General features: G+C 39.3%; 2 protein-coding genes across 2 annotated transcripts; one reads left to right on the top strand and one right to left on the bottom strand.

Annotated features, from left to right (window-relative positions):
* Positions 1–3,223: 3,223 nt before the first annotated feature.
* Positions 3,224–4,303, top strand: LOC119657831 (DNA-directed RNA polymerases I, II, and III subunit RPABC1). Its single transcript, XM_038064952.1, has 5 exons — positions 3,224–3,419; positions 3,479–3,567; positions 3,628–3,966; positions 4,023–4,104; positions 4,168–4,303. The coding sequence occupies exons 1-5, from the start codon at positions 3,363–3,365 to the stop codon at positions 4,231–4,233; spliced, it is 633 nt and encodes a 210-aa protein (XP_037920880.1). The 5' UTR covers positions 3,224–3,362; the 3' UTR covers positions 4,234–4,303.
* A 5,831-nt stretch (positions 4,304–10,134) lies between these two features.
* LOC119647090 lies at positions 10,135–62,484 on the bottom strand. Its single transcript, XM_038047862.1, has 4 exons — positions 62,343–62,484; positions 61,819–62,217; positions 11,041–11,193; positions 10,135–10,988 (listed from the first exon to the last, which is right to left on the bottom strand). The coding sequence occupies exons 2-4, from the start codon at positions 61,831–61,833 to the stop codon at positions 10,293–10,295; spliced, it is 864 nt and encodes a 287-aa protein (XP_037903790.1). The 5' UTR covers positions 61,834–62,217; positions 62,343–62,484; the 3' UTR covers positions 10,135–10,292.
* Between the last annotated feature and the right edge of the window lie 459 nt (positions 62,485–62,943).

Here is a 62,943-nt window from a genome sequence, read left to right as displayed (position 1 = left end):
CATCCGACGCGGAAGTTTTACCAACAAGTCAGCCGGATGAAGCCTTATACACTTCGGTGCTCATCCTGTCGAGACAAAGAGGGAAATCTGATTTCCGACAGAATGGGCATATTGGAGCGATGGGTTGAGTATTTTGATGAACTGCTCAACAACCAAAATATCGGCGAGTTGGGGGTCCCGCCAACTGAAAACGACGGACAAATGCTGCCACCAGCAAGCATAGAAGAAACAGTCCGTGCAATTCATCGGCTTAAAAAACATAAGTCGCCAGGAGCCGATGGAATTACAGCCGAATTGGTTAAATATGGAGGCGACCAGTTACACCAAGTGGTTCATCAACTTGTGCTCAAGGTATGGGACAGCGAATCAATGCCTGACGATTGGCAACGAGGCATTATCTGTCTCATACATAAAAAGGGAGATATCACACAGTGCAGCAATTATAGAGGTATCACGTTGCTGAGTACCATCTATAAGATATTCTCCGCTATCTAACACGGTCATAAGAGAATTCGGTATCTCGACGAAATTGATAAGACTGACTAGGCTGACCCTGACCAATGTGCGAGGCCAGATAAAAGCAGCAAGATCACTCCCAAGACCATTCGACATTAACAACAGTCTACGACAAGGAGATACCCTATCATGCGTCCTCTTTAGCCTGGCTCTGGAGAAAGTGATTCGTGACGCCGAGGTAAATGAAACAGGTCCTCTTTAGGTCCACTCAACTACTGACCTACGCTGACGACAATGATGTCGATGTCGGAAGAACGACCCGACATGTACAAACTGCCTTCATCCAGATCGAGCAGGCGGCGTGAGATCTTGGGCTGCACATCAAAGAAGGCAAGACAAAATATATGTTGGCAACGTCAGCATTAAAAACCAACTAACCAACAACATTAAACCGCAAGGGAAGAATAAAGATAGGAGACTACAACTTTGAGACCGTTGATAATTTCTCCTATCTCGGGTCGAAAATCACAACCGATAACAGCTACGATGATGAAATCCGCGCACGGTTGTTATCAGCCAACAGAGCCTATTTCAGCTTGCAAAAACTTTTCCGCTCGAAACGTCTCGCCATAGGGTCAAAGCTCTTACTGTACAAGACAATGATCTTTCTAGTCCTCATGTATTCCTCGGAGACTTAGGTTCTTAGCAAGAAAAATTGCGAACTTTTGGCCGCGTTCGAGAGAAGAATCCTCCGAAGAAATGTTGGCCCCTTACATGAGGATGGACGATTCCGTAGCCTGCACAATGACGAAATCTATGAGCGATACCATGACCGTCAGGTTGTGGATAGAATCCGGCTCAACACATTGCGGTGGGTGGGTCACTTAATCTGTATGGATGAGGATGATCCAGCCCGGAAAGTCTATAAGGGCAATATCTATGGTAGAAGAAGAAGACCTGCCTGAGATGGAGCGATGGCGTAGTTCAGGACACCAGACAGCTTTTAGGGATATCGAATTGGTGGACCTCGGCGCAAAACCGGGATGTCTGGAGTTCCTTATTAAGGCAGGCCTAGACCGGATATGGGTCGTTGCGCCGTTGATGATGATGATGACATAGCTTCCTTCCTGGTCTATTATTTATTGTCAACGGTCTAATAGTATCGAATTACTTTTTTTTGTAAAATTAAGAGGTTTTGGATGGAAAAAAATCTGTAAGCCCGGTTTTTAAAGCGCGCTCGTTAAAAATTCCTTCATTATAAAATGATTGTCCAAAGAGCGAAACAAGTAAAAATCTCATGGTGTAAGGTCAGAGTGGTACAGGAGTTGGACCAACTGTTGTCAACCTATCTCCGCAATTTTCTCTGAATGGGTTGACCAGTACGAGCCCTAGTATTATCATGGTGAAATATCATCTTGTCTATTCACTAGAGATGGACATTTTTCCTGCAACACTGCCTTGAGGCGCCTAGATATTAGATTTCAGTTCCGTGGTAACAGTACCCAGTGAATAATACTTCGAATATTCCACCAAACACATGAGAAGATCTTAAGGGAATGAAATCCTGCTCTTGATGTCGGTGGGATGTTTTTCGTGGAAACGTTTCTGCAGAGTTTCATATTTTTGTAAAGAATCCACTTCTCATCCCCAATAATTAAACAGGAAAGGTCACCTTCCTATGAAAATCAGTGTAAATTACAGTTGTTGAGGCGACCTTTCTTATTTATCCATTTATCGGAATATTGGTACTCCTTTTGCTTTTAAAACAACTGAGCCTGAGCCTCCTCAATATCGTAACGTGCACTGGATATGATCCTTTTAGTTTTAATTTAACTTCATCTATTTTTTTCTTCATTCTTTATTGTCTTCAAAGTGGTTGAAATTGTCGAAAAGGACACAGAAAACTTTTCTCTGGAATCTATCTAAAAAAGGTATTAAAGCCGAAGTGGCGGCGATTCTGTTATATCCGAAATATGCCACGATGAAATTGTATGGTTCTTGACTGAGTCTTGGAAGATAGGTCGTAATAAGTGATTTGACTTTATTTTTGTTCAAATTAGAGAAATTGCATCCTTCATGGTCACACTTAAACGAAATCGAGGGGAGACCTCGTCCATGACCAGCTTTGTAAAGCTAAAAATTAAATCAAATTTAACGAAAATACCGAAAATCTCTTCCCAAGCACCGCTCGATTTATGGAGTTTGGACTCTATGGAGAAGAGGCACTTCAATGATCCAATATATAAGAAGTAAATCTTACAAATGAGTGGTTAAAATATCCGCTTTATGTGGATAAGATAGAATTATCTATGATTTTGTGATTTACAATAGGAATAGAAAAATCGGGTTTGGGATTAAAATTTTCAAAGATTTGGTTCTCGGTGAAAAATTCAAAATCTAGCAGCCAACTGGTTTCTTTTCTGAAATCTTGCAATCTTTTTGAAAGAAAAAGGGTTGTTTTCCGTTGGTTCAGTGCGATCTAAATCGACTACCAAGCTGCATTCAACCAAGTGACGTTGAACCGAAGAAAAACGGCGAATGTGCCAATGATTACAGTATCAGAGCTAACCAAAACCGCCCGCCGTTTACAATGTAGGATTTTTTAAAATCCGATCAATGATTATCTAAATGTTTATCTGTTTTTTTTCTACATAAGAGAAAGGTAGTTTAGATTTATACGTCATAAAAACAAACCGATTTTGCGAGCCACTTTGGTTGTCAACTTATATCAAAGCTGCCGGGGTGCGATAAGATAATATTCCATCTAGGAAGAAGAAGCATAGCAATTGTGACTTTTGCCGTCGGTACTGCGTCTGGTGGTGTTTTGCTTCGTCGGCCGGAATAAGTGTTTCTTTGATTGTTTCTACGAGTTTTCGAATTATCCTGAATACATAAAAAGTCTCGAAATGGATGACGAAGCTGAAACGTATAAACTATGGCGCATTCGTAAAACAGTTATGCAGGTAATACCGAAAATCTTCGGCGCCTAACCTCTATTTCACGTTTCTTGAAATTTCCATAGCTCAGCCACGACCGCGGATATTTAGTTACCCAAGATGAATTGGATCAGACGCTTGAACAATTTAAGGAACAGTTCGGTGATAAGCCTAGGTAACCACTCTATTTCTACAGAAATCGGAGAGTTCGACCGAAATCAAGATTACTTTGCAGTGAAAAACGGCCAGCACGTTCCGACCTCATTGTTTTGGTAGCCCACAATGACGACCCAACAGATCAGATGTTTGTCTTCTTCCCGGATGAACCTAAAATCGGAATTAAGACCATCAAAACGTATTGTACTCGCATGCAGGAAGAGAATATCCATCGCGCGATTGTCGTGGTTCAAGCGGGCATGACCCCGTCGGCTAAGCAGTCTTTGGTCGATATGGCCCCGAAGTACATTTTGGAACAGTTTTTGGAATCTGAGCTGCTGATTAACATTACTGAGCACGAATTGGTCCCGGAACATGTAGTGATGACACCGGAGGAGAAACAGGAATTATTGGCTAGGTAGGGAAAGTGCACCTTGTGTTGGTAAATGATGCTAATATGATTGCTCTGCTTAGGTACAAGCTGAAGGAAAACATGTTGATGAGAATCCAGGCGGGTGACCCGGTCGCTAGGTACTTTGGATTGAAGAGAGGACAGGTGGGTTGCATTCATTTCTGATAAGAGGATAATAGTTAACGAAATTTGTGTTTCAACTTGCAGGTGGTGAAAATCATTCGTCCTTCGGAAACGGCTGGTCGCTATATCTCCTACCGACTTGTGTGTTAAGTAAATTAAGTTGAATTTGTATTATATTCCAAATTTTGTATCAAAATAAAAGTTAGCTGTATGAATGCAACAGTTGCATCTTATTTAGTATTTTCGAGGAAGAGCTTATCTCACCACTTCGGGTAAACGGCTGACGGCTCTTTACATGTCGATCCAGAATTGGGAATATGTGATACCGAATTTTCTCATGGCCGCGTACTGAGCATCATGACACAATCAAACGGGACAGAGGGTGAAGAAAAGGATGAATCATAATGCTTGGCGTGGAGCATGCCTTTAATTTCGTGGGACGGATAAAAATACTAGAAACGCTAATAAAATAGGCGAATCTTAATTGGTAGGACAACGTTAGAGTGGCAGTTGTTGTAGTCGATGATCAAGGCGAGATTCACGCGAGTGAAGTCGCTTCTGACATTATGCCCTACGCTATGCCATTGATTGGCATAACATAAGACTGAAGTTGTGGTTATCACGCCTAGGGGACATGCAGAAGGCGAAGGCCAAAGCTTCAAATCGCAATCGGTCTCAAGATGAGGTCGAATAAAAGCCCAAGCGGAACAGAATGTGCAAGGGTTCGGACGCTAAGCAACCTCTGCAAGCAACAACATTCAGTCGACGAGCCACGAACTGGGAAACCCTTCAGCCACGTGATCAGGAATATCCTACGTGTAGCGCTTGCGGATGATAATTCCGCTAGCGGCAAACTAGCGCCAAAGATGTGGACTAGGGTTGAGGTCAGGCTGTCAGAGATAGTCAACGGGCATCTTCTTGGCGACAAACGCCAACACATGGGATTCATTTCCTGCTCCAGTTCCTCTCAGGTGGTCCATGGGTTTCACGTTATCGCAATTCTCCAGGAACTTTCTCCGTTCGTGCGTCGCTAAGATCAGCGGCGCGTGGAAAGGCGTAAAGCACAAGGTCATCCCCTACTACGAGATTCCCAGGAGACCGGTGACTCCCATCTGGTTGCCGAAGGCTCGCATGGATAAGGACACCCAGGCACTTCTGCATCTTCAAACGATGATTGGGTAGTTATCAAGGAGGAGGAAATTCAGGCGAACAGCCAACTTTTTCAGCTCCGTATAAACGGAAACTACCAAGAGGAACTGGGAAAGGCAAAATACTAAATGCGTTTCGAAATCAGGAACGCAAAGGTGAAAGTGTTACCCTCTGCGAAACCGGACGGCGACTGACGCTGCTAACGTGCTATTGGATCAGATGAGGATCGCTAGTCGGAGGTGGACCGACGAACCTCTCTACGTAAGCAGATTATGCTGATGGAAGCGCATATAAATTTGAAGTACGTGAAGTGCGCCTCGGCTAATCTGCTTGTCCTCCTAGAGAAAGACAGCGATATTGTATTACTATAGGAGGATCGGATTTAATTATATAATAATTTATTCCAAAGCGCCAAAGTCGCTGATCGGGACATATCTAGAGCGTTTACCCTCGTGAGGAAGAGTCTGCACAATTTCTGTGTCCGGACTTAAGTTCTAGTGACCTAGTCGTGGTCAAACTAGAACAGGCGGGAGCGGAGAACGTGTATACTTCTTCGGTTTATATTGCATCAGCTGACCCATCAGCTCCGCCAGAAAAACTGCAACGTTTAATGTCTACCATAGTAGGAAGAAAGGCCAATCTGTTGATAGGCTGCGACGCCAATGCAAGACGTATGCTTTGGGACAGCTCGGAAATGAACGTGTTGGTGTACAGCAGGGGACGTACAACAAAACAAAATGAAAACATTTTCCCAGCTCGGTGAATTGTCACGGTTGGGAGGAGCTCCTTGATATCACCCTACTAACCGACAATGGGTGGAAAACTCGAGAGTGTCTGATCAAAGATCCTCCTCATATCACAGTTGGATAATTTTCGGTCTAGAACTCGCCACAGAGAGAGACCCAAGGAGGATCGACTGGGGGAAGTTTCATCAAGTTATCAAGAACAAACTTTGGGAGGGTGGGGGCTCTGCAAGTAGACATTGAACCGTGATGAATGAAGCATCAGGAAGCTAACTAGGGAGATCTTCAACATCTGTTGCAGCCACAAATATTGATAGCTAAACAAGGACTGAAGAATTACAAGCCACCCATCAAGACTGCCAAGCGAATCTGTGAGGCACAGTAAGATCCTGTCCAGGGAATATAGGAGCCCATCCCTTTTTAAAAAGTTTGACGGCTTCTGGTCGGAACCGTCTGGTAAAACCCTGGAGCTGGTGGTTCAGACGCACTACTCCGCCAATGAAGACTGTGTGTCAGAGCTTAATTACCGGCTGGGCTATAACCAGCTTTTCCGCATATAAATCTCCGGGTCCAGATGGCATTATGCCAGTCATGCTACAGAAGCAGCAAGAAAAGGATGTGCTGTGACTTGTTGAAATTTACCGGAGCTACATCTCTTTGGGATGTAGTCTTGGAAATACGCACAAGGGGTTTTCATACCGAAAGGGCGCAGCGACCAATCAGCCTCACCTTTTTCGTGTTGAAGACCCTAGAGTGAGTCTTGGACATCTACTCAAAAACGATTATCCAGAGAACACCTTTTTTTGTCCCAGCACGTCTACCCAAAAGGTAAATCCACATAAATTGCTCTTCACGAGGTAATTGGTACGGTTAAGCGGTTACTGCAGTACAAGCAGTATACTCTTGCTGCTGTCCTGGATATGGAGGGAGCATTCAACGATGTTAATACCAACGAAATCAAGGAAGCATGGACCAGTATTAGTTTGGAGGGGTATCTCCCGAATTGGATAATATCCATGCTAAGAGCTAGGATAATTTAGTCGGATCTGGGAGGTAGCCACTTGACCATAGCATTGCCCAGGGTGGCGTCATCTCAGCGAAATTTCAGGGACATTTGATAGGAGCGGGGTGAAGGTGGTGTCGTATGCTGATAAATGACATTGGTGTCAGGGATGTTTTGCCTCTATTATAAGTGACATCATGGAAGGAGCGTTGTGAAAGGTGCAAGATGCGGGTTCGGCATAAATGGAAGCAAAACTGATGTTATTCACCACCAAGGCAAGGATATCCGAATTCCACCCACCGCGGCTGAATGAACAAAGATTGACTCTTCCTCCAATATAAAGTATCTGGGTGTAATCCTGGATTCGAAGGTAAATTAGAGAACATAGAATTGCAGTTTAAAAAGGCCAGTATAGTCTCCTATGTATGCAAGAGGACCTTTGTGAAGAAATGGGGTCTTCGACCGAGGATGGTTCTCTGGATGTAGAAAGCTGTGGTTTTTTTTTGGGGTAGGCACGGAGAGTTGGACGCCCACAATGGTATTCCTTCGGACTATCAACTTAACACCTCCCCATCGTCAGAAAACTAGCCTGGAACCTAAGCTCTCCTGCTTTGCGGAGCCTTCAAATTAGGGAATTCCTTTCACTAACGGGAGGGGAGAGGAAGAAGGGAATTGCTGTTTCAAAGAACCCCCTGCCATACAGTCGAGCTGTATCTTCTTTGCAATGAGAAGAACCCGAACATAATGCGCAAGATGAATCCACCTGTCAGCGTTCTTCAGCATCTCCTCGTCACTGTTATCTGGAGAGAAGAACTCGACAGGGGAAGTCGCCTGATAGACGTAGGACCTCCAATATTTGCTATTTGCCGGTTTAAAACCGAAACTCTAGCTGCAGCCTTACCCGCTGCTGCTTTCACTTGCTCGAAAATGCTCATCGTTGGTTTTGACTCGATTAGCGACTCCTCGATCGATATGAGACGCAGGGTCGGAATCCCCTTTTTAGTCAAGATGACTGCTCCGTTTTTAACCTGTGCAGGATTGAAACCTTGCTCTTATCACAGCAGTTATGGAGTTTGTGGAATCAAAACGGCGCACCACAGCGCCAATTAGGCTCCTCGGAGCTGCCATTGATAACTACCAGTGCTTATCACTAAGTCGAGTAAGTACACGTCAATAAAGATTAAAGTTTGAACGCAAACCATACATTCCTTGCCTGTGTTGAAGTATTTAAGCGTAATGATCCACGAGAGGCTAAATTTTAAATTGCATGTGGAATGAGCAGGTACGAAGGTATATGACACCAGAGCACTGATTCCGTGAATGCTACAAATTAAAAGAGCTGTCGTCTCATTGATTTAAAAGTGGTCAGTTTGATTCTACTATATTCAGACCACTGTTGGCAGATGCACTAAAAGTGAAACTAAACAGAAGAAAAGTTGGAGCTGTATATGGCCTTACACTGTCCGCACTTAGAACTTCGAATATGATGCGATTGACGAACAATATTGGACGAAGTGGCCTGAGTGACAGTAGGGATGATCCTAATTGGTAATCTGTTGCAAGAAGTACAACGTCTTTATGATCGAGCGTAAACGATCGGAGAATTATCTGCCAGCTACAGATGAAAGGAGGCTGAAATTGGCGCTGGATCTACAGAATCAAATGGGATATTTTGGAATGGATTGGGTGACGCCATTGCGAAGTATGTTTGAATCTAACACAGCTGTTGATCGGACATACCTCTATCGATTTGAGCATAACGATTCGTCATATTGTCCAAAGTGGTTAAGCATTAATAATAATAATAATCGTTGGCGCAACAATCCATGTTGGATCAGGGCCTTGAAGTGTGTTAGAGCACTTCATTCAAGACCGTAACGGTACACTACAGTAGACTGTAGGAGGCAATGTGGTCAGCATTGCGCTCGCCCGAGATTATTACCCCGATTTGACTCAGGTACTTATTCACAGCTGACGTCTTATCATGACGTCAAATCACGATACAAATTCCACTGCGCCAGTGAGATTTGAACCGCGACCTTCCGTACGAAGCCCTGCGCTCTAACCACTTAGCTATCCTGACACAACATTGTAGAGGTTTTATTTCAATGTCCGAAGTTCATTGTTCAAGCGACTGAACAAGAAACTACAACCGAGTAAAACTTAACAATGGAAAATATCATGGAGCATATGTTAAATTCGAAGAGATATGGACTGAAGTAAAAAAAATGGTAGCAGTCTTTCGTCAGAAGCATTTATACTCATAAATAATCCGATTCTCCAGGATCCGGACTTTACCAGGCCAGCTGAAGATCGATACTTGAGGAGTACGATTGATAGGTTGTTTATGAAAAGGATAACCAAAGCTGTAACGTAGAAAAAATTGTTATTGAGGTTTTTTAGATCAGACGAAAGTTTATTCAGACATACATATACAGTATCTCAAAGGCTAGTTACCTCCTTTGATAGCATAACTGGCAACAACTACCAGTTGAAAACTTACTGAAGAAGCTGGAAAGTAACCTGCAAAGAACTGTATGTATGATTAAATAAATTTTCCGCGATAAAACACAACTTTTCATGAAATGAAGTAGATAAAAACTTGTAACTGAAACAGACACAAACGAAAGTAATCCAGTAGGCTCAAATCTCACTGCTCAAGGTAACATACGTTCCACTGTACACTCAATGATGCACATTGCATCACACCCGTCTGCAAGGGGAGGGCAGGGGTTGATAGTTTAACCTCTTCCTCTACTAGGGTCTCATAGATGATGATTCCAATAAGATTTTATGTACAAAATTTGCTTCGTGTATAAAACGAGTTTGAATCCCTCTTGGGAAATTCTGGCGCCGGGCCCTATATTTCTTTAAGGATTATCGATCAAATGGGATTGTTCCTCTTTATCCAACGACCAATACGATGATATCTGATTTCATTTTGATTGCGTCTGAAAACTTGCTTTGGTTTTTACGAACAAAATCCGAGAAAGGAGAATGTCCAGTGGCCAATTGACAAACATGAAATTCGGAAAGTTCACAAATTGACCTGAGGCAGGGTTACTTTTCATGGGGATCTCTAAAAGCTTTTTATATCCTTTTTGCTAGTATTTTCGTAGTTCAATAATATAAACAACATTTTCTTTCTATCTTTTTAAAAAATACTTTTATCCAGCGGCAGAAGCTTATTTACACATTGTACCATACTTATAATGTCTATCGTTATCGTTACAATAAATTATAGTTTCCAATTGAAACGTTCAATATATCGAAGTAATACTTAATTAGTATTTCCGCAAGTAAAGTGTCTGGGTCTACGAGAATGTTACTTCAAACTCGTATGCACTTGGGTCCGTATTTAATGTTCGATAGTGTCTTAATCCAGGAGTTTCGGGCTTCTTGATGAACTCAGGTGGTTCAACTCTGACGGGATCGTAGCTGGTACCAGGCTGTCTGTCTTTCTTTACTAGCTCCTCAAGATATTCTTTCTCGATTCTTTCGTCCTCTTTGGATTTCAAGAATTGTTGGTATTTCGCTTTTGCTTGAGGGCTGGGGTCGTTCAGGAGTTGTAACTCAAGTTTTTCGTCATCTTCTTTCTGTTGATCTTCATAGTAGTTTAGGATCTGTTTTGGCGATGCTGACTCTAGGAATTCCCTGTGGAGAGAATACAGGTTGGGCACGTCCTGGAGTTTGAAATTTCCTTTGAAATCATGAGGATTTGGGTTTCTTATCGCAATGAATTCACTCTCGGCCAACGGGAGTTTCATCGTCTCTAAATCGGTGTGGAAATTCGGATGAACGGGTTTGTATAGTTGCTGGTGTTTTTTGAATGTGGATGGCTGCTTGAAGAAAACGTTTTTGTATCGTGGATTGAGTGAACGATGGCTTGCAAAGGATGAGAATTTAGGGTTTGGCGAGAAGACAGATTTGGGTGCTTTCGCTTTTGATAAGTAAATTGGACGTGAGGATTTGGAAGCTGGTTGAAATTCGAATTCGTAGTCTTCATCGTACTGAAAATTTTGAAATATTACAAAATATTCGATGGTGGAAATTATGTCTTACCTCTAATGGAGAAATATGTTTGCTGCTCTTTGCAGGCAGTTTTACATATCTGTAGATCTCTTGGCTATCTGCTCCAAGAGTATCGGAAGCGAATTCTTCTGATTCGAGTTGACCGCTCACCAAAACCATCAACAGAAATATGCATATTTTATTCTGGAAATGAACAAAAGAGTTTTTCAGTTTTTGAAAATTAATTTAATTTACAAATAAGAACAAGTCCATATACCGGAAGCTGGACGGTTTTATGTTCGTCTTATGTGAGGAACTCTCTATGCATGGTTTCCAATTCGTACATAGATAAAAATTCAAAATATTCCTTAATTAATTGCTAAACTCCAGATATATATATGTATACACATATCAACGACATAAATATTGTGCTCATTCTAAATAAACAACCATTGGCCATCCACTGGTATGTATCCAAATGTCTATTCTATGGGACACTATCCGCAAACATACACAAGTCTGCCTTGAGTAATTCATGCTAATATACAAATAACTAAAAAAAGCTTAAAAAGGAAAACTAAAATGCCCTCGCCGTTCGTATTAGTTTGCTTTATATGATGATGACGTCATACATGTTTTAGAGAGCAATAAATTTTCGCGAAACGCAGAGCTTTGACCTTCAATAACTTTATTAATAGTAGTTCGATTTCATTCAACTTTCCAAAGTTATGCTCTGTATTATCCCTTTCACTTGTACCAAATATGTACTTCTAGGAAAAAATCAAGGAGGTTTTCGCGAAAATATCTAAAATATAATAATAGGCATTATTAATTTTATTTGAGCAGATATCGTAATGGGATGTACTCTGAGGCCTAGATTTCGTATAGATGCTTAGTGAATTTTTTCATATTTTTGGATAGGTTCTAAGAACGAGATCGAGTTTTGGGGGCTCACATTTTGAGCCGTCACATGCCTGCGTTTCACCCAATATGAGAAATAAAATCAGTTTCAAAAGGCACTAATCGAGCCCTTTTATTTTACACTCCCAAAACCATAATCTGTGAAAAAAACTTTGCATCGTCCTTTCGCATGTATGGAGAGCCTTCCCTCAAACTTAACACAAAATGGCGCCACTTGCTATATATAAAGGAATTCACAGACCACACCTTGTCTCCAAACTTCGTAACAATTGGTTCAGCCGTTTCCGAGTAAATCGGTTGTGATAGATTGATAGACAGACGGACAGACAGACATCGAATCGATTCTAATAAGGTTTTGTTTGACACAAAATTGGAACTGGGCTGAAGAGTTGATTCGTTATAAATGTAATTTTAATATTCCAGTTGAATGTCAATTATTACTTTTTACTATTATGACGTCAGCATCTTATTTCCGTGGATTAAAATGCGATAAATTCGCGTGTAATTGATAAGTTTGAACTGCTATAACTTCGAACATGCGTCCTCTTTAACCTGGCTCTTGAGAAAGTGAGCTGAGGTAAATGCAAGAGGTACGATCCTCTTTAAGTCCACCCAACTACTGGCTTATGCTGACGATATTGACATCATGGGAAGAACGACGTGCAAACTGTCTTCATCCAGATCGAGCAGGCGGCGCGAGATCTTGAGCCGCATATCAATGAAGGCAAGACAAAGTATATGGTGGCAACGTCAGTACCAAAAACCAATCAACCAACAACATTAAACCGCACTGGTCAAACGGGAGGAATAAAGATAGGAGACTACAACTTTGAGACCGTTGATAATTTCTCCTATCTCAGGTTGAAAATCACAACGGATAACAGCTACGACGATGAAATCCGCGCATGGTTGTTGGCAGCCAACAGAGCCTATTTCAGCTTACAAAAACGTCTCACCATAGGGTCAAAGCTCTTACTTACTGTACAAGACAATGATCTTGTATTCCTCGGAAACTTAGCAAGAAAAATTACGAACTCTTGGCCGCGTTCGAGAGAAGAATCCTCCGAAGAATGTTTGGCCCCCTACATGAGGATAGACGATTCCGTAGCCTACATAACGACGAAATCTATGAGCGATACCATGACCGTCAGGTTGTGGATAAAATCCGGCTCAATAGGTTACGGTGGGCGGGTCACTTAATCCGTATAGATGAGGATGATCCAGCTCGGAAAGTTTATAAGGGCAATATCTATTGTAGAAAAAGAAGACGAGGCAGACCCTGTCTGAAATAGAGTCATGGTGTAGGTCAGGATGCGAGACAGCTTTTAGGGACACCGAATTGGTGAACCTCGGCGCAAAACCGGGATGTCTGGATTCCTTATTAAGGCAGGCCAAGACTGGATACCGGTTGTTGCGTGGTTGATGATGATACAAGGGTACAGGATAAGTCGACCAAGATCTGTTAGGGGCGTGTAGTATCCATCACTTCTAACTGATTTCGCTATGAAAATTTAACCGTTTTCGAGATACTCGAGTTTTAATTTGTTTATAAAAATGCCGTTTTTTGGGCTATTGAATTTGATATTTTGAAATATGTGACTCCTATTACTATTATTTAATTTTTACATGTAGAATAAGATGCTTTATGACCTCAATAACCACAGTTGTATGTAAGTTAACTAAATAGATCATTACAGACGATTGAAAGTTAAAAAGTTAGTACAAATTTAAAAAGTTTAATTTTCTTTACAGAATATCTCAAAAAAAATATGGCAACTGCATCGCGGATGTGCCTAGAAATATCTATTTTCTATCAGCTATACAACGAGATATAACATTCTAGGGTTTTATTTAAACTCATAGAAAAAACTTAGCTTCTTATGCTACATAGGATTTAAAAATAATCTAATTTATTCTTTGAATTTAGATAACTAAATAAAACAATAGGTGAGTACAAAATAACATTTATTTAGTTTTTATGTTCGAATAAAATTCCTCTAAATTTCATGTTCAACATGTCCACCTCTGTTTTGCATACATTTTCGCACTCTTTTGCGAAGTCCATTTTTACTACACCAGTTATCAAAGTCCTTCTTATTTCATTCGCCGCAATAATTATTCTTCCTCTCACAACTTCTACTGATGAAATTGGATTGGGCTCATGTGCCCCATATATAAAAATCCATGGGGTTAGGTCTGGACTTTTGGCTGGCCAGGGGAATGGCCCACTTCGTCCAATCCATTTGTTGGGATAATTTGTGTCCAGCCATTCTTTAACAGTTTTCCTGAAATGCGCAGGCCAGCCATCATACTGAAACTACATGTCCCGAAGTAGATCGAGTGGGAGATCCTCCAGTAAGTCGCCTAGGTCATCATTTAGGAAATTTTTGTAGTCTTCGCCCTTTAAATTATGAGGGAGAAAGTAACTGAATCTACGTTGTAATCCCTTTATTCTCTTCTAATTGGTATTTCCTTGTTCTTTTGGGGACCAATAGTTTGCGTTGTGGTAATTCGTAATTCCATCTTTATCAAATTATGATTCATTAGTCTACAATATTAATTTAAGGAAATTCGGGTCTTTCACAATACCATTTAGCATAAATCTGCAGAAATCCAACCTTCTCGCGCGATCTCCTCTTTCGATAGCTTGTACCGGCGTGTAATGGCATGGGTATAGGCCCGCTGTATGTACTGTAAACCACACTTTCCATTGAGAGAGTCCCAGCTCATGGGCAACAATATCAGTGGAACTTATTATCATTATCTCATCATGTGTCATTGATGACGGCCATGTTCTTCGTCGCCATCAATGACACGTGGTCCTCCCAAGTCTGTACGTTGCCTTGAAACAGAGCCAGTTTCTCGAAGTCCTCGATAAACTTCGTCGAACACGCTCACATCCGGCACTCGACGACCATACCATATAGCATAAGAAGTTATGTTTTTTCTATGAGTTTAAATAAAATCCTAGATTGTTATACCGCGCTGGATAGCTGATAAAACGTAGATATTTTCAGGCATATCCGCAAAGCGGTTGCCATATTTTTTTTAGATATCCTGTAAAGAAAATTAAACTTTTTAAATTTGTGCTAACTTTTTTATTTTTTAATCGTTTTCAACGACCTATTTAGTTAACTTACATACAATTATCGTTATTGAGGTCATAAAGCATCTTATTCTACATGTAAAAATTAATAATAAATAATAAGTTAGAAATATACAACGTAGGGAACGTTTCAACATTTGTGACCAGCACCAGATAGGAGGTACTAGATATAATTCTAGGAAATGCCCCAATGAACGGAATTGGAGGATGTCGGATGAACCCTCAATGTCTGATCACAGAATAATCAGATTCAACATTGAGGGTAACTCCGAAATAAAAAGAATAATTAGCAACCCCTGGAGATTGGGAATTCTGCACAACGCACTTGAGCAACAACATTGCTCACCTTCAAGGGGGCGGTGACATCAGGAGCGAACTGGAATTAGAAACGGTGGTGGAAAACCTCAACACAATCGTCATTGACGCATATGAGGCCAGCTGTCCGGCTAAGACAAGGGATGTACCATGGTGGAACAAGAACCTAGCCAGAATGTGAGCAGAGGCACGAAAACTCTTTAACCGGGCAAAACAGAGGTATAAAGATGCACTGACTGCGTATAGCAACGCGATCAGGGAAGCGAAACGAAACAGCTTCAGGGAATTCTGTGAAGGGATTGCACAGATCACAATCAGGCTGTACAAGGCTGTAGCCAAAGACGGGGAAATATCGTCTGTCTGCTTGAAAAAGGAAGATGGGACATTTACCGAGAATGAGGAGGACAGGGTACACCTGCTTCTCAGAACTCATTTCCCGGGGTCCTACCCCTCGGTGCAGGCGACAACAGTCTGCCTGACACCCCAACAACGAATAAAAGGGGAAGGAAGGAGAGCTGGAAACTAGCAAAAGAGGCATGCTCAGAAGCTAGGCTAAGATGGGCAGTGGGAACTTTTAAACTACTGAAATCTCCCGGAGTAGATGGCATTTTTCCAGCACTTACCCAGAGAGGCCTAGGAATTATCTTAGAGTCTCTTCTGAGGGTGGTAAGGGGGAGCATAGTACTGGGTTATATACCAAGGGCATGAGACGGGCAAAAGTGGTCTTTATTCCGAAAGCGGGTAAAAAGGATCCTTTTCACCCTAAATCTTTCACACCAATTTGCCTAACATCGTTCATACTCAAAACTGTGGAGAAGGTCATAGAAAACTATATTAGAACTAACGTTCTAAAGCGTAATCCCATACATCACTGTCAACACGCTTACCGGGCAGGACGGTCAACTGAAACTGCTCTGTATCAGCTGACAGAGGTGCTACGGGATGCGCGACTGCGCGTGTTTTTGGAGATCGAAGGAGCATTCGACAACACATCGCACACAAAGACACAAGATGCCCTGAGCCGCAAAGGAGTGGGAAACACCCTGCACTCTGGATGGGCAAAATGCTAGAACGCAGGCAAATAGAGGTATCGACAGGTACAAATTTTATTATCATGAATATAACTCAAGGCTGTCCACAGGGTGGGGTACTATCGCCGCTGATGTGGAGTATGGTAGTGGATGAACTCCTGAACGTGTTAACAAATACTGGAATATAAGTCCAGGGTTACGCGGACGACATTGTTTTAATCTGTAGGGGCAAATATGAAGATACCCTATGTGATAGAATCCAAACTGGTGGCATTAGTAGTGCCTGGTGCAGGAAGGTGGGACTGCGGATGAATTCAACCAAAACCATCATAGTACCATTCACTAGGAGGCGTAAGCTGGATCACCTGAGAGCCATAACATTACATGATATGGAGGTGAAACGAGAAACAGAGGTCAAATATTTGGGAATTACGCTAGACCAAAAATTACTCTGGAAGACACATGTCGGAAACACTTGTCGGAAAGCCATGAGGGCTCTGATGACTTGCAGATCCATAGCAGGAAAAAATGGGGTTGCAGCCCGAAGATACTACTTTGGATATATACTGCAATAGTAAGGTTAATGATTACCTATGGAGCGGTAATCTGGGCAGAAAGAACCGAACTCAGCACACAGCACAAGCTAGGGAATTACATAAGCTCCAAAGACTGGCTTGCGTGTGTATCAGTGGGGTAATGAGGGCATGTCCAATGGCATCCCTGGAGGTCCTTCTGGGATAAACCCCTCTCCATCTGCACATACAGATGCAGGCAAGGAGATCAATATTCAGGATGGCCGGTAGTATGAGTGAGGCGGGGAGCTGCCTAAATCGAAGGAAGATTGATATTCTTTCTAGGCGGTATCCCGAATTACTGATACCGAGGGATAACATGACAACGATGTTTCACTTCGATAAGAAGTTTGAAACACGTTGGAGTAACAAGGCAAACTGGGAGAGCGTGGCTGCGACATACGGCTTAAACCATGATTACTTGGTACACTGACGGATCCCTCATAGCAGATAGAGCGGCTGCCGGTGTCATTGGTCCAAGGAAAATGTACTTTGAGCCAATGGGCAGGTACACTAGTATATTCCAGGCGGAAGTCTACGCCATAGACAAATGTGCCTCCTTTAATCTGCAAAGGAACTACAGGGGGCAGAACATAGCTATTCTCACCGACAGCCAAGCAGCGATCAAGGCACTTAGGTCCAACCAGGTGAACTCTAAACTGGTATGGGAATGCCTTGAGAGACTGAATACACTCGGCTCGTCCAACAAGGTCTGGATATTTTGGGTTCCAGGCCATGCTGGGTTGGAAGGCAACGAGGCAGCCGACGAATTAGCCAAGAGGGGAGCAGGGACGCCTTTACACGGGCCAGAACCCTTCTGTGGAATCGGAAATGGTTTCATGGCTATGAATCTAAGAAATGAAGAGGAACGGTTGAGGGAACTATACTGGATATGGATGCCAAGGATGGAGCAGTCCAGGGTGCTTATTGGGGGATACGAACCCATGTGCACAAAGGATTGCTTAAACCTCACCAAAAAGAACCTCCGAATCATAGTGGGAATTCTCACTGGTAATTGTCGGCTGAACTATCACCTAGGGAAGCTAGGGATATCTACGGGCACTGCCTGCAGGTTTTGTGAGGAGGAGGACGAAACCTCAATACACGTCATGGGACAGTGTCCAACAGTTGTGCAAAGTAGGTCGAGACATCTGGGAGAACACTTAATACCAGATGCAAAGCTGAAAGATCTGGAAGTAGGGAACATACTAAAGTTCCTAACGGTTATAGGCCTGCTTGAGATACTATGATCAATAGGTACATTATAACCAGTAAAAGGGCACAATAGTTCTTCAAGGACGCCGTGCGACTTTCCTTTAACAGAATAATAATAATAATAATCTCGAAAACGGTTATCCGACGGACTTCATACTACAACGGGATCTATTGTTTCTTACCTCCTTATCCCTTCAATCCCTGAAAATGGCAAACAATAGGGAAAAAATCCGGTGATAGTTTATCTTTGAAGGTATTTATGAATCTTATCTACGCGGTTACTAAGGCGCGGTCACATTGGGATTGCCTACATTAACAAAGCACTAAATGGTGTGAATAGCGTCCTTAGAGCTGGTACCCTATCATGCGCTGGGTATGCATATTAGGTGCATTATTTTGCATTGAATGAATTGCGAAATTGAAATTCATAAAAAGTTCCCAGCCATTACACTGACTATTCCATTAGCATAACTTGTCGTCTCCGAGTATAATAATGAATTAATACCTTCCTCAGTCAATGACCAAGCCTCCAGTTGCATTTGAACAAGAAAAAAATGTGCATAAATTAAAGGCCTCACTCAGTTTTCACGGCTGAATCATATCAATTTACCACTCTTGTAAATTCGATGATTGTTCACTGCAGCTTCCCACATACGCAGCGTGAACGCCATACCTGTAGTACCGGCCGGCATGTTAATGAGATAGTTGTCCCTGGACTTGAACTGGGGTTTTCTCATTGCTCGTTAAAGGCAGGTTGACCACAGCACACTCCATCCTACTGTTTTGCACCTGAAGTGTTATTAGTTCCATTTGCATTAGCACCGGTTAACTTTTCCATGTTGGTTTTTCGTGGTTGCGTGAAATTTGATGCATTGGAGGGTAGTTAATGTGCTATTGATTAACCTGTGACTGGTTTTGTTGAAGATGAACTCGAGCGAGTACTTTTCTGTTCACTGCTTTTGTCTTACTTCCAGGTTGCCTCCTACACTACGTTGTTGATCGTATTGAGTGTAATTAGTTCTTCTTTCTTGAAACGAATTCAAAACACTGGTTACGGCACTGCAGTGGTCAGCCGAGTTGCGTAAAGTTCGATTTCTTCTGCTTGTTGATTTTGTAACTCATGATGGCATTGTCTGCCCGTCCGCACTGTACATAATGATGCATATGTGGTTAATTGATAATAATTACATTTGCTCGAAAATGGTTGTTTTTATTATGGCATATTGAAGATGGTTACGCGTAATCAACAAAATTAATAATACTTCGGAAGGCAATATACGAACATTAAAGTTTGCTGGGTTGGATTGTTCATGGTTTTCGTGTAAACGTTGTGTATTGAATAATTAAAAGAAATTTGAATGAATATTCATTTAGATTTCAACTAGCTCTACCAAGATAAATTAATTTACAGAGCGTGCTGAACAGCTCATTAATACAAGTTTCTTTCTATCAAATCTGAAAGTGAAATTCAAAATATGATTAAAAATATAATCAGCCTAGAAAATCTATTTGTTGGCAAAATACCAGAGAGAACTTTAAAGAGTTTCACATTAAATTTTGTCCAAATCTTATCAAATTTTAGATTATCTTTATCGGTTTAAATTTATCTTGTGGAAATTTTCTGCTCTGTGTGAAAATTCATCAGTAGAAGTAGAGTTTGGTAAGATAATTTGTTTTCTTACTAGAGTAGGTCCTGGCTCAACGAAATTTCCTAACTTGTTCTGCTCAGTGTTGGCTAATATTCGCTCCCCGAACATGGGGAAGGTTTTCAACATTAGCTTAGGTGCTCGTTAGCCACTTCCCTGAGTGAGACAAACAGTGTAGACTTAGAATTGCAGAAGCCACAATTGACACAGATAAACCCTTTGCAAATGTGAAGATAAAAAAATAACACTGTCACACATTTGATAATGATAAATGTAAAAGAAATTACATACAGATTGACAGCCGGACTTAATGACAGACAGAAGCTCTTTGATAAAGTAGTCTTTCAAAATGATAAGGACACCCTAGAAATGCGCAGCAAGAAACAAAGGAATCCTGCAATCTTCCCAACGAACAACAAAGCAGAAAAAGAAGATGCCGATGGCAGCGCAACCTGGAAAGTCAGCAGGCGGAAAGTTATCTGTTCATCTGAACATCGAAACATCGAAGATTCTATCTGAACTAGAGTAAAAATCAAAAAACAATGCAAAAAATAGCATGACCGGACACGGTAGTTATGGCAAAATTCGGGGAGCTTACGTACGCGTATTGCTTTGTAAAGTCAAAGCGGACACCTTCCTAACTGATCTGAGTGGAAATGTCACGCGTCACGAGAAACACAGAAAAGTGACCTATTATTGGAGCTTAAAGTGAATGAAGATGCAGGTGAACCCCTATAGAAGAAAATCATAGGTTCACTAGGTAATGCAAAGGCGGTCAAAATGAGCAAGAATGCGTTGGTGATCGAGTACAAGGGCCTGAATGAAGTCGCCATGAAGTGTGAGATCTGTGGAGCTCTGCACTTCCAAATAACGCTACAATCCGTGAGCGAAGCTAACGTGTTATGACTTAGGAAAGTGTATAATGGCACTCAGATATCGTTGACAAGATTTCCTATTGAAGCAATGAAAAAGGCGATTGCATCGGACTAAATACCTGGATGGACAGTGTGTCGGCTGCGAGATCAGGGTCCAGTGCATAAATGCTGCTTGCGGTTTGGCCACATAGCGAAAGCTTGATCCAATCTGTGCTGCATGGAAACGAAAAATAGCGAGAGCGCCTACATTGCAGGAAGCGGTAAATGCCTTATGTTTGGGAAGTCATTCAGAGTAAGTTCGACTGAAGTTTGTGAAAGTAAATCTAAATCACTGTCGTGCGGCCCAAGACCTGGTTTCCCGAAGCGTATTTGAAGTTAATGACTATACAGGGTCAGTTGCTAACTCCCAGGGGCTAATACAGAAGCTTCAACGCATGGAAAAGATGGGTGAGGACGAGGTGATGGTGTCGTTCGATATGACGGCATTGTTTTCCCCCACGCCAGTGAAAAAGTCAATTTTCGAACTCGAGAGATGGCTGAGCCAGTTTGGATCTAGCTTAGAATGGGGAAGAAAAGTTCGTATCTATGCAAACCTTGCCAGGCTCTGCAAGAACGAAGACCATTTTACGTTTCGGGATAGATTCTACAAAACTACTTAGCGATGGGAAACCCCCTCTCGCCGTTACTCACTGAAAGGTTCATGTCATCAATCGAAGAAGATGTTGAATCGAGGGGAATAATGCTTGAAGTATGGTTTAGGTATGTAGACGACGTATTTGCGATTGTTAGAAGAGACTGGTCAACTCTATAAAACTGGACTGGAACTCTGGACTGGTCTCTCTATAAAAAAGATTTATCGCAAAATCGAGTTTACACTAGAGGTAGAAAAGGATGGGGCTCTACCTTTTCTAGGTCTAAATATCGTCAAATCTAGCGGGCAGCTTAAGTTCGAAATATACCGTAAACGACGGATAAGTATCCTGTATTCCTACCTATTTAACAACATCAGGAATTGGATCAAAAAGTTTCAACTGGAAGTCGTAGGTTCGAGCCAATCGTCCACCTTGCGGAATTTACTGGGAAGCGTCAAGGATCCTTTGGTAGTGGAGGAAAAAAACGGGATCTACCGAATAACTTGCAGCCACTCTAATAAAATATACATAGGACAGACTAAACGCCTGATAACGACTAGATTTAATAAACACATCAAGGAAGCGTTCGGAAACAAAAGCCGTGCATAAGATCATCAGTGGCAGCGCACATAGTCGAAGAAGCCCATACCATTAAAATCTTGAGCTCTTGCGTCATATAAACCGAACGACAACCTTGGACCCTTGGGAAAATCTAGAAATTTTAAGAGAAGACACGACGCGGTAATTAATAGGTGATCAGGTTAATAATTTAAATTTTTTAATTTTTTGAAGTTATTTAGATAATTAGTATTTAAGTATAAAAGAATCGTATAATGGCAATTATTTTTAGTAGCTTTGTACTGATGAAGGGGTTAAAGTTGCTCCCGAAATGTATATCTACATTGAAAAATAAAAATTGCAGTTTGGAGGAAGCTACTGGTCTATCAATTTTATACGGGTATTCCGTTTATGATGGTACAAATTTTAATGGTAGATAGTACAGCTTGTTTGAAGAAAATTGGTCCAGGGTAGTCTAGTTTTATCAAGCTTTTTATCGCAAGCTTTTTATCGCAATATCCGTCAATCATTTAATCCCAGATTCGATACCATTTTTGGAAACTACATAAAATTTCTTATAGATGGATATTTTATCAATAGCAAAGCTCAACATCATTTCGAAGATATAACTGTTTAAATTTTTAAAAAATTTCAAAATTGATTTTCTATTTAAATTTCAACATGAATTATTGTAACAGTACTTTAAACTGACTAACCTGCAGAGTTGATTAATGCCTTATTATGTTAGCTGACATGTAAAAATGATGGGCTTATTTATAGAAAATGTAAGAATTAACTATTCCAATGAACTTCAATATTCTATATGAAATGTCTACTGCATCGAGGTAAAATTTCAGGGGAGTCCGCTAGCGTTGTTTCTTGGAACCGATATTATTTATTCTTGTTATTGGTGACGTTCTTTATGCTATTTTGTTTGGAAGACGTTTCAATAAGTCATGACATGGTTTTTCAAATGCGACGACTAGGCTGATGGCATTTGTTTGATCTCTCACCAGGTCATCGACCTTGGCCAAATGGCTCTGGATTAGGAAGAGATGCAAGTAAAGTTAGACTGAAGGTGAAACCCAACGCAGAGGCGGTGGAAGCTGCAGAAATCTATAAACTTCACACCATTATCGTTACGGTCGCTAAGATCGTGCTTTCCCCATAACATGTGCGAGCAAGGTGTTGTCTGAGCCCACCTTGGCATTCAGACCACACATCACGATCACAGTGTTCCCTTTAGGAAGCCCTCCCCCCCTGAACTGCGTATAATTTCTCGCCGAAAGCATCCTTCTCTATTATATCGGAAGTCTCCGTTGGTGCATAGTACTGTACAATTGCGATGCTCCTTAAACGGGATTGGAATCTTGCACTCAGAAGTCTGTCAAAACCTGTTCAGGAGAGCGCGATTTGCAGTAGCGTCCAGAAGCAGCTAAATATTCCCGTCTGCTCCCACTCGGCTCTCCAGAGTACAAAAGCACATTGCCATAAGTGTGGCAAGACGGAAAGGAGCACTCTCTAGAGTCCCGTCATCTTGATTCGTTTAGGTCCGGAATGTGCAACTTATATTGTTGGAATGCTCGAGTTCGAGAAAGAGAACATTCTGAGAACCCTCGCTATGGTCGAGGAGCGTGCACACATTCGAGAAACCAATCATAGCCCGCTTTCGATAGCCAAAGGTTGTAGTCCTGAGGTCAGTCAATTCATTCAGTACTTTTTATTTAAAAAATCCCGGAAAAGCACCTAAATTTTAAACTTTTAACTAGGATAGTTCTGAGTTTAAAGAGGCAAATTACCGAAAATAGTAATTTGGAGTATCAAATATAAAATTATTAATACTTTATAAAAGTTCTAAGGAACAAAAGTGACTAATTACAAAGTGCAGAAGTTATAGGGATATTCCTAAGTGAAGCTAGTTTCGCAAATGAAGTTATTTTTTAAAAGCAATAGGCAAATTCCAGTAGTCCCATTTTAAGAGTTTAAAATTATAGTAATACAAACCATAGTATAGAGCACGATATTGGAAAGCTTTGTATAAAACTTGTTACTATTAACGCAGTCATAACAAGTAGAATTCGTGTCTTTTGTGTGAATTGACTTTCACTAAGATGCCGTAGAATTCAGTACCACATTAAAGTGTCTATTCTGGATTCTCTCATATATTAAATGAATCCAAAAAAATATTACACACTTGAATTTATAGCTATAATGAAGTACTTATATCTACCATTTTTTTTTTATAAAGAAAAATGGTAAAATCTTTTCTGCCGGGGACACCCAATTTTTTATTCAGTAAATGCAGTAAAATGGATTTCTTACAGAATAACGAATTTAGCCGAAGTTGCTCGTCAGGGCTTTCATTTCCCTTGCTTCTAAATTGGATTTCAATGAATACTCTCATTGTTTCATTCTCGAATGAAATCAAGTATAGAGCAAAGTTAATCAAAAATAAAGTCTCAATGCAACCCCTATATATAGAATGTATACAGTATGTCGGAAATGACAATATATCTTGGTGAATACAGGAAATGCAAACACATTTCATCGAAGCGTAAAAGTGGATGGTCCAAGTGATTCGTAACGATCAATATGAAACCAATCATGAAATTTTGTTTCAACTAGTAAGAAAGTAGTAAAACAATGCAATATCAAATTGACCAATTAGACCAAAAGAAGTAACAAGCACATATCAATTTTACAAAACTGAATGAACTGAAAAAAGTGCGAGTACATATTTATATTAAACATTGTACGTACTTTCTATAAGTCGAAGGCGGTAGAATAAGATATAATCTTGCAGTGGATTTTATAATAAAATGCATCAATGTACCATTGTGTTTGTATATATAAGGACATCCTTTCACTTTCGCTCCGTCTTAGTTGGAAAAGTTGGTGGTATCTATATTCTCTGAGCTAGAGTTTATCTAATTTCACCTGCGCTAGTGGGCTATCAACTTCTCCTGGAGGTCTTTTGGTGAGTAAATGATTAACTTACATAAATCGAGTAAAACTTTGAATTTCCATAATGTTACATAAGAAAATATGAGAGAGGTGCAACTACGTCAGAATAAGTTTGACAATTTTATTGAATTGAGTTCCTTGGCCCGGCATGGGAAAACCAATCAATCATATTACATATATGAAAAAAATATTAATTACTTCAAAGCAATGAACTATTGCACGAAATAAGGTTGCGTTCAACAATAAGTTTCTACAAATGATAGCCGTTTATTTGAAAATAGCTTTGGTAAGGGGTCTTAGGTGAAATATCTACATTCGGCGTGAAAAGTGAGTACTATAGCAAGAAAGCCAATTTTACGCATGACATTAAATAAATAATGAAGAAAAAGGGAGTTTTGAAGGTGGAAATTCAACTACAAACGATTTAAATTTGCGAAATAAGTTTATTATAATAATTTTGAAAAGTAGCATGAAATATAAGTGAAAGGTACATTATGAAACTTATTTGAGATCTTCCATAAATTTCGTTTTAACTGGATTTTACATACGTACTGCTCATAGGGTATATTTCTATACATATTTTACGTTTCTGGATATATGTACACATACCCAACATTCACTTACTTCATATTGCCCTACAAATTTTGTAACATGATTAACTACTCTCTTTTCTTTTATCTGGCCTAGCACGATAGTGAGAATACCTTATAGTTGGTACTCAGAAATGTGATACCTCCATAATTGCTGCACTGCGTGATATCTCCCTTTTTCCCTCCATATTCAATCAGTTCGGCTGTAATTCGATCGGCACCTGGCGATTTATGGTTTTTAAGCCGATGAATTGCACGGACTGTTTCTTCCATGCTTGGTGGTGATAGCATTTGACCGTCGTTTTCAGTTGGCGATATTCTGGTTGTCTCGGCAGGATGAGCATCTTCCTGCTGACTTGTTGGTAAAACTTCCGCTCCTGGTACAGTTGCTCCCGTTTCGAGTTCACAGACTTTTTCGTTCTGTTGCTAGGTTACATTCATCATCGAACCAGCCGTTGCAACTTTTCTTGCGGCTGGAGCCAAGTATGTTTGTGGCCGTATCGATGATAAGGCTCTTCACGTGGTTGTGAATATCATTTGTTGATGTGTCAACTGGAGGACATCTGTTAGCTGCGGTTATTGCGGCATCCAGTTCCCTCTTATAAGTGTTACGAGGATTTTGTTCTGGATGTCTTCAGTATTCTGTCGCACCAGATTGTCAGAGGGATTATAGGTGGTGTTGTAACTCGAGTGCTTAGCACTATGTCAACAAGATAGTGATCCGAGTCTATATTGGCTCCCCTATATATTTTGACATTCATCAAGGCTGAGAGGTGGCGGCGTTCAATCAACACGTGGTCAATTTCGTTGAAAGTGGTCCCGTCTGGAAAGGCCCATGTGTGTTTGTGAAATTGGACACAAGCGCAATAACCATTTTGTGCGATACTTCTAACTGAATAATCCGCAGTCCGTTATCAATGGTATCCTCATGTGAGGTATGGGAGCCGACGTATCGCCTGAATACTGGCTCCGTCCCTGCTTGAATATTAAAATTTCCAAGTCTGATTTTGATATTATACTTGGGACAGGCTCCGAGGGTCCGCTCAATTGACTCGTAGAGGGTATCCTTCTCCAACTCTGCAGTCTCCTCTGTAAGGGCTTGCACTTTTGATGCTTATATTTCTAAATTTGCCTCGCAAACGCAGAGTGCCTAGACTTTCGCTTATGTTTTCAAAGCCGATGACGGCAGGATTCATTTGTTTGGCTGACTCCCAGCGCTGTAGTGACTTTTCTCCAGGAAACCGGCCCCTGTCCATCGCATCTCTTGGAAGGCTAGCTGGCTAGCTGCTGAGCAGCATTCGGTTTGTACAGGGAGGGCATATTCCATGAGAAAATGCGCAAATCGTAATTTCATTGCGTTGCCAGGTTCGTCGTTTTAAACTCTATCCTGTCCGGGGCTCCTTTCGTGGTTTCATAACTTCGGTTTTCCATGTAGGGTACTACTACTACTGTACTACCCTATGAAGCCTACAGTGCTATGAAGAATATAAATGAACAAAAAACAAATGTTTTAAGCAGCTGGGTGAAGAGACTCACATCAACCACTGGTGTTGATGTAGATGAATATAAGGTTCGACTTATTAGTGGAAACCTTCGGGGGTTACTTGTAAGGAAAAATATTTATCGCCCAGTCTAAAAACCAAATAACGAGGCAACCTACTTGGCTGCTGGAAAATATGATTTACAAGAGGCTCCTATTTATTGTATAATGGCAATGGCAACAATGTAGTTAAGGAATTAGCAAGGGAAGCTATCAATTCTGGGAAGAGCTGTGTATTGTTGACTTTAAATGTTAAAAATGCTCCCAAATTCCCCAATTGGCCACGAATCAAAAAACGCTTTTGCTGGAATAGGTTTTCCTGGGTTCATTTTGGAGATATTTGTTTGTTATGATGAGAAGATGGGCGATTAGGCCTGAAGAGTATATATCAGCGACTTTGGGATGGGATGTATAGCGGACTTTTTGTTTCCTCCTTTTTCAAGACTAGCCGTTGTTGTTCTCCTAAAGCACTAGGAGGATGCAGGAGTCTACGAAATTAAAGCAGTAAGAATGACGAGGTAACTTGACCTTAATGAAGGAGAAGAAGAACACGATTAAATTGAAAATTGAAGGAGACAAGATAATTATTTGTTTAAATACCTGGAGCCGCACCTAGAATGTGCCAATACCAATGTCGGTGGGACGACGCACAGCCACAGATTACTTATAATTGAAGGAGTGTCCCATGCTGAATGTATTGCCCGAATGGAGGTTCTGGCCAACTCATAAAGCCGAAACTAAATAAATTCGGATTACCACGGAATGGCTATGACGATATGCAGTGTGTTTAGGATAACTTTAAACGGAGCAGTGTTGGTTTTAGCAGGCATGATCTCAATCGATTGGTAACACATTTTGAATGTACGAACTTAACTCTAATATTAGGGAATAGCTTGAGTGGAGAAAGGGAGGGGAGGATGGAGTATTGGAATGGCTTCAAATTGCTACTGATCCTTTGGAAAACCCACGGTGAATGTACGCTAGCAGACTGGTATTAAGATGATGCTTAAATTAAAAGAAAATGTCTTGCAGTTGCCTTTGCCATTATGAGAGTACCTGATGAGTTGTTTAAGGTGGTAAGAGCGAGGAAATCTGAAAAAGATCGATTCACCACCCTACCTAAACAAATAATATTTGAGTGGGGCAGAGTAGGGCCACCAAAGTCGGGTGCTTTGATTAGTCGATCCGAAGTGGGTGTGTTATTTTTCCGATTTTTATACCAAACAAAAAATTAGCTGAACAACAACAAACAAAAAAAAAACAAGTCGGAATACTGCAAGCTGGACTATTCGGGTACACAGGTTTTGTGTTTATCTTGTGTGAGAAATTTCCTATTAACGTTTTCCTATGCATACATATCTCCAATTCAAAATATTCCCTGACATATGCATGGCCAAACTCCATTTCCGGCGTTCATATGGGTTCGCTTATAAAGTGATAATGATGTCATACACCTCTTAGAATACAATAAATTCACGTGAAATATAAAATTTTGTGCTTCCACAATTCGGTTAGTAATAGTTCGATTTCTTTCAAACTTTCCAAAATTCTGCATTATATTATTACTTCTAACGGCATTACATTTTGTACTTCTAGAATAAACTTAAGGGGGTTTTAGGCGAAATTTCTAAAATATGATCATATCCATACTGTTATTGATTTTATTTGAGGAGATATCTGAATGGGAGTTATTTCTGAATTTTTCCAGATGTTTCGGTTCGTCAGGTTCTGAGAACGAGATCTATTAATCTTTTCGGCGCACAACCAGTGCAAAAGGATGAGACCCGCTGTATGTTAAGGGATGCACAGAACACACGGTTTCACAGAACACACAGTTTCGTGACAATTGGTTGAGCCGTTTCCGAGTAAATAGGGTGTGACAGAGAGACAGATAGACAGACTTTGTTTTTTTCACAAAACCTTGAAAAGAACAGACGAGGAAAGAAGATTTATACTGTTAACCAGTGCGATATAAACTACTGGATAAAGTGCTTATTAAACTATTCTATGAAAAATATCCAGAATCAGTCGTTCAGCCTATAAATCCTTTGAACCAATTTATGAGTGCGGGAAAGTACAATGGAAGAAAATGTATGTAAGTTTTGTCAGTAAGTGTAAAATTTCATTAAAGTTTTTCTGGTAAGTGAACGGAATAAGGCAACATAAACAGGAGCTACCATACTCATATCATTTCGATTCTATTGTAATCATAAGATCTGCAGAAACATACAAGATATCACTCAATTACACTATCTATTACTATACTGTGAATGTCCTTCAGGCTACCCGCATTCACCCACGAGGCAAATTTAATGATAGTGGTTTGAAATTGCTCCATACTGTTCGAAATCATTTTTCAATTTTTCTAAGCTTAAGTTACAACAGATTTCAATACGAAAAAAATGCTGTTCGATATCCGGGCTAATATATACAAAGGGTAATAACTGTGTCATCATCACCTGAACAAATCAACTGATCACCTGCTGATTTACCTATGCAATGCAATTATTACATTCATTTTAATCATATGAATATTATTCCAAATGAACTACCCAATTCTTGATCTACTGATGCATGGAGATATTAAACGTTATCGATTTTGAGGTTACCCGTAATTTTCATTGACAGTAACTAATTGAGAAGCATAAATTTGACTTTTCGACTGATTTTCCAATTATTGTTATAATATTTTGTAATCGATCTGAGCCTTTGAAATTACTTTCAATGACTTGCAAACTACAAGAGACATCGACAAATTGCACAATACTTGCGAATCAACTTTAAGACTGTATAATGATGCTAGGGTTCGGTGTGAGTCTGGAAATAAATGCAATTTTGTTGAATAATTATTTTTAATCAAAGCACCTCAGTATAATTTCTAGCTACTACGTAGCACATTTTTGTTTGAAGACAATTAGATAAGAACAATATGGGTAATCTTCTAAGTATTGACCACGATATTATCTGGTTCTTTCATAAAAAAGAAAACTGCAGAGAAATTATTTAAGAAAAGATAATTTAAAAAATGCGAACCTGAAATTTAACAAACATTAATTTTCCTAGGATTCAGCAATAATAGACTACATATTTACTGTAAAAATCCTAATAGTTGATAGGGGTTAGAGCGATAACCGTTGCTAACGAAAAACGGCATCCAAATCTTTCTGGTGGCAGAGGGAATTGTATTTTGTGCTGAATACCGAATATAAATCGATTTAGGCGTGAATCAGAGTAATAATCTCGAGTGAGTATGGTGCCAACCCGAACACATTGCTTTCTGAATAATTGAAGTATTCTAACACGCTTGTAGGCTTAGGTTCATTAGCTCAAAATGGGCGAGTATTCCAGTATTTGCTGGAATATCAAGTTTAAAAGGAACTCATTACTTAACATAATTTGACATTCTGCAAAAAAAATGGTAAATTTGAGATGAATATAAATTTCTTTGAAGCTCACTTGGTTTAATGGTTGACCGTGAGGATTTTTATATAAAGTAAGTGTTCAAGAACTAGTGCATATTAGACCGTGCACAAAGTATAGTATGAATTGGGGTGTTCAAATTTCTTTACACATAAGTTAGTTTGCTTTTTGATGTAAGGGTGAAGTTTTAGTTTTAAATCGGTAATTTACCACGTTTTCGCCAACCTTATGAAATTAGTTTAACACGGCACATAAGAAGGAATAAATCGATTTCCGTAAACCAATTATTTAACACTTGATTGTGTAGAAGCAAAAATTGTATCTTTAAATTACATAAAACGAAAGACTTAAGCGAGCAACCTTTTTGCTCTCAAAACTTGATAACATCTTTTTGTTTCTCAGTATCAAACTGAAGATGATGCGCAACTAAATGGAGTTCAGTGTCAAGTTTCACGTAGCTTTCTGCAACGATGTGTGAAGAAGATCCAACAAACTACTAGACAAAGATTCCATTGATATTATTTTGATATAAAGGCCCTATGCTGAGAATCATGTATTCGAGATGTTCATCACATTTTGAAAGGATGTACGCAATATTAACTAATGTAGTGAGTGACCTTGATTCACTTGGCAGCATTCAATGCAATGTGATGAATTGATTTACAAAATTCACGTAGCGAAAAATGATTGTGTAATAGTGCCGAAGTTCGCCAGATTGAATTAACTTATTAATTTTTTTCAAATATAGGATGCTGTGTTTGATGAACTAATTATATGTGTATTATATTATACGCTTTCTCAGCTTCCGACTTCATATTTTGATTACATTTTAATTATATGAAGGACGTTTTGAAACTTCACTGCGTTCTGCCTAGTGATGAAATCAGAGAAAAGGACACAATGCCGACAAAAGATATCAAGTTAAAATTGAGAAAGCAGTGAAAGTTGTACTTTTGAAGTGGTTTTGAATTTTGATCAGATCTTATACTTTCAGTCTTAGATATCATCATCGTCAATTTTATATTGCGGATTACATCGCTGTTCAGTATGTACGTAATTATTGTGTTTGATTTTATTTATCATAAATATCATAAATTCTGCCTTCGAAAGATTGTTTAAATTAAACTCGATTATAATTTTTTCTTTTGAAATATTACGGAAAATTATCATGGAATTCTAATTCAACATGTCCAATTTTTCAAGAACATCTTCACATACGTTTTCCTGGTTCAGTAAACTTTTGGCCTTTTAGGGAAGTAGTTGATGATGACAAACATTATTTTATTACACCTTTTGCTGTGTACGTGACGACCAATTAAAAGGTTTTTTGGTTGACGTTAGAATTGTCAAATTTCAATTTTTGGAAAAATCTTAGAATGCTAAGGAGTATTATTATTTTGAAGTACTCGCTTGCTTGGCTCTTTGTTTGGGGAACGCGGGTCGGATACTTGGTACTTCGTTTCCTTACATAGTCATCTCATGAGCCTGTTGTAATTGATACTTGTTGGCTCTAATTGGCCATACTATTTTCAAGAACTATGGTGCGTCACGTTGCTGAGTACCATCTATAAGATATTCTCCACTATCTTGCTAGGCCGGATAGTCCCATACGCCCAGAACATCATTGGCCCATACCAAAGAGGCTTCACTCCAGGCAAATCAGCAACAGATCAGATTTTCTCTCTCCGGCAGGCGATGGAAAAACTGTTGGAATATGGACAATAGTTGCACCATCTGTTCATCGACTTTAAAGCCGCCTATGATAGCATAGCCAGGGTAAAACTGTACACGGCCATGGGAGAATTCGGTATCCCAACGAAATTAATGAGACTGACTAGGCTGACCCTGACCAATGTGCGAGGCCAGATAAAAGCAGCAGGATCACTCTCAAGGCCATTCGACATCAACAACGGTCTACGACAAGGGGATTCGCTATCATGCGTCCTCTTTAACCTGGCCCTCGAGAAAGTGATCCGTGATGCTGAGGTGAATGCAAGAGGTACGATCCTCTTCAAGTCCACCCAACTACTGGCCTATGCTGACGATATCGACATCATGGAAAGAACCACCCGAGACGTACAAACTGCCTTCATCCAGATCGAGCAGGCGGCGCGAGATATTGGGCTGCACATCAATGAAGGCAAGACAAAATATATGGTGGCAACGTCAGCACCGAAGACGAATCAACCAACAACATCAAACCGCACTGGTCAAACACAAACACGAACAAGAATAAGGATAGGAGAATACAACTTTGAGACCGTTGACAATTTCTCCTATCTAGGGTCGAAAATCACAACCGATAACAACTACGATGATGAAATCCGCGCACGGTTGTTGTCAGCCAACAGAGCCTATTTCAGCTTACAAAGACTGCTCGAAACGTCTCACCATAGGGTCAAAGCTCTTACTGTACAAGACTATGATCTTGCCAGTCCTCATGTATTCCTCGGAAACTTGGGTTCTTAGCAAGAAAAATTGCGAACTCTTGGCCGCGTTCGAGAGAAGAATCCTCCGAAGAATTTTTGGCCCCCTACATGAGGATGGACTATTCCGTAGCCTACACAATGACGAAATCTATGAGCGATACCATGACCGTGCGGTTGTGGATAAAATCCGGCTCAATAGATTACGGTGGGCGGGTCACTTAATCCGTATGGATGAAGATGATCCCACCCGGAAAGTCTATAAGGGCAATATCTATGGTAGGAAAAGAAGACGAGGCAGACCCTGCCTAAGATGGAGCAATGGCGTGGGCCAGGACGCCAGACAGCTTTTAGGGATATCGAATTGGTGGACCTCGGCGCAAAACCGGGATGTCTGGAGTTCCTTATTAAGGCAGGCCTAGACCGGATACCGGTTGTTGCGCCGTTGATGATGATGATGATGATGATGGTGCGTTTCTTACCAATCGGACCTCCGCGACCCTTGTCAATATTACTACATAAAATTTTATGGATAATATAAAGAGAAAGTAACGAATAATGGAAAGTCAACCGCATATCACAACTATAGAACCACTTTCAGAAAAAGCAAATTTATCCATTAAATTCCAAAATGATGACTAAGAGATACTTACTAACAATCTGCCAGCTTTTCAGAATAGCCAAAAAGTTTGAAAATGCGATTTCAAATGGGGTGACTTTGGGTTATCACGATTCGGTGGTATTCTGCAGTGGGAATGCCGCCGTCATATTTATTTTCATCGATACAATTGTCATAAAATCCAAAGAAGAAAATCAAGAAAAAGGAAATAGAATATACACAGAAATGAAATTGAAAGGCTTCAGTAAAAATAGTGCAACAATCCAATTGGACCAGGGCCTTGAAGTGTGTTAAAGCACTTCATTCAAGACCGCAACGGTACACTACAGGATTACAGTACCCTATAGGAGGCAATGTGAACAGCATTGCGCTCGCCCGAGATTATTACTCTGATTCAACTAAGGTACTGATTCACAGCTGAATCGACCGGTATCCGACGTTAAGTCACGATTAAAATTCCACTGCTACCAGTGAGATTTGAACGACGACCTTCCGTACGACAAGCTTATGCACAAACCACTCAGCTATCCGGACTCAAAAAAAAGAAATATCCCTAGTAATGATAGCAATTTTTGACGCGGCAATCCAATTGGATCTGAGCCTTGAAGGGTGCTAGTGCTTTTCGTTCGCCCTGCGGTAAACTATAGGAGGTAATGTAGTCAGCATTGCGGTCACTCGAGATTGTTATCCTGATTTGATACATTCACAGCTGTGTCGACTGGTATTCGACATTCAGTCATGATATAAATCACTCTGCCATCAGCGAGATTTGAACCGCCACCTTCCGCTGCGGTAGCATACCGTCCTAACCACTGTCCCATTTGAACATCTTGATAATTCCAACAAAAAATAAACTGTAATGAGTGGGGTACACTTTAATTCCTTTTGAGTAGAAGCCAGCATGAAAAGGGGCGGATTTTATATTAGCATGGCGCGAGGGTCTATTTTCACACATCATCAACCCTTTTCCTACCGCACCAGCGCGCCTTAAGCTTTGGAACGAGTGGGAATACCGGAAATTGGATGCTTTGGACATGAAGTTTTGTGTTTATGTTATGTTCGAAACTTTCTATGCACGTTTTAATATTCCTTCATATATTTTAATATTTATTCCCTCATATATTTCTAAACTTGGGTTTGACAAACCTCGTGTTCTCACCAAATTTTGTCGCAATAGGTTTCCCCGTTTCCGAGTAACGGGTGTAACAGACAGACAGACAGGCAGGTGACATTGAATCGATTCTAATAATGTTTTGTTTCAGGCAAAACCTTTAAAATGAAACCAGACAGAAGCTGCATATTTCCATGTCGTTATACAAGGGAATTATGAGAATAGAGAATTTCACACCTTTTCCAATATGGGAATGGCTACCACTGATTCTTGAAAATTTAAATATGCTGAATTCTTTCGAATTGTTGTTTTTCACTCTTTTACCTATAACCTCAATCACAAAAATTTAAAATGTTGGTACATCATCCGCCAATATTGCTGTCCAGGTTTTGGGCATACTGGACTTCGTTCCTCCATTTCTGCTTGACGGCGTTCAACCTCCCCTGCTGTAGTTTTAAAGTAAACAAAAATTCAGCTTTCTTATAGTTAATGAATTTTATTATTGGCACCAAATCTGTATTTCGGTAGCCCCTAACTGCCTTCTTCAGCAGAACCCGATTTCCATCCAGGAGCTCATCAACTCTGAGATCTCGCCAGTGCCAAAGATTGTAAAAGACAAAGCACAGGGAATGTCAACGAATCCTAAAGTTGAAAGACTATAGAATAGGAGTAATCCAGCCGGGACTCGTGGAGAACAGAGCCCTTATCCAGAGGAATTTCTCTTCACATAACTTGGTGTGAAACTAATTGAACTGACTGACTTTATCAAGGACAAGCACACTGTGCTTCCTGCTCCCAACAGTATCATAGGCGACCGTATTGAGATCAACTTGCAACCAAACAAAATAATGTCGAAAAGGGGGTGGATTCTCTAGGAAATCAATAGTCGCCTAAGAGGAAATAAGTCGGAATACTGGAAGCTAGACGCTTCGGGTATAAAGGTTTTGTGTTCATCTTGTGTGAGTAATTTCCTATGCACGTTAGATAAAAATTCAAAATATTCTTTGATATATCCAACTCTGCTATTCACATGAATTCATTGTATGTGAACATGACGTTGAACACGACCTAAATTGCGATAAATTCACGTGAAATACAAAGGTTTGGTCTTCTATAACTTTTTTAATAACAGTTTTTTTTCAAGCTTTCCAAAATGATGTATTACGTTATTACTTATGATGGTCACAAATTTTTAAGGGGGTAAAGTTTCTCAGATATGGTAATATGCTATTATTAACTTTGAACAGATATCAGAATGGGATGTATTTTGAGGCCTAGATTTTGTACAAATATGTGCACCATTGTGATTTTTTTCAGATTTTTCGGTTGGACAGGTTGTTACACTTTCCGGGGCATACATTTTGAGCCCACACTCCCCTATGTTTCTCCCAATGTCAGAAAAAAGATCCTTTTCGAAAAGTACTAACCGGGCCATTTTATATCCCACATGATCATATTCTGCGAAAAAAATGTATGTCCCCTTTTATATGTATGGAAAGCCCCCTTTTAGACTCAACAGAAAATGGCGTCATTTGTTTTATGTAAAGGGATTCACAGAGCACATGTTCTTATCAAATTTCGTGACAAATGAATTAGCCGTTTCCGAATAAATCGGATGTGACAGACAGACAGACATTCAATCGCTTTTAATAAGGTTTCGTTTTACACCAAAGCTTAAACGGGCATATTAACAGCTTCGAAAAACAGAACTAAAAGTACGGTAGGAAGAAAGTACCATGTGAGCACAGGCAATTGATGCGAAATCCAAGAAAACGAGAATGGTGGATTCGTCAATGTGATAAATAACAAAAGGGTGACGAAGAAATTAAAGGTGAGAATTCGCACAACGGTAATTGTTATCTCTTACAAGGACAATCTTTTATATGCGGAGATATTAAAAAAAGTCAAAGCTAACCCTGGCCTAAAACACCCTAGACGGAAATGTTAGCAAGATCCGAGGGACCCAGGTGGACGACCTGATGTTAGAGCTGAAAAATTCCAGCTTGGGTAAAACTAACGGCTCTCGCACCCAAGTTAAGAATTCACTTGGGGTGGATATTGCAGTACGGGCCCAAAATTGTGAGGTCTGTATACAGTGCAAGGATCTCAGCAAAGCGACATAATAAAAAGAAATCTGCACTGCTTTGAAGGAACAATTCAAGTTGAAGTAGCTTGTAGAGGAGTCTATAATGAATTAGCGAAAAGTTTATGGCAATACTCAAAGCAACACATTGAACCATAGAAATTGTTGGCTTCCGCAAAAGTTTGGATCGAATGGGCTTGTCTGCCGTCTGAGAGAGCCGGCTTCTTTAAAGAGGTGCTTCAAGTGCCTCATGTTTGGATATTTCGTGAAGGCATGTATCGACTTGATCAATGCCACCAAGTTTTGACGCGAATACCAGTCGGCTCAGCGGTGAATGAATACCTGAGTCAAAGCACGGTAATAATCTCGCGTGAGCGAAATGCTGATCACAGTGCCTCCTCCATGGTACTGTAATCGTGCAGTGTACCGTTACGGTCTGCAGTGAAATGCTCTAACACAACAATCCAATTGTTCCAATTGGATTGTTGCGCCAACGATTATTATTTTCGAGTTATCACAATCTCGGCAGATGCCGGATTTTACCTAATACTACCACTAAGTGACAAGCATTTAGGCTCGGACGATCCTGCCTACTTAAAAACTAAACGGGCGCTGGTGGTAGTGGCTGGTGGTCGAGTACTCCCCGCAACATCGAGCACGTATGTAGAATGGTGTACTTCTGCATGGTTTGAATCAGACTGTGCGAAAGTCCCGGGACATCAAGGAAAGCCATGAGGGATTTAGGTACAATACGTGTAGCTGACAATATTATGGAAACTACAACCACCCGCTTGATACGCCAAATTTCTTTGATTTTTCGAGTCAGTGGCTCATAGTTTACCTACTTCTCCACGTATTTCCGTGCTATTATGGGGGATAGCGACATCAATTATATACGCCTAGCGACCCGTCTTGTCAACTAACAGTACGTCAGGCTTGTTATATGGAATATGACGATCAGTCAGAATTTGCCGGTCCCAATACATGCTGCAAGCAGAACTATCAAGTACTGCTTGCGGCTCATATTGGTAAACCGGACATGTTCTCGTGATCAGCCCATGATTGTATACAAGGTTTTGGTGGATAACCTTACATACATTGCACCGGCGCTATAACAGCACAGCCAGAAATAAGATGGTCCAATGTCTCTAACGCCGAACCACACATTCTGAATTGGTCGTTCTCCACCCGTTCTTTCATGATGAGGTTTTTATAAGCCCGGGTGGCGACCACGCCGTCCTGAATGGCACACATGAGCCCCTCCGTCTCAGCAAAGAGCTCCCCAGCACACAGCCATCTGTTTAACAAATGCAATTCGACAAATATCTTTGGCAGCCATTTGTTGATTTACATTTGTCGAACAAATGGCTGCCAAAGACAATTAACGTGTTTACCGTGCATTGCCTTCGACTTCCATTTATCGATCCGCTCTTGGTCCGACTTCACTTCACTCAGAGGATTGAAAGATCGATCCTTCAAGTTAAGTGGAGTTGGCCCACAGTCTGCCTTACATACAGCCGCATGCAAGGGACTCGCCTGCTCTTTGCTGTAAAAATAAATGCGCAGCGAGTCGACTTGTTGTGCCGCCACGTCAACCACGCCCCTATCTCCGATGTCACGAGGCAGGTTCATTCACTCCACGGCAGATTTTGGATGATGCATTCGGAATTTGGACATAGTTGTCCATATCCGCCGCTGGACGTTTTCCAGATCGGTCTTCGTCCACGGCAATATTCCGAATGCATAAGCCGGTGAATGGCATGCGGCCCTTGATGACCTTTGCGGATGGCTTGGATTCGACACTTGTCTAATCCAAACTCCATCCAAATATCACGCTGATTATGTCTATTATTCGCAACAGACTTCTAAGGTTAATACCAGCATAAAACTTGATGTCATCTAAGTACATCAAGTGCGTCAGTTCGTACTTAGCACATAGGGCATACTTTATTGCAAAACCATGCCCTCTAGCATCATTCAGTAGCCATGAAAGGGGGTTCAGTGCCATACAAAACTAAAGGGGACTCAACGAATTCCCCTGGAAGATGCCCCTCCGTATGCGGATGGGCTCTGAGGTATTAGCACCCCCAGATGTACGCACCGAGAAGATGGTATGCCACCCTTCCATGACTGTCGCCAAAAATTTTATTAGTTTCGGATCAATGCGATACATATGTAGGATGTCGATTAGCCAGGTAGGCGGAACGCATATTATTATTATTATTAAAAGAGGTTGCTCTTCTTGCTAAGGAGCGTCAGGCCATATACAAGCGCAAAGGGATTGAGCCAAGGGAGGTGGTTGCTCGCGAAGAACGGCAACACATTCTAGACGAGTGGCAGCTCTCTTAATAATAATAATCGTTGGCGCAACAATCCATGTTGGATCAGGGTCTTGAAGTGTGTTAGAGCACTTCATTCAAGACCGTAACGGTACACTAGGAGGCAATGTGGTCAGCATTGCGCTCGCCCGAGATTATTACCCTGATTTAACTCAGGTGCTCATTCACAGCTGAGTCGACTGATATCCGACGTCAAATCACGATAAAAATTCCACTGCCACCAGTGAGATTTGAACCGCGACCTTCCGTACGACAGCCTTGTGCTCTAACCACTCAGCTATCCGGCAGCTCTCTTGGCAAAATGAAACTAGAGGCAGATGGACCGAACGGCTCATCGCCAACTTAGGTGCGTGGCTGAATCGGAAGCATGGTAGGACTAACTATTTCCTTACCTAATTTTTAAGTGGGCATGGAGGTTTTCAGTTTAACTTGCACAAGATTGGAAAGGCGCGTTCTCCGGATTGTGTGTTTTGCAATAGAGCTATGGACGACGGCCACCACACTTTTTTTTCTTGTGGAAGGTGGGATGGGGTTCGTCAGCAGCTGTATTTAAACACACGGGATCTCTCTCCAGACAACATTGTCGAGGAGATGCTGAGGACTGCTGACAGGTGGAACCGTGTTGCCCATTACGTTCGGGCCCTTCTCGTTGCTAAGAAGATAGAACTCGACCGGTGGAGGAGTCGGATGGCAGGGGGTTCCTTGAACTGACAGTTCCCTTCCTCCTCTCCCCTGCCGTTGGTGAAAGGAACTCCCTGATTTGAAGGCTCCCCAAGGCGGGAGAGTTTGGGGACTAGCCCGAAGTAATGTGACAAACGGTTCCAGGCTAGCTCTCTGACGATGGGGAGGTGTTTAGTTGGTAGTCCGACGACGAACCGAAAAAAAAATTATTAAAAGAGGAACGGTATAGACGGCATACTGCCTGGAAGTGGTAAATGTTCAGTATTTTAGAAGACGTTGACTGTAATGAGAAAATGAGGTTAATCCAAACAAACCTCAATCAGGGTTCATTTGAGCAGAACACTTATGAATCTGAGAAGGAAATTGTCGTGACGGTGGTTCATCCAAAGTATACAATGCACCATGGGTTAGTTGGTCAGTGGTTTTGTGTGGGCGCAAATAAGCGGTGTGTACGTGTGCAGTTGCTGCGCCCCACGCAGTCTCACATTGAGTTTGAAGACGGCAGTTTGTTCACTTTGTACCATTAAGTTTATGGGGAAGCAAAGATAATAGCGAAAAGGGCCTAAGTCTATTAGAGACTTTTGCTCAGTTAGATATAGTCTTTGACAACGAAAGTAACGGAAGTTAATATAATAGTACAAGAGGGACACTGACAGTTTTCAGAGATCTTAGAATGTGCAGGCAAATCCTGTAGTAATGACAGACAAGCTGTTAGAGGTCTGTAGCAGAATAAGCGGCACCAAAGCTTAGGGCCTGGACAGAGTACCGAGCAGGCCCTAAAGCTAAATTGGATCGGATTGCTGACCTGCTCGAAGTGTTCATGACATGCAACATTGAAGCGGCAGAAGTTGGTACTTTTGTCTCGGGCTGGCAAACATTCATGTAGGCTATCCTGCTATAGACCCATATATCTTCTAGACACTATAGGTGGAATGTTAGAGTGGATAATTTATAATAGGTTGCTCCCGGTTATTGAAATCAGCAGTATAGGTTCAAGAAAGCCAGATAAACTATGCAATCAAATTGGCTGTTGCAAGAACGCAATTCACGCAAAGGGTAGTATTAGCAAAAATGTTTTGGTGGTGATCCTGAAGAATGCGTTTGAGTCGTAAAGAGTCCCAGGCAACGATTGGTGTTCCCACCTATCTCGCCACTATTGTCGATGTTTACTTCCAAGAACGGAGTCTCTGGTTTTACAACGATGATTTACCCAAAGAGCACATAGTCTCTCTATGATGGTCTTTCGGAACTGCAAGATTAATTAAACTTGCGGAAGAAAAAACGGAAGCAGTTTTCATAACCAAGTGTTGTAAAAGAACTTATGCTCGGATTAGAATTAGGAGTAGAGGGGCATATTATACTTCTTGCTATTAAACGTATAAAGTCTTTTCTGTCTTGAACCTCCACTTTGTCTCCAGTAGAGGAAAGTTTTTCGAGTTCCCTTCAAACGAACTACATTAACTCATCTACTCTTTCCTCAAAATAGCATTCTATGCACACAATTAGTATTTCCATCTGACGGCCCAAATATCTAGTCAGATATTCTATTACGCTGAAAATCACTTTTGATAGTGAGGCACAAGTCAGATAACAAACATGAGATGAATACAATTTCTTTCGAGTACATTCGAGAGGAAACGGAAACTTTATACATTTCATTCAAGGCTGCACGTATAGAATATTTCAAAGAAGTGCATAAATTTGTAAGATAGATATATTGATAGATCCAGAAGTATGATAGCAAGATTTAATGACAAAGGGGGAAAGGTAGAATATTATAAGCTAAGTATATTTTGTGTATAAATAAGATCAAGCTGCATTGCGTTGAACTCGACAATAGGATATGGAGGCATAGGCAGTTCGTACCTTATAATTAAGCAGCAGAATTGCAAGATTAGCAGAAGTGCCATTATAAAATAGGCGAGCGTATTTTAGATCACTGAACCGCATAAGCGAGTTTCGGTTTTATTCTATAAGTTATTTTTATCAGAATGCATTTATTTTCCCACATGGTATGATTTATTTTCATATTTAATTTATTATCGTCTAGAGTATCAAACGAAAGGATTTGATTAGTACATCTTGAAACTAATTTTATTTATGACATTGGGCAAAACATATGGGAGTTAGGGTATGTCTTGTTCTCAGAACCTATCCAACCGAAAAATCCTAAAAAAATCACAATCGTGCACCTATACAAACTCTAGGCCTCAGAATACATCCCATTCCGATACCTGCTCAAATAAAGTTAATAATAGCATAATACCATATTTTAGAAATTTACCCGAAAACCCCCTTAAGTTCATTCTTGGAGTACAAAATTTGTTTTTTTTTTGTTTTGTATAAGTAATAGTATAATACATAATTTTGGAAAATTCGAAGGGAGACGTGTATGACGACATCATTATATAAAGTAAACTCATATAGAACGGCGGAGTTGGAAACATCAAGGAATATTTTGAATGTTTAACTATGTACCAATAGAAAAACTTACATAGGAAATTTCTCACACAAGATGATCACAAAACCTTTATTCCCGAAGCGTTTAGTTTCCGGTATTCCGACTTGTTTATGTTATGAGTATGGATTTCAGTGAAATTGTTAGACTGAAGATTATCTTGGTACTAACTAGGCAGTAATTAACATTAACCCCAGAGAATTCTTAGTTCTGGGACTATTCACAATGCGTTACGTTTGCATATGCTCGCTAATAGACTAGTAACTATAAAGACTACCCCTGACTTATTTTCCTGGCGGTGGAATACTTTTGAGGCCATTTTAATAACTGAAGTAAAATTGAAAATTGAGAAGTACTTCCTTCATGTTGGCTATGAATGTTAAAGTGTTACCGACATTTTTATTTCATTTCTTTTAATCCTTGACGACCCTGAACTCCGCTGTGTATCATAGTAACTGCTCTTATGCATGTTCGTTTGCTGCAATGCCTTTGCGTTAAATGTTTTTAATTGAATTCTAAGTTTGTGCGATTAGAAGACAACGAGAAAATATGCAACTATCTCTTTACAGAGAGGAAAATTGTTGGCCTATCTAATCATGAAATAGTTATCTTTTACTTGTTATATAAAGCTTGACCTTTCTTACTTTCGACAACTATCAAAGTTGTCAAAATGTAATGGTGTTTTCTTCCGTAGAAATGAACCACGGCAGAAATATTCACAAGTATATTTCAACTATGAAAATTATACACGTATTAAATTTGAAATCTTTGATCGTTAAAAAATGTTATAACCCGGTTATTATCTAACAATTATTATAACAAGAAATCTAAAATATTCATTCAAATTTGGTTTAAATGAATACTTAGTATCTATTAAAAATATGGCCTAATGCAAATTTTTTTCAACTTTGTATCCAATCCTATTAGATAATTGGAATAAGTAGTCTTATTTTTTATTTTGACATATCTGCGAGCTGTTGCAATTGCTCGCAGTGTTAGATTTTGCAATATGTAATTATCATTATAATAAAAATTGTGAATTTATCAAGAATGAAAATCTTAGCGCAGTCACGATTAAGTTGTGCGTATATGATGCATGAAAAGATGAAAATAATATTCAATGAGTACACATAGTTATTTGTAAGACTCAAATAAAGTAGATCTTGCAAATAACAAATGAATGAATTGAAGTAAAAATTAGTAATTAGTAAGTTGATGACATAAGTTTATATGAAAAATGAACTTTGTTACACAAGTAAATATGCAGTGGACGGAAAGTAGCACATTTGTACCAAATGCGTTTATCAAACACGATCATAACCTATTCAAGAAGTGTTTGACATGGCGAAACGAGCAATAATTTTTTGTTTTCTTTCGTGCAATAACTCGAATTTTTGAGCAAACTACATTTCGCTTTTACAGCAACTAGTTGGATATAGCATGAGCTTCACCAGCAAAACATAAAAACACAAATGAGACAAACAGTGAGTGATTTTGTTATTTTCTTTTTTGTTACTGTTTATTACTTTGGCGAATCATATATTCATATAATTTTTATTGTATTTATTATACATTTCGTTATCCCATATCCCATTGAGATTTATTCACTTTTTATAAAGGTTGGCGAATGCTATGCTTAACGGCTGAACCAAAGCTATGGCGGTTATCTAATGTAATATAGTAACATATTTAATATATTTATCCAAAAACCATGCATAAATCTGGATTTTCTTTTTTTAAGAAAAGCCAAGCAAAAACTACTGTAAATGCATTTTTTTTTATTTGAGCACGTTGTTATCGTTCAAATGGACATATAGCTATCATCCATGTATATGTTTCTTTTTTCGGAACAAATTATCAATTTATTAATCGTGAAAGAAACACAATCAATACATTACAGCTGCCATTTTTAACTTTCAAATGTTTTTTAAATAATTTAATATAGTAATAAAGCAGCTAGATTTTCATTTAGTAGTAGGTTTTGAATTGGAAAGTTAGGGATATGATCCCTTTAAATAGACTCCCACAATGCATGATCTTGAACTTGTAATCATAAGAATTCAAGACAGTCATATTAGCAAACGAAAGATTGAAGCGAGTAACTTCCCTTGGCAAAAATGTTGACTGACTTGATTGGAGACAATACTTCTTACTAGATGTGATTGAAATGAACGAGATTCAAAATATATAATTGTATAATGATTTTCAATTAATCATCATTAATTTAATTAATTAATTAATTAAATTAATTAATCATCATTAATTGAAAATCATTGTAGAGTTTATGCTGAATAAATATATGGAGGTAAACAGAGTGAAGAACTAACTGATGCGCTGAAGGGCTTTGATGGGATGAATTGGTTGGCATTAAAAATATTTCAAAAATTTATATACTTTATGTAGATAATCAATTGCTAAATACCGCTAGATAATCTTTTGGCAGAAGATATTTATGGAAGGTCAATAAAAAAAGAAAGGTATATCTTATGACCTTGGACTGATATCATAATCTCTTAAAAGGTTACTAGTTGAAATGTAAAAGTACATAATTTTTTACAAACATAAACCATTGGGATTAAGGTACATTGAATCTCTCTTCTTCCCGTCAACTTGAAACTTGAAGTTTATATTGACATCAAATAAGTTATTAAGCTGCTTAAAAATAGTGAATTTATATCATTTGATCCGAACGCCCAATACTAAAACTATTGGTTAATGTTGGGAGAGTAATGAGAATTTGTAAAAATGATGACTTCCGAATTTATATGGAAGTTGCGAATTTAAAATTTGCAAATTAATGGTACGATCCTCTTTATACTGGGAAATGTTGATATGTAGATTTTTATGGAGTTAGAAAGTTTCTTCGAAATTAAATCGCAGGTGTATATGATATCCGCCTCTTGCATTCGGAATGTAAAAATAAGGCTGAATAATTCGAAATGCTTTTATGTAATCTCCAAATTCATCATGATTCAATCACCCGAATGCATCTCCTATTTATGGAACTCTTTTCGATGGAGTGTTTCTTTAGTTAAACAAAAATATGAATTTTATATAAAACGATGCAGTTTTTTCTATTACAATTAACTTATTTTTGTTTCTGCTACCACCGCTTTGACTTAAGGAAATAGAAGTTTGGTTAAACTCCAAAATTATTCTCCTTTTCGGTTTTTGATCTGGAGGAAGTTTGGTAAGCGCTTGTTGTTGTTAGATCTGCAAAGATTCTTATATGTTATGTATATATGTGTTCGAGTATAGATTTATCTTCTAGTTAGATTTTACATTTTTCCTTTGGGGTCTTTCGGGTAAGCGTTGAGCCATTGAACAAATTTAGTATTTCCTTGACTGCTTCGGAAAAGGCGTTTTACGTTAAATGAAACCATTTTCTCGTCATCCCGTATTCCTCCTGCTTTATTCAGTCTCTCTATGATTCTTGACGGACTTTTTTCCTTTTTGTATACTAAGCCTTTCAACTTCAAGTTGAGTTCGCTGATGCTATAATTTTCCCTAATTCATTGCTTTCTTTGAGGATTTTGGAAAGGATAGGACTAGGTGCCTTTAGATCCGAAATTTTCACAATAATCGGTTTATATTCATTGAGGACTTTTTCAAAGGTTTTGGCGCATTCCGGGAGAGGATCCTCTCTCTCCTTATTTACAGAACTTGATTTTCTTTAGTTTTTTCACTAGTATTCCTGCTTGTCCGATATCATGATAGCGTTTTCTTTGCCAGCCCAAACATAAACCGTTTTCTTGTTAAATTTGTCAATTATTAATTTAAGCTTTTTGGGTGCGTTTACGTCGCGAACAAGTGTTTACGAAGACTTGGAGCTTTTGAATCACAGGGAGTGTGGGGCACATTCCATGTGCTACTCCCGCATAATAACACAGAAAAGACCTTAGTAGAATACAGTCTAAACCTGATCTTTGAGTTGAGATAACGGCATTTCCGGATTTTAAACATGGCAGCGAAAGGGGATTTAGCGCTATTAATGCGTAGAGTGACATCCAGTTTGGTGCTTCCCATGGCAGAAACGAAGTTTCCTAGATATACAAATCAATCAACGCATTTGATTTTGTGGTTCAGTTAACTCTTCCACGTCCTGCGGACAAGGCAACATATAAAAACATTATCGGTGATAAAATGCAACCCTGGCTGACTGCGGTTCGGAACTCAAATTCCTCATATAATTTATCTGGGTGAAGCATGGGGAGACCGTCAAGCACAGCGGTTTTAGAGCATTGATGGCCAAGATAGGTTCTCTTCTATTTGGAGGAGCAGTCCAAATTCAGTTGTTATGGTGACTAATCTTCTCATCCATAAGGGTTGTAGCTCCACTGAATGTAATGCGGTTTAGAACCGTGGTTAAGTGCTCCTTTCCTGTTTTCAGTTCCATCGTTGTAAATGATGAGTCGATCGTTGAGCTCCTTCACAGATTTGTGACCATGTGTAATATGGTATACAGTTCTTAAAGCATTGCTATCTACGTTGAACTACCTGGGATTTCGCACGGTATGAACACGAGAGCGTGTCATGCTTGCTATCACTCGCAGCGATCGGCAGAACTTTCAATCCCTTCCGTTCATCGATTCGTTCGCATGATTCCGCAGTCAGCCAGATCTTATGTCGCCTTTTCGGAACATGAGCGACTATCTAAGTAGTGCCCGAGAAAATAGCATTTTTAATGCTTATTAATATTATCAGGTGGGTTATCAGCGAGATAGCTCTTCTATAGTCAAGCGGAAGGTGGATTATCATATATAAGCGTTGAATGTTGAATTTCGCAGATCGCAGCTCTCCAAGCCTGGAGCGACTGCAAGCAATTATGGTAGGTTCGGTCCTACAACAATGTGCCACCAATGACGTGGTAGTGGAAACTGCAGAAATGTACTTTCCACCATTATCGATACGTTACGTGCTCATACGTCAAGAGAGCGCACGTTGCCGTAGCCGTCAGTAACAACCCGACTCCGGATTGGCGTTTGCTATCACTTGGCTTTCTATAGTACAAACGAACATTGTTGCAAGAAGGAGAGGAATACTTTGCAGTGTCCCATCATCTCCCTTCGTTTAGGTCTAGAATGCCTAGCTTACACCGTTGCCGAGGAGCGTGCGCGTACTTTAGATGAATGGGGCCAGTCCATTCACAAGGTGTCGATGACGTTTTGATGGTAGTAAAATTTCTAAATTGGCAGGTTGCTCGTCCACAAATTCCTATTCTTTTAGTCGCCTATAATAACAGGCAGGATATACTTCGAGTGTATTCTTGAATCCCAATTCACATATATTTTGAATAACTTTTAAAAGTACTGAAATGCCCGCGGGTTTGCTATATGTGCAGTACTTTATTCGCCTTTTCCAGAGACAATCTTTAAAGGGACTGCATGTAATAATATGTAATATTTTTCCCTTTTCCTCCATTTTAATACCTCGTGGCTTTCACAATATATTCCTCCCGATTTCCTTTTTTCCTCCACGACATTCACTTATATCAATCATTAAAAATTTTAAAATTAATAATTTCATATTATTTATCAAAACCTACTACCTGTTAGCTTCGCATAAATTTCTAAAACTAATCTATATTTTAAAAACCTGTCAATTTATAAGTAATGATAATTCTCGAATAAACTTGCCTAGGTCACATATTATTGGATGCAGGCCTAACGTTTTGCTTCTTGTTGAGGTGACTAAAAATGTATTTTGATCAGCTGGACCAGGGAGTTCATTGGGTTGTCTTGAGAGAGGCAGACTTTTGCAGCTTTAAGGATTGCAAATTGTCTAGGTTGGCATTGCGAATTTAATTTTTGTTCTGCTTGTAAATTAAGGATGAAAAGCAAACGGGTCGACGCACTACTTTTCTTGGAAATCGCTCGTATAAATTCATTCTGCGTAAGATTTGATTTTTTTTTTGCAGTTCGTCCCGTTCCAGTCTCAAACTGTTAGCTTTTGGTTGGAATTTGGTCCCTAAATTCAGTGCTTATTTTTTTTTCGCGATTTTTCTTCTTCATCTAAAGACTGTAGCTTAGACGATTTTCCGTTAATTGTTTCGTGCAGTTTCTCTAAATCTGGTGAAATTTATTGGAAAGTTGAGTGCGGAAGAAGGGACGTGGTTAACATTCAGTCTGGACATTTAAGCGTCAGCGTTTTAATTAATTGATTAAACGCCCACACACAGGAATGAAAAACATTGAAAGTGACAAGAGGAGTATCAGTTTTTTATTTTATTTTCAGGGGATATTTCGAGGATCTGGTGCACGCGAATTTTGTGCAATGGCACGTGCGGGATCGAAGTGCTCAAAGGATTCATATTTTCATATTCTGAACATACCAATTTCCGGAATTTTATTACTTTAGAGACTTCAGGGTTATCAAACATTTGGTACAGCTCAGTTCGTGATTCACCATTGGTGGTCTTTTGGCTTAGCTTCTTTTATTCTCCTCAGGACCCTCCTCTCAAAGGTATTTTGACCAGGGATCCAGGTTTCATATCCGTAGCACATGTTTTATTGTCCTGGCTTTTTATACAAGGAGCTTCGCTTTCCTGTGTATGCATGTATTTTGTCTAGTGGATGTCATTCTTTTCGTTTTGATTTCGTTAATTTGTAGACAAACTTCGTTTGTGGTTTTGTTGAGGTTCATAAAAATCTCCTTTGCTGATGTGAAAGATCCCGCCATGATGTTAATATCGTCCGCATATGCGACGATTTGACAGGACTTATAGAGCAGTGTGTGCTTTGTGTACACAGGCAACTTTCGTATACCCTGCTCTAGTGCCAGATTGAACATTAGAACTACTAGCCCATCTCCTTGTTTTAATCTGACGTTTTTCTCAAACGAACCTCTTCCGGATGAGACGTTGACATTGTATTTGTTATGGGTCGTAAGGCCCATTGGATGCAAGTTCAAAAGGATCAAACCTAAGATTTTGTTTTCAATAGTGACATGTAAAGGGCCGAAGGAATAAAGAATCCAACCTCCCTTCCTTCACCGGCCAGCAAGAGGCAAGCATACTATTCACTCTTCCATATGTTAACAATTAAACAGTATATTAAGAAAAAAGTTCGTTGATAATCACGGGCTTTAAAGACATAATCTAACCTATGAATTTTAAATAGGGGCTTCAGTCGTTAAGTACCGTTGCCGTAGGCGTAATCCAGAGATAATTCATTATCTGGGTGACAATCGAACAATATATACGCACACAAATTCGCATTACTCAACGCAAAGAGTAATCCTTCACAATATAGGCAATGTCCTAACCTGGGGTCTTTGCAGACCTGGGGAATAACCAGAACCAATACACACGCGCAAATTAGGCAGACTATAATTTAGAATTTAACATTTTGAAATGTTATTCTAATAAATAGAATTAGTGTTTAAGCACCTTAAATGTAAATATGTAAGTTTTCAAGGTTTTTTAGGTCAAACCATGTTGACCTAAGATAGAGAGAGAGAGATAATAAGAAATTAATGATAATAAAATTAAGATTAAGAAAAGATAAAAGGGAAGGTTCAATGTCACCACCTGGAAAAAATATCCGAGTTAATTGGATTTTAACTATTAAAATAATGCTATTATTAAATATCAAGGAGAAGCTGGTGAATCTACAGTTTGGAAAATGAAATATTGAGATTTCCACAGAAATGATTTTCTAAATCAAAAACATTTGATAGAATTGTGATTTACAGTCAATAGAAAAACAAATAATTAAGATATCAAATTGAATTCTGTTTCATTTTCTATTCATAACTTAAAAAAAATATAATGAATGAAAATTGCATATAACAATTCTAGAAAAAAATATAATGTTTTCTCACATGACATCAAATAATCATTTATTAATTTTATGGTTGAAGTATGGTAATTGAGTTCGCTAACCTAACGTGGCAGGAGGTATAAAAAGTTAAGATGAAAATCTGTGGCGGAGGTAAGATTCAAATGGATAGATACATTATAAGGCACGTGTGAAGTCAAAGGCTAATAATGAGAGGTTGATTTGGTTGAAAATTTATAAACTATGCTAAAATTTTAATTGGTTCAAGTTATTGCCGGATCGCTTTTGATTTAGCTAATTTTGGCTTTTGTTACACCTGGAGCAGTATTGTGCTTATATTTTTCTTTTTATAGTTAGAAGTTGAATAAGTGAATACATCGGAAATTGATCTGTGAATTTTAGTAATGAAGTCAAAGAAAATGGGGCTTGATTGCTACATGCGCGGAAATTTCGATCTAAAATATTGTGTATATTCAAAATTTATTAGGTTAATCTGCGCTGGTAAATTTATTGTTTGGGTAGGTATACGATGCAATAAATAATTTGCTGGAGTTTTCCGGTTATCCGGTTTTTTATTATTTGCAAATTTCATAATTACGCTTAGACGAAATCATAATTCATTTTGGCTGATGGTATTTAACTTTCATTTCCTTCATTCAAGACAAAAGGTAGTTGCATGGAAACTATTAGCCTGGGTGTTTTCGGATGTACCCTCCACGGTGACATAATCTAATCTACACCCTGCTCTTTCATCAGATATTCGGATGATCATTTAGCATGCACATCCATTACGTGTATAAAATAAATTAAAAGAGGAAATTTTTCTCTCTTAATGTAGTGTGAATTTGATTGAATTCCTCAGCAAATCGATTGTGAAAATCGTAGTCTATATATGTTAGTCGTCACAAACCTGTCAACCCATTGCTATCGGTTTCTGGCAATGCGTTTCAGCTCGCCCTAAGATTTTCCGGAGAGACTACATTCTCCCTTCATTGTTCTAAATCAAGTAGCTTCTGGGTGACCCACTCGTGAGCTACTTTGGTATAATAGGTTACACTGCTTAATATAGCCCGCTACGCTTTTTCTCAATATGTTACCTGTCTACCGCCACTTTTACATTTTGTCAAGTTGTCCACACCCCCATGATTTGATGTAGACGTAAGTTGACAAAAAATTGCAGTTTGCGAGCTTTCGACCTTCCGTATCGACGGCATTCTGATTTTCTAATATACGAGAATTTAAGCGCATGATTTTTTTATACGCCCGTAGCCAGAAATGCCTACCATTGTTCATGTGCAAGAGCGTGTCATCCGAGCACTTTGATGGAGCTTCAGTCATGGCGGGTGAACCTTCACGGTGAATTTCGAACTTTTAAGGTTTCTGGGATAGCTCTTGCCTCTCGGTCGTTTTCGGCCACTTAAGATAATCGTTTGATCATCATATTTCCAACAAGTTCCTTACAGGTTTTCATATGGAAATGGGAATCTGAATTCCTGTCGTCAGGTGATCATTTTTGTGAGAGAACCCCGGGTTTTTACAGCCTCATTTTTATTGTCCCTTGAGAACTCCGGGGGGGGGGGGGACTTTCAACAAAACATTGCCCTTTAAAATACTACACGAAAAAAATTGTAGTATTGGTTTCATCTATATTTAGCTAATATGAGGAAGATGAGGAGATGGCCCTTCATTTCATATTCAGCTAGCCGGCTTCCTCAGATTTTAGGTAAAGTTTTTCCAGATTCGCAACGCATGCAAACGCCGCACGGGGAAGTCGTTAATAGGGAATTTTGGGTGATATACAATGAGCCTGATAAAAAGCATGAGTGCTAAGACTTGCGCCGTCACCAAAGTAAAGTAACAACTTTACATTGAGCGACCCCTCATCATCAACGGCGCAACAACTGGTATCCAGTCTAGGCTTGCCTTAATAAGAACTCCAGACATCCCGGTTTTGCGCCGAGGTCTACCAATTTGATATCTCTACAAGCTGTCTGGTGTCCTGACCTACGTCATCGTATCGCCTATAGGTTTCGACGTTATGTAGATTACGGAATCGGCCATCCTCATGTAGGGGGCCAAACATTTTTCGGAGGATTCTTCTCTCAAACGCGGCCAAGAGTTGGCAGTTTTTTTGCTAAGAATCGAGGTCTCCGAGAATACATATGGACTGGCAGGATCATTCTCTTATACAGTAAGAGCTTTGACTCTATGGTGAGACGTTTCGAGCGAAATAGTTTTGTAAGCTGAAATATGCTCTGTTAGCTGCCAACATCCCTGCACGAATTTAATTGTCATAGATGTTATCGGTTGTGCTTTTCGACCCTAGATAGGAAAAATTTTCAAAGGACTCAAAGTTGTAGTCTCCTATCTTCATTGTTTTCGTTTTATCAGTGCGATTCGATATTGTTCGTTCTGTGGTGACTCCGGCTCTGTTCAAATTTTCTAAAATAACTCGTCGAGCTAGATTCTGTTGAAATTCTGAGAAATCTCGTGAAAGATAACTGAGCAATACTTCCTTTGGCCAAATGTTTACCTTATTGGTGGGACGATACGGTGAACTTGCCCTGTTGTGACATACTGTTTCCGTCATTCACTTCTGAACTATATACCATATAAGTACCCCGAATAAAGTACGTCCAATGAAGAGGCGGAGAAAGCTGCAGAAATCTACTAACCTTTCACCATTATCGTTACAGTCGCGAAGACCGTGCTTTCCTCTTACACGTCCGAGCAAGATGTTCACAGATCCCACCTTGTCATTTAGATCACCAATGACCATCACAATGACATCTTTAGGAAGCATCTTCTGAACTATATGTAATTACTCGTAGAAAGCATCCTCGTGAATCATATCGGAAGTCTCCGTTGGTGCATGCCATTGTACAATTGTGGTACTTCTTAATCTGGACCAGAATTAATGCAGTCAGAAATCTGTCAGAAATCGGCTTCCAGGCCAAGAGAGCGTGCCTCACAGTAACCGTTAGGAACAACCCAACACCGGATTCATGTCTGCTACCCCTCGGCTTTCTGGAGTACAAAAGCACATTGCTATTAATGTATCAACAGGAAGGGAAGTATTTTACAGACTTCCACCATCTTACTTTGTTTAGGTCCACAATACCCAGCTTATATTGTTGGAATTCTTGACAATTATAGTCCGTTTTCGATTGCCAAAGGTCGTGTGTGCGAGGACGGTTCTTATCCGATGCGTGTTGGTAGACGTAAAATTTTCGAATCTGTCTGTTTTCAGTCCACAAATTTCTATCCTTTTAAGTCGCCTTTTACGACAAGCAGGGAACACTTTGAGTTTATTCTTGAATTTTCACTCGAAGGCCATCCTATATGCACCTTGGGTAATTGACAAATGCAGGGATTGCACATGAAAAAATCTCTCTTCAGAATCCCCGCTTCCTTTAAAACCTTGGTGGTTTGGTCAAAACTAGTAGCAATAAGTGTCAGCTTCATTGCAGACTCTAAGTTGTCTCGTGGATATGACGAGAATTACTTTGTCCACGCTCAAATTTCATGGGAATTGCTCAGATCGATTATTGCAAGCGAAATTGGACTTTCAATTGAAACCTAATCGCATTAAATATATATAAATTCACTATAAAGACTTTTCCATTTTAGGCTTAATACCGGAAGACCCTATCCACCATCTTACCTAATTTAACTACTGTAACTTATTTATCTAAATTTGGAATTGCTGCTTAATTAACGGATTGGAGGTTAATGCGATAATGAGATTATTAAAATATGATCGAATCGACATTCCACACAAAGTGTTTTCTTTTAAATAAGAGGAAATGTATTGCAGAAAAATACTTATCATCAAGATTAAAACCGCAAAAGTCTCTTAACTTTCAAATCGATGATATTGAGATTATGAAATTTATTTCTTGGTAGTAAGTCTACAAATTTTTGAACCTCAGAGAAATATTAATTAGATATGAAGGTCGTCCAATGTAATAACCGTGATTGCATTTGCCGTCATTTCTTTGGTAATAATTACTGATGTTATAAAAAGTTTAAATAATTCCTAAACGCATTAAAGTTAACTGGGGTGCAATGTCACCAGACAAATCGTTCACGACGATTGTAGTTTTTAGTCTTTACGTCTGAATGGAACTTGTCTAATTAGCCCACATTCAGACTTGCATCTTTGGAAATAAACTTCACTAAAAAAGACGAGTGCAAAATCGTTTTGAATTAATAAATAAATTAACAGGTTTATACAACCATCTAAAATGCATTAAATCATGTTTGTATCGTCAATTGATTATTAAATATCGACTTCCAATATACACGCTTTGAGAATAGTAAGGAGGTCATGCTTTGATTGCTTCTCTTCCAATTAATATAATGTTGGACGATATTCAATATAATTTAGTAGCAAGTTAGAGTAGACATGCAATCCATCAACTACTTTTTTCTGAATCTTAATCAAGAGATTGTTTAGTGTTGGAAAAGTAAACAATCTTGTGATGTTACAATCGAGTAAATAAGAATCTGCTGATACGTTGGGTTGCTCCTATTCCATTTCTTATTGCAAGAAATAAACGTCTTTTATGAAACATCTTGGAGCCAACATACCGACTTTGATTGAATAAAAAAATACTGGAGTTATTTTGCTTAAATAGAGGAGTCGCAACAAGCTTCGAGGTAATTGAGCGTGAAATTGTCTCAAATGATTGATAAGTCTAAATTGCACTTTGTTTTAGCTAAATACTGAATGAATACAGTTTTTAAAGTAGAATATATGATATACTGTAGAAAGTTCATTGTTTTAGGGAAATTGTTTATGAATTTATTGCTATAAATAGACTATATTTATATTTGATTGCTATCAGATCGCAGCAGATCGCATAAGAAATCCATTGGTATTTTTGATTTGAATTCAGATAAACTCTTTATTGTTCAATTTCTTGTAATAAAAGCAACTACTTTTTGTCTGGATGTATAACAATTTGCTTAGAAGATTTATAATTCAAAGCAGGTATTGTGGGTCTGTATAATGAAGTGTGTTTTTTCGTAACTACAACAGTAACAGTTTAGCCTATTTTTAAAAATACTTTTCTAGACCTTGTCTATTTATTGAATCAATCTTATTGAGAATTGATGAAAAGTAGCCTATTTCAGTACGTATAATCGAATGTGATCTAGTTTTCATGAAGGTTAGACTGCATGTGTTACAAAACAGAGCGTGGAAATTATTTCCCAGTGAATGGAAAGAGTATGCCACCTTCAAGTTTGGTGGACTGCACGTTTTGAATAATACATTTAGTAGGGATTATCGTAGGTTGCCATTACCCTATACAACAAGATATTTCAATCTTCTAAACAAATAAAATACTCTCCTTTGGATAGAGGTCTACACTAACTGTTATTTGTTGGAATGGTTCAATCACATCTCTTCGATCAATTCATCAGTATGAGATTATCGAAAGGTGTAGTCGAGGGAAATACGGGAAAATGTGAGTAACTTGTAAATATGTAAATGTAAATTGATTGAGAATGACACCAAACGTTGGAACTCATACAACATCTGTCAAGTAGTGTTTCTTTGTGTGGAAAACTTAACTGACAGCGGAGCCCGGAGAAAGTGATAATACCAATATGTATCTATGTTATTCAGACCGACAACTATGGAATTAGTAAATTGCAAGTGAATCACCGGGACAGCTGATTGGTCTATTATGTAAAAATGGAAGGAGTTGGAATATATATCCCTTTGTGATTGTTGGACTCCGAAACCATTCAACCGATTGCTATGAAAATTGGTATATATACGTATTTTGCAATGTAGAAGGTTTTTATGCTATGAAAATTACTGTAACTCGCCAGTAGGCGATAACGCCCTCTTGTGGATGTTGAAGGCTTAGAGGGGGATATGGTGGAAAGGGATTCATCCCTTATATTGGATTAGTTTTAAAATTAAAATTGCTTATGTTTGTTTTAATTAGAATAAAAGGTACTCTTAATATTATAAAATTCCGTTTTAATTGCTTTCACTGTTAGAAAAATATGTAACTTTAAATTTCAAACCAGACTAATAAATTAATTAAAGTAATAAATTTCATTGTGGTTTTTAAGATGTGCCAAAGTAAAAAAAAGAGGGCTGGTGAAAAGTAATTGATTATCAAAGTGGGTGTTAGACGAAATAAGTGTGGGAGCCTCTGCTCTACACCGTTCATCCGATCGCTAACAAAATTGGTGAATGTATGATTTCCAATGATAAATATTTCAGTCCCATCCATCCCACTAGATGCCGCTCGGCGGATCTACTTCTACATCGTTCATCCGATAACTACGAAAATTTATATATGTGATTTTCAATGTTGTTGTTGTAACTTGCCAGGTTGCAGTGGACCAACTTGAATACTTTTCAATTAGTCGTCGATCGTCAATTGAACATTGGAAGATCAGCCAGATATGCAGGGAAACTGCCAGCCAGTAGAGCTGCAGAAATATCTGAAGAACGAGACTGGCGACTGGAAATAAAACTACTTCAAAAACTGCTGAAATAAGATTCACCCCGAAAATATAACTGGATCAGAGCTTCCACTACAAAAATTGGAAAAAACATCTCAACAGCATGGTGTACAAATTACAGATCTTCGAGCAAAAGCATCTACTTCCAGAGCTGCAATTCCAGAAGAGCAAGTCACACGACAGGCTCGATCAAGATTGAGAGTCGATCCCAATAAAGCAACATTTAATAATAATGAAGACTACGATTTTAAAATGTATCGAACTGTCCTCATTGATTTAATGGCTTAATTGTGCTTGCATCGTCGTGCTATTGAGTATCAGAAAGAAATGTCAAGTGTAGGTCCTTCCATTGGCAAGATTATTTGCACCAATGAATGAACCGCCAGAGCCATTTCTAGCTCATACTGCTGGAGCTACTCAAGAATACAAACAATTTTTATGTCATATTCGGAAATACAGTGCATGCTTCCAAATGGCATCATTTGGAGGGACGAATATTATAAAATATGGTAGTTTCACTTCAATATTGAAAGCGAAAAGACGTGAAGGCTTTGAGGGTTTAATGTGAGTGCTCATCAAATCAGGGTAATAATCTCGGGCGAGCGGAATGCTGACCACATTGCCTCCTACATTATACTGTAGTGTACCGTTTCGGTCTTGAATGAAGTGCTCTAACACACTTCAAGGTCCTGATCCAAACAAAAACAAAGCAATTTGGTAGTTAGATCGGGGTCGTGCGCTGAGCATTTGCATCAGACTCTCAAAAAATAAAATAGCCTTTTAAAAGGATGCTTAATCTAGGAGATTGCGGACGTTCATGCTGAGCGTTAAATATAACTTGTAAGTTCAAGACCCGAATCCTTTACAAATAGTGAAATTAATATTTCTTGGTTTAGGCATCTTATTTAAAATGGATTTCCAACTATTGTTATTTAAGAACACAACAGTCGGCTAGAACGGTAAGTAATGTTATCACACAAACCAGCAAAAGACGTCAATCACGCAAAATGAGGTTTTTGAGTGTAGGGCCAATAAGCAGTGTAGTGCACCATTTTGATATCACACGCTTCTAAGGCTGCGATTGTGATGGAACGGGAAATTGGGGCAAAAGCCTCCAGCCGGTGGTTTCAACGAAGGATAACAGTTCACTTATCATATAATCAGAAATCTCTTTGAGGTCTCCAAAGAATTGTTTAACTAATGCCCGCAGTCTAGCCATCTGTAGGTAGCTGGACAATCGCCCGGGAAATGTTAGAGGGTCTCGCCCTGCTATCTACAAATTTAACAATGCGGACTCTAGGGTATGTCAAGTCTGGGAACATGGAATTTTATGAGGCACCCATGCAAATTTCCATATGCGTTTGCGCAGGTCTGGCCCAAAAGCTCAAGTGATCGGGTTTTATTTGTACGAAGGGCAGATCTTTCTTGACTTAACCCAGGTGGTGAGCCTTCGTCATATAGAGCCACGAAATGAAAAGTAGTTCAAGTAGATTCCATGCTTCACATACGTCAGCGAGACGCCGACTGCACCCACCGGGCAACTGTTAGCCTAACTAGTTTGTATGGTCGGGAACCTAGTAGATGGTGACTTTGAGTTTGTCTACCAGATTGTTCACTGCCAGTACTGAGTATGTGGTCTTAATTAAAGCGGCTTGGCTGCCGGTCAGAAGGCAGGCCTCCTCCCGGAACATCGAACGACTTGGCTACGCATAGTGTAGTTCCGGATTACGCCCGCTCGGACTCCACAGACTACCTTTGATTTCTCATCATATCCCACGATTGTTTTTCGGTTTGCCCTGGTTTGAAAGTTCACTACAAAATTCTTTTTGAAATTCAGTGTGCTTGTGGCGAGGGCCGTTGAGAATGTTCAGAGTTCCGGTGGTACAACACAATACAGTGTCTTTAATATGAAGGTCTAAGCCCGCCAAACGATAGAACTATGCTACGATGGGATGAATCACGGTTGTGTATATCCAAAGAACCCCGGCCGCAAATTCCATTTCTTGACGAAGGTTTTCTTGCGGGGGTGGAACGCAACGAATATATGACTTCTTAACTCTCAGTTTTATGTGTAGTCTCGAAATTTAGCTAGGAACTAGAATCACATACAGGAACTTTACATTAGGAGAAAGTGACGATATTTGTCCATTTAACCGCGGGAGTTGGAATTTGGGTAGCTTTGCCTTGGTGGTATGTAGCATCAGCTCAGTTTTATTCGTCGTATTTCGTCGTCGGCATATGCCACGAACTTCACCCCGCTAATATCCAAAATTCGAAGAATTTCATTCATTACTACAACCAGACTATTTGAGAGATGGCACTACACTGGTGCGGCCTTCTACTCATAGCAGATCAGATCAGATTGAATTATCCTGGTTCCTTAGCATATATACTATCCACTGCGTATGATACCCTTCCAATCTCATTCTGGGTAAAGATTTTTTTATGGCTTTCGAATTCACGTTGTTTGATGCTCCATTTATGTCCAGGAAGGCAGCTAAGGTATGTTGCTTGTAGTGCAACGACCACTCAAGCGGCCTCTGGTTATTTGCCTCTTAGGTAAGCGTGTTGAGATTTGGAGAGGGGAGTCGGTCTATGATCGACTTTAAATGGATGCTCAGAACGCGCTATAAGGCCTTCAATACTAAAGAGGTAAGGGTGATTGGTTGAAAGATCTTCGCGTTTTTGGTCAGCGAGATATTTAGAAAAGCGCCTGAAGTTACCAGAAATACATTTAAATTTGAGTGGATGACATTTTTCTGGAAAAATTATAATATGTTAAAGCTTCATTTCTATGTGAAAAGTAGTTATGCATTTAATATACAGGGACACTAACTAAGATAGTACAGAGAAATTAGCATTAAAGAAAATATGACTTTCAACGAAAAACTTTGTAACCATTTGAAATAATAAAAAACTTGTTTTTTCTTATTCGCTAGTGTTGATATTTTTATTTTTGCGACTTGTTCCCTTCATCAGTGCTAACAAGTAACCATATTAAAGGAATTGTGATCTAAATTGATATCTGGGGCACATAGAGCGAATTATTTGGTTGCCTCTGATTGCCGCTGATTATTTGATCACTAATTCCATCAACATGTAATAGGATTTCCAGTATTTTCAGTATCATTGTCTAAATGTATTTATAATTTCAATATCTTTTTCCTCTTTTTTTATAGAATATAATGTTTTAATTTATTTAATTTTATAACATAATCTCGTTCCCTGTCTTATTATATTTATATATTATCGATTAGTTACACACTATAGTTGACCAGGTAATATACAAATTGACATTATTCCCATGCATTCATTATTAATGCATGTCTTCTTTTTTTTTACAAAGAGGTTCAAAAGTTGGGCTATGAAACGTTAGGCTGCCCAACTGGAAGGCCAATTTTTGAACTGTCGGCATTATGAAACAGTTTTGATTGCTATCTATCCTGTTCTGTAGAGTGAAGTTTGTTGCCCTGGTAGAGAAGATTTGCCCCGGTCCTGACGGTGCCCCAGGTTCGAATTCTGGTCGTAATGATGTTTGTGTTCCAGATTCCCCCTGTTGTAGGTCTAGCACTTGCACAGCATTACGTGTGATGAAAATGAAATTGAAGCATAGCGTTAATGAAAATCAAAGAGGCTAAAAATTACACTATGGGAAAGGAACTGCGCATGGATATACGCGTACGCATACATATATGGTGTCCGGATGGCTCAAGTGGTTAGAGAGCTGGGCTTTCGTAGCGGAAAGTCGCGGTTCAAATTCCACTGGTGGCAGAGGGATTTGTTATCGTGATTGGTTGTCGGACACCAGTCGACTCAGCTGTGAATGAGTACCTGAGTCAAATCAGGGTAATAATCTCGGGCGAGCGCAATGCTCACCATATTGTCTCCTACAGTGTACTGTAGTGTACCGTTACGGTCTTGAATGAAGTGCTCTAACACACTTCAAGGCCCTGATCCAATATGGATTGTTGCGCCAACGATTATTATTATTATTATACACATATGAAAAGAGGGACGAAGACGGCTACGGTTTCGTGCCAGGGCAGAGGCAACTTATCAGATGCTGCCTCACCTCTGATCTGTCAGCAGCGTGACCAGAGCGGCTCGTAGATGTTATACGCTAGCCTTTTATAAATCGCAAAATATGACAAGGGTGGGAGTAATCTACAACACAAATCCGGCCACAGTTTGGACCAAAGCTTGGCCGGAGCTAGACAATTTTTGTTTGGGGATTGGGGAGTCCTGGGTCCGCATCAGGGCTCCCCAATCCCCAAACAAACATTATACATATATGTTATTCCTCGGAAGTGCTTAGTTTCCATCTACTGGTAGAGATTCCGTATACAGACAGAGACTCCGTACTAGTTATGTCTGATTGGCAGTAGCATGAACAGAGGAACACCCTGTGGTTGAAGATGATATTTCAACTAAGAATGCAGCTTCAATGAATTGAATAGCCTTCTTTTCGGAAGGATCTGAGTGACAGTAATGAGACCTTTTAGAAGACAAGGACTCTTTGGGATGATATGAGATCGCGCGTAAGGTCCATCCAAGGATTCTCCATTTTTCTGCTAGTGCCGTTTGTTAATTGCGCAGCAGGAAACATTCTTATACAAACTCCTCAAAATATTTTGTCATGCTTGTGGGTTACTTAACACACGGCCTCCAATATCCCGAAAGTCAAACAGATAATCAGTGTCTTGTTAATAGCCTGGTAGGGAATTTTTCATTATAAAATTCGGGGTCTTCGAGATGCATGGGATCGGTATCGGAATGTAGTGTCGTAGAAGGAGCAGATTATAAATTTCATTATTTGCTAATAAATAGCAAAAACATGCTGAGTTACAAATGATTATCTTTACGGATGATTTTGAACAATACTGGAAAACATATGCTACCTGAACATCGTTTTAAAATTTCAGAACCGTTTCTACATATATTGTTAATTATGTTGTTAGATTCAAGTAACAAAAAACCTTTTCATCGGGTGATTTGTAAATTTCAACACTATGTTTATCATTTAACATTGAAAAAAAATCTGATTTGCTATTTAATTTTTTTTTGGTTTTACACAAGCTGTAAATTTGCATAGTTTGCATCACAGCGCACTTTGTCTGGGTTTCGAAAATATTGTCATTCAGCATTAACAATCAAAAATAACGTTCACACACTTCTTCCTATTTTCTCTGATATTTTCTACACGTAATCCGTTAATCCATTTCAGCAAAGATAGATAAGATGAATTTGCATCTTTTCTGCATTAATCTTGTATCTATAACCATCCGTTCCAATTGTGAAGTCATTGTTTTCTCTAATTCCGGCCCACTTGCTGACAGTATGCAGCAGGGTAGGAAAACTAAGTAATTAACTTGACAGTATGTTTTATCTAAATTGATTGATACTATCAATAGATGGATATGTACGTATATATTCACTACACAAAGTTGATTCACTTACCGCGTAAAGCACCATTTTTTTCTCAAAGGAGCACTTTCTTTCTGTTTAAGAAACGCGCGAAAATTAGCGATGCACCGTTTGCGAACGTACCGAATCAAAAGCAAAATTTATGGTAAAATGCGAGCTTTTTCCCGAAATTCAGACGGTCAAAGAGGAAACCTTCACGGCTCGTAACGGACAGGTAAAACTGAACACCTTGCCAGCAGTTAATGTAGTTTTATACGGCACTAAACTTTCAAATGGGTTTTGAAGACAGTGCATAGTCGCCAAGACGAAAAGCACGGCTGGGAATGGTGCACATGGTTCAAGATCCACGCAGTCTGCAGGCTGATGAGGTGATGGAGTTCATACGAGTTATATCTTTGTTCGCTTGCGGCAGCGGACTTGATCACGTACGACCTGTGAAGATGAGTTATAAACTGAATATCAACATAATGGCTTTTCATGTCCGTTGTAAGAAAGTTTTAAATAAATTCCTTTTCAGAGTTGTTCTACTGATGTCGCAGAGATTGTCGGATAATTACCTGATATTTCACTTGATAAGAAATAATTACTTTCAAGCGGTATATGCATATGTATGTTCATGTGTATATAATTACTAATCAACGCTGAGAAAAGGTAGCAATGAAAAATTTTATTCCATACTTGGTCTCAACAACATTGAATAATAAAGACAAGTGAACACACTTCGTACTTTCAATAGAGATACGGTTGGCATTACACAGCATGTTGTTGGTCCTCCATAACAAGTAATTATGCACGATATATCTTAACCTGATAATAACCTCAGCTAAATATGTAACGTCATTTCGTTTTACAACTTTATTTTTATTGATTCCTTATTCATTTCACTTTTACTCGATTTGTGAGATGCGATGGAATTTCCCACTTTGAACATTAGCTTAATCAATATCCACCCAATTGTAAGAAAATGACGGTGGATGAAATATAGCATGAATAAAGAACTGGATTTGTTGTGAACTGATGAGTAATGTAGTCTTAATCTAAATGGCTGAAAATCAGTCCACGAGGTAAGTTAGGAAAGGGAAATTCTAGGTCTCAAGGGTTACTCAGTAGGGCTGTAGAGAGAAAACCCGGGCCCAGGATCAAAAATTATGCGGACTT

Source organism: Hermetia illucens, chromosome 1, assembly GCF_905115235.1.
Source record: "Hermetia illucens chromosome 1, iHerIll2.2.curated.20191125, whole genome shotgun sequence".
NCBI classification, from domain to species: domain Eukaryota; kingdom Metazoa; phylum Arthropoda; class Insecta; order Diptera; family Stratiomyidae; genus Hermetia; species Hermetia illucens.
The sequence above is the reverse complement of the archived record's forward strand: the minus strand, read 5'-3'. Positions and strand labels throughout refer to the sequence as shown.

What these genes read in the sequence shown, in the direction of transcription:
- LOC119657831 (XM_038064952.1), top strand. Translation starts at nt 3,363, where the DNA reads ATGGATGACGAAGCTGAAACGTATAAACTATGGCGCATTCGTAAAACA. An exon ending in AAACAGGAATTATTGGCTAG is followed by an intron (nt 3,967 to 4,022) that starts GTAGGGAAAGTG and finishes TGCTCTGCTTAG; the next exon opens with GTACAAGCTGAAGGAAAACA. An exon ending in TTGGATTGAAGAGAGGACAG is followed by an intron (nt 4,105 to 4,167) that starts GTGGGTTGCATT and finishes TTCAACTTGCAG; the next exon opens with GTGGTGAAAATCATTCGTCC.
- LOC119647090 (XM_038047862.1), bottom strand. An exon ending in AACATATTTCTCCATTAGAG is followed by an intron (nt 10,989 to 11,040) that starts GTAAGACATAAT and finishes CAAAATTTTCAG; the next exon opens with TACGATGAAGACTACGAATT.